At 50.4% G+C, this 62,126-nt stretch overlaps 6 protein-coding genes and 1 pseudogene across 6 annotated transcripts; all 7 read right to left on the bottom strand.

Annotated features, from left to right (window-relative positions):
• Nucleotides 1-2,408: 2,408 nt before the first annotated feature.
• On the bottom strand, nucleotides 2,409-4,866 carry LOC128897967 (protocadherin beta-15-like). The gene has a single exon (XM_054168645.1). The coding sequence runs from the start codon at nucleotides 4,827-4,829 to the stop codon at nucleotides 2,409-2,411; it is 2,421 nt and encodes an 806-aa protein (XP_054024620.1). The 5' UTR covers nucleotides 4,830-4,866.
• A 6,686-nt stretch (nucleotides 4,867-11,552) lies between these two features.
• On the bottom strand, nucleotides 11,553-14,022 carry LOC128897966 (protocadherin beta-15-like). Its single transcript, XM_054168643.1, has one exon. The coding sequence runs from the start codon at nucleotides 14,016-14,018 to the stop codon at nucleotides 11,553-11,555; it is 2,466 nt and encodes an 821-aa protein (XP_054024618.1). The 5' UTR covers nucleotides 14,019-14,022.
• Nucleotides 14,023-22,295: 8,273 nt separating this feature from the next.
• Nucleotides 22,296-24,728, bottom strand: LOC128897965 (protocadherin beta-15-like). The gene has a single exon (XM_054168642.1). The coding sequence runs from the start codon at nucleotides 24,720-24,722 to the stop codon at nucleotides 22,296-22,298; it is 2,427 nt and encodes an 808-aa protein (XP_054024617.1). The 5' UTR covers nucleotides 24,723-24,728.
• Nucleotides 24,729-28,380: 3,652 nt separating this feature from the next.
• Nucleotides 28,381-32,630, bottom strand: LOC128897939 (protocadherin beta-15-like). The gene is made up of 2 exons (XM_054168515.1): nucleotides 30,188-32,630; nucleotides 28,381-29,528 (listed from the first exon to the last, which is right to left on the bottom strand). The coding sequence occupies exons 1-2, from the start codon at nucleotides 32,624-32,626 to the stop codon at nucleotides 29,409-29,411; spliced, it is 2,559 nt and encodes an 852-aa protein (XP_054024490.1). The 5' UTR covers nucleotides 32,627-32,630; the 3' UTR covers nucleotides 28,381-29,408.
• On the bottom strand, nucleotides 29,417-58,244 carry LOC128897940 (protocadherin beta-15-like; annotated as a pseudogene).
• Nucleotides 39,152-41,572, bottom strand: LOC128897948 (protocadherin beta-15-like). The gene has a single exon (XM_054168598.1). The coding sequence runs from the start codon at nucleotides 41,570-41,572 to the stop codon at nucleotides 39,152-39,154; it is 2,421 nt and encodes an 806-aa protein (XP_054024573.1).
• On the bottom strand, nucleotides 41,667-48,668 carry LOC104306576 (protocadherin beta-15-like). The gene is made up of 2 exons (XM_054168597.1): nucleotides 46,278-48,668; nucleotides 41,667-41,822 (listed from the first exon to the last, which is right to left on the bottom strand). The coding sequence occupies exons 1-2, from the start codon at nucleotides 48,666-48,668 to the stop codon at nucleotides 41,667-41,669; spliced, it is 2,547 nt and encodes an 848-aa protein (XP_054024572.1).
• Nucleotides 58,245-62,126: the final 3,882 nt, after the last annotated feature.

The following is a 62,126-nucleotide window of genomic DNA, read 5'->3' as shown; positions in this document are numbered from 1 at the left end:
TTGGGTGTTGTTTTGTTGTTTGGTTGGTTTGGGGGTTTTTGTTTGGGGTTCTTTTAGGGTGTTTTTTGGAAGGCAAGACAACTTTCCCCTAACAGAATATGTGGGAAACTGCTGACAAGATTTGCAAATGCAGATTTGCTCTGGAAGAACAGTTGCCTCGTGATGTAGCCTGTCTTGTCATGGGACACAAAGCCTCTGGTTGTGCTGTCTTGTTACTAGTGAAAGGAAAGACTATTCAGCTGTTCCACAAAGAGTCCCAGGATTGTCTGGTGCCACATCTTCCATGGTAATGCAGCCACAGTGGAAATCTTGTTCATCATGGGTGCCCTCAACCATGGCACAGTGATGTGGTAGGAGGCTGGACAGATAGGCTTTGGGAACTTGAACTCACTGAAAATTAAACCCAATATGAAGCTGTTCGTGAGTAAGTGATAGGAGAGGAAAGCAGAGAGAAAGCACTGGCCTTGCAATTGCCATCTAGGGGCTGCAGACAGCATCCATCTGGGGATTCTCCATGGGAAGCAATCCTGGGTAGCAGCAAAGTGATCTCCTGCCACTGTGAGCTGGATGGAGCTGCTGGTCCAGGCTCAGACAGAAACACAGATCTCCTTGTACACATGAAGCTTTTGGGCTGTTTAGGTGAGCAAGCTGTGCATGGTGACAGGTGTCCAGAGTGATTTGGTACATGAAACACAGATTTGTTCCTGAAATCCTACTCTTGTGGAGGCAATTTTCTCTTCAATGACCATGATGCAAATGATCTCCCAGACAGCACACTCAGCCAAGGGAGGTCTAAGTAGGTTTATTTTATTTCCCACCCCCCATTATCAGGCATTTCACACTTACAAGGAAATATCACATCACTTTATAGACCATTACTGATTAATAAAAGGCAAACGGAAAGCTTCCTGATGCCCTGCAGTGCCTTAAGAACACTGTAAACGTTTTAGCTAATCATGCTGCTAGACTACAAGCTGTGCTTTAATTCTCTATGACATTATGCTAAAAATTTGAAATGTTCATTTCAGCTTCACGTTATGAAAAAAAATCCCACCACTGTATGTTGGTCAAAGCCCACTCTTTAGAGTCCAGAGAACCTGTAAACTCCTGCTCAGGCAGGAGAAGGGTGTCCATTTCATCTGTTTCTAATGTAATCAGCTTCTGCCTGTTATTAAGCAATTCCTTTGCAAGCCCCACTGAACTCTGCTGAGGATCTGTTTGTGTGGGATTGACCAGACTGCAGAAAACTAAGACATTGTAGCAGAGCCACACAAAACCCAAGCCACAACAGAGGGAATAGGATGTAGAAGAAAGTTACCTTAAAGATCTCTTCCAGTTTTCAAAATTTCCCTTAAGATTCAGATGCAGGAGCAGTCCCACAAACATCCTTCAAGTCTCAATGTAATCAGCATGCAACACAGTCCTCATCCTCTGTCCATGTCATGATAGTAAAATACTTACATGAATAAAGTACTACTCAAGAGGAGAGAGGTTTTGCTCTCTGGCAGAAGACTTTTACCTCTCCAGTGATTTTTTCAGTTGATGTTTGGTCTCTTTTTCCTCTTTTCCCTGTGAGGATGGTAACCACTGAGGACAGACAGAAAGACAATATGTCTTCTCAATTACTAATGAGTGAGCCAAGGGTTTTGATCAGAGGTGATATTTAGGTCTATCCCCCTGTTTGCAGGACCAGCTGCTTCAACAGGCATGGGACCTGTGTCTTCAGAGAGGGGAGCCTGCAAAGAACAGAAAGGAAAGGTTGGGATTTGGGTGCAAAAGGTTAGAAGGGATCAGCAAGAAGCTTAGAGAGCATTTCTGACAGCACTGCATGTGTGACACCACCCTTCTCTACCCAGAGCTACAGAGGACTTCAGACCACATACCAGGTCTCTTACCAAAATGGATGAAATTCTAAAGCCAGAAACCATCCTCCACCATGGACATCATAAAGACACTGCTGTGAATCCTTTTTGAGTCAGAGAGGGTAACTGAATACAGCTAGAGCCCCAAATGAAACCTCTTTCTGACAGTAAATGGTGTTTCACCACGGATCAAGATGGGTTGTGAAGTGTCAAATGGATCCCTGGACACTGCTAAAACCAAGAGAAGAGCAGGAGCTCTACTCAGTGCACAGATAAGATGCACTAACGTTGCTCACACAGCCAAACCCCTCATGTTTCAACTCACTCCTATTATGGTGAGACAAAAAATATCTCAGGACATGAAACAGGATGCAGAGGGGCAGAGAAGATGAGCTGAGCCCCACCCTCGAGGCGGGTGCCAGCCTGCTGCTATGAGACCCTCTCGATGCAACATTGGATCACTCTGCACCAATACTGCAGCACCGAGAGTCATAATGCCAGGGGGGAAACACAATACCGCGCGGCCCCCTCCCTGCTTCCCCCACATCACAGCCCGCTCCGGTCCCTCACCTGTGCAGCCGAGTTGCTTCCTTCGCCAAGGTTGGACGCCGCTTGCACACAAAGAGAACTCCGCTGAGGGGCTGCGCCGGAGGAAATCCCAGCGGGGAAGCAGGGCAAGAGTGGACCGAGGAAGTGAAAGTCGCTGCTCAGGGTGCCGGTGGCCAAGCACACGTCGTAGACAAGGCTGCGGGGAAGGGAGCCTGCGTCACTCTCGGCGACAGCCGTCGGGAAGGTGGGCAAGGGCTCGTCGTGCTTCCGCCTGTCCCGCCGCAGTTTCATGAGCAGGGCGGCCAGGCCGGTGGCCAGGCAGAGCGCGGAGACGCAGGCCAGGCAGGCGATGAGGTAGAGAGTGAGCGTGTCGTCGGGCTCGGCGGGCGGCGCGTCCTGGCTGAGGCGCACATGGGCGTCGGAGAAGTCGTGGAGCAGGGCGATGGCGAGGGTGGCGCTGGCCGAGCGCGGCGGCTGGCCGCGGTCTCGCACGAGCACGACGAGCCTGTGTCGGGGCGCGTCGCGCTCGGCCACGGCCCGCGCCGTGCGCAGCTCGCCGCTGTGCAGCCCGAGGCGGAAGAGCCCCGGCTCCGTGGCCTTGGCCAGCTCGTAGGACAGCCAGGCGTTCTGCCCCGCGTCCGCGTCCACCGCCACCACCTTGGCCACCAGGTAGCCTGCCGGCGCCCAGCGCGGCACCAGCTCGCCCGCGCCCGCGCCGCTCTCGGCACCAGGGTGCAGCACCACCGGCGCGTTGTCGTTCTCGTCGCGCACCAGCACGCGCAGCAGCGCCCGCGCGCTCAGCGCCGGCCAGCCGCCGTCGGCCGCGCTCACCCACACCTCCAAGGCGCGCACCCGCTCGTAGTCCAGCGAGCGCACCACGTACACGTCGCCGCTCTCCGAGCTCACCGACACCGCCGGCTGCTCCTCGCCCTCCTCACGCACCAGCGCGTACTGCACGCGCGCGTTGCTGCCCGCGTCCGCGTCGCTGGCCTGCACGCTGCCGATGCGCACCATGGGGCTGTTGTTCTCCGTCACCCACATGCTGTAGAGCTCCTGGCTGAAGGCGGGGGCGTTGTCGTTCACGTCCGACACCTGCACCCACAGGCTCTGCCGAGAGCTCAGGCGCCGCGGGCCCCAGTCCGTCGCTCGGATGCTGATGTTATACTCTGCCGTCGTCTCCCTGTCCAGCGCCGCGTTGGTTCTCAGCTCGTAGAAATTGCCGAAGGTGGGGGTGAGAGTGAAGGGCAAGTCCCCATCGATGGTGCACTCCGTCCTTCCGTTTTCTCCGGCGTCTTGGTCCCGCACGCTGAAAAGCGCTACCACGGTGCGTGGCGGCGCGTCCTCAGGAATGGAGGCGGTGTGTGAGGTCAGCTGTATCTCCGGGGCGTTGTCGTTCACGTCCACCACCTCCACCATGACTTTGCAACGTGCAAAGAGTCCTCCGCCGTCAGTGGCTTTCACCATCATCTCGTGTTTTTTCATTTCCTCAAAGTCCAGTTTTCCTGCCACTCGGATCTCCCCCGTGTCAGGGTTCAGATCGAAAATCTGTCGGGACCCCTTAGATATCTGGGTTAAGGTGTACTGCACTTTCCCATTAGACCCTTCGTCGGGATCCGTGGCCGCCACCCTGACTACCAGCTGCCCCGGGGGACTATTCTCGGCCAGGCGCACTTCATAGACTGCCTGAGTGAACACTGGGGTGTTGTCATTGGCATCCAGAATCACGATCCGGATCTGAGCCGTGCCCGATCTGCGAGGCGAACCTCCGTCAGTGGCGGTGAGGAGTAACTTCAACTCTGGTTGCTCTTCTCGGTCCAGCTGCCTCTCTAGGACGAGCTCAGCATTAACGGCTCCATCTTTCTCTGTATAAAGGGCGAGTGACAAATGCGAATTGGACGTGAGACTGTAGTTCTGCAAGCCGTTGCTACCCACATCGGCATCCTGGGCACTTTCCAGAGGAAAACGGAAACCTGGAGATGTCGTTTCAGGAATCTCAAAAACCATTTCCTTCTCCGGGAACACTGGGGAGTTATCGTTCACGTCAAGAACCTCCACCTCCCCTCCGATCAGCTGCAATGGATTGTCAAAAAAGAGTGTAAAGAAGAGCGTGCAGGTCTCGCTCTGAGGACAGATCTCCTCTCGGTCCAGAGATTCCTTGGCCATCAGCTCTCCGGTGCTCGGGTTGAGGCGGAAAAGCTGATGGTTCCCCTCCGACACAACGCGCGCCTTGCGAGCTGCCAGCTGGCTCGGGGTAAGCCCTAGGTCCTGGGCAATATTGCCCACAAAGGAGTCCCTCTCCATCTCCTCCGCCAGAGAATAGCGGAGGCTTTCGGCCCCGCTCTGCCACACGCAAACGCACAGAAGGAACAAGATCACTTGCCTGAGGCTGCCTCCGCTCCGTCTGCCGTTCCACGCCATTCCTCTCCACAAAAGCCAGACAGCGTCCTCCCGGATTCCCAGCATTTGGAATCAGCTTCCCAGGCGGAGCAGTGTTTGTCAGGAATGGAAGCGTAGGGCTCCTGCAAGCCCCCGAGCAGCCCGCCGTTCCCGAGCAGCTCTGTGGGCTGTTTTTGTGTGCCGGTGCTGCCGAGGCGGGGCGGGCAGAGGAAGCTGCCGGTCCGTGGTCAACACTGCCACCCAGCGTCGGCAGCGGGAATGGTTCCTCTGTTTCTGGTCGGCGCTGCTGCCGTGGGCTTTGTTGTTTCCAGGCGATCTCTCCTTGCCAAACGGAAACCAAAAGGCTGGTGCCCCGAAAAAGTACCCAGCGCAAAATGTTCACCATCATCCGCAGTCACCATCACAGAAGAATATCAATGGTGCTTCTGGGATACATCACCCTAATTCTGGTTTTAAACATTGCTGAAAAGAGGCCAAATGTAATCGTGTTTTATATTCTGAATTGGTAAGAGTGTCCGCTGCTCCTCAGATGTCAAACCTGAACTCCTGTACCTCTGTAGAGACACGATGCCAACTGCTATATCATACAAGAGGCAATTAGTGGAAGTTATAAATTTCAGACCAGATACTACAAAGCTAAAGTGTGCAATCTAATGTCAACAACAGCAAAGAGGAAAGATCTGACAACACCAATGTATGGGCCATTAAAGGAACTTTTGAAGTGTATAATCCCAGAGAGTGGAACAGAAACTTTGTAAATTATAAGAGTAAATTTAATCTTGGCTGATCAGAAATGGTCTCATTGGAAGGAGTAAAGTGATTATGAGATGTTTAACGAGGTTCTGGGAATGGTCAAAGCTTATTATGAAGTTTTTAGAGGCAAGATTAAAGTCAGTCAAGAGGAAAATCGTGGGGAAACTGGGGTGGCAGGAGAGAACGAACTGGAGAACCTGGTAGAACCAGGATCATGTAAATAGCGAGCAGAAGAAAACCCCAGGTCAGGCACTCATCACCGGTAATGGGAACCGATTTGGATTGCAACTGCTTCTGGCGAGCCAGTGTCAACCTCCGGGAAATGCACACGGAAGTGTTCAAAGCCAGTCCAACTCCTAGAAACCAAAAAGTGTAGGATACAATTCCACTTAAAATAGTATCAGGTCTGCTGGGTAGAGCAACGAGGGGATTGCTGGAAATAAAAAGGAACAATATTAGAATTAATTTTGTGATCCCTACAAATTAGATCAAATTGTTTTGTTTAACTCGGCATGAGTGACTGCTTAGCATGAGACTGGAGAGAGGAAGCTTCAATCCACAAACTGAAACCCAACTTCACTTGTACCTTTTTTTAGCCGAAATAGAGAAGGACTGGGGGTCTTGCACAAGACTACTATAAATTCGACTACACATCTCATTCAAGGGAAATACATAAAATGAAAGAGAGAAACCATTCCTTCTGAAGTCCTCTGAAGAGGGATGAGTCCCAGGTGCCTCCCAGATAGGGTGAAAGGATAAGGAAATAGATGAGTACATAAAACTCAAAAGATGTTTCTCCATTCATCCTAGATGAAGAATAGCTCCTTAAAAAGCTGATTGTACAAGCAGAACGTGCATGTTGCATGGACAGGCAGATGAACAGCTCCTGTGAGAGACTGTGAAGCCTTAAAGTCACAGGGAAATAAGTGAGAGGGATTTGTCAGCGGAGGGGTGAGCCCAGTTTAGGTTGCAATGAAACAATACTGTGGCATTGCCTGGGGTCTGAACTCTTCTTTACATTCAGGGGGTTAAGACTGTATCTAGTCACACCCAGTCTCTAAGCTGACAAGGAGTTTAGAAAGCGTGATGGTCCAGCCCGAACCTTGCAATTTATTGAGAGTGTTTTCTTGGACTCTCCCATAACAAACATGTTTACATTTGCCATCAACAGATGGAGCTGTCAGGAGACTTGCAAAGCTCTCTTGTCCCATCTCACTATTTTGCAGAGATCCTTGCACACTCAAGGCCCCTCTCAGTACTCAGAAGACTCACACAGGTGTGTCAGCAATTTCCAGCTCCCAATAATTGTCCCAAATACACTATAGGCCTCATCTTCAACATGGAGGAATGGACCTGCTCACCCTTACCTAGACCAATAGACAACAGGAGGATAAAACCCCCACCCTTTTCAGAATATTCACAGAGCTCTCCCAGAAATAACATCTCTACAAATACCACTGTCTCCACACAAGGCTTTCAGCTGTTCTCTTTATTTTGCTTTCACACACAAGGGGATACCAATTTCCAAGGTCACACCTTGGACCTGCAGAACACCACATTGTGAGGGTTTCCCAAGTTTCTGTGCCACATGCCTGCATTCAAGCAATCCATTATTACACATGGGACAACAGTCCATCTGAAGACAAACAGGTAAGACAAGGCTTGAACACAGTTCACAGCTCAGAAGGAAAAAGGAGGGAAAGGAGAATGCAAATGTTTTGACAGAAACCCAGCAAATCATATTGAGACAACTTTTCATAGCCGTCAAGAAGTATCTGAATTCAGGAACCACATACAGAACAAAATTAAATGCCCTTTCCCAAATTAATCTTGAATCTGTGACTTACAGATTTTCCTTGCAGTTCACCCAAAGGCAGTGATCATGTTCTCACAGCTCTGTACAGTTCCAGTCTATTCTGATCTTCAAGTGGATGGATTAGAAGCTCAGCTTGATGCACAGGGAACAACTCGATGCTTGACAGGAGAAGGAATTTTGTCATCTCTGGAGGCAAGGTCAAGCATTGCAGGAAGATGGAGATCTTAGGCTTTTTGAAGTCATTAGCAAGAGCAAGTCTGAACATGCATTAGAGCGGTACTTTTTGAAGATGGTCACTTCATTGACAGGGATGAAGAAGTGGTGGATGTGTTCAACCCTTTTGTTCTCCTCAGTCTTTCAATAATACTGATTGACCTTTGGCTGTCCACTGCACTGAATCAGAGCACCCTGAGTGTGGGAACAGTGACTTTCCATGTGTTGTACAGGATCAGCTGCATTGGCTGCATGTCCGCTATTCCATGGGGCCTGATGGGATTCATCCTAATGTATGGGATTCATCTCAGTGTATGGAAAGTGCCAGCAGATGTTACAGGAGGAGCCTCTCCATGATCTACCAGTCTGGAGATGTTCCTGCTGACTGGAAACTAGTCAATATTCTTCCAATTTACAGGAGGAGAAGACCCAGGAAATTACAGCCTGTTAGCCTCACCTCAGAGCCTGAAAATGTTATGGGAAAGATCATGCTGGGTACAACTGAAAGGCAAAGTCCTGTTTGATTAATTTGATATTATTCCTCACAGCATCCTTCTGGACATGATGTCCAGCTGTGAGATGAGGAGGTTCATGGTGTGCTTGATGAAGGACTGTGTGAAGTGCAAGTCTTAAAGTGTGGTAGTGAAAGGGGCTACATCTGGTTTGCAACTAGTGACTGTCAAGTGTTCTTCAGGGCTCTTTCTATGACCAGTTCCATTCCATACATATATCAATAATTTAGATGAAGCAGTTGAATGCACCATTATCAACTTTGCTGACGATACCAAAGTGGGAGGTGCTGTTGACTCCCTTAAAGGAAAAGTGGCCTTGCAAAGGGATCTCAGTAGCTCAGAGCACTGAAGAATCATCAATGACATGAAAAGTTACAAGTCCAAATGCCAGACCCTGCACCTGGGATGGAGTAACACTGGGCACAAGTCTCAGTGTGGAGAGGAGAGGCTGGAAAGAATCCCTGAAGAAATGAATCTGGAGGTGCTGATTGTGAGCAGCCCAAGACTCGTCCATGTCGAACCCTGGTTTCGAAGAGGGCAAATGACATCGTGGTGAACATCAAACACAACCTAACCACCTAGTCGATAGTGATGATTATCCTGCTGGATTTGACACTCTTGTGGCTTCACCTTGAGTACTGTGTGCAGTTCTGCAAACGACAATTTGAAAAGGATGTGAAGGTACTGGAATGCACCCAGAGGAGTGCAAACAAATCTGGTGAGAGGGCTGGAAGCAAGATCCCAGGAGAAGCAGCTAAGTTGACATTTGAGTTTGTCTGGTTTGGAGAAAAAGAGGCTGAGAGATGACCTCATTGCTCACTAACATCTTGATCTGTTTATGCATAAGAAGAAAATAGTTTTAATTTTGTTCAGCTAAACAAGCTTTGCATGGTTTCAGGTGTCCAGCATCCAGAGTGAGCTGGTGCAGGGACCACAGCCGTGGTTGTCATTTCTTGTAGGAATGGATGTAGTTCTTGTAAGAATTTTAAGGCAAGTTTATGGAATTAACTGAGATTCTTCCCCTGATTCACAACATCTCAGTCCTGGAGCCCTCATAAAGAGGCTGAGGGCAGCATCTCCCAGGATTCAGCTTGTCTAAGAAATGCTTATTCCATCTCATGCAGCCTTCTGAGAGTGGTCTACTTCCAGGTCACTCTCATTTTTCTTGCAAAAATCCACACAAAGGAATGGAATTGTTCCCAAAATCCTGCTCTCATGGTGGATATTTCCTCATCAGTTTCTTTGAGCAGTGATCTTCAAGACAGCACACACCCAAGGTAGATCCAAGTAGATTTATTGGTTTCTGTTATCAGGCATTTTGACTCTTACAGACATGTAAGCCACAACAAATATCACAGGATTTATAGATCATTTCTGGGTAATGAAAGGCAAAGAGAAAGCCTCTTGATGTCCTATACTCTACACTGCATTACATTGGGTGCAAACTTTTTAGTCTGTTTTAATGCAAAACCTCAAATGATACAGCAAGGTCTTATACAGAAAGATCTAGAAGTGTCCATTTCAACCTCACATTGCAAAACAAAAAAGCAACATTGCTCAAGGTCCATTCTTGCTCAAAGAGGCAAAATATGTCAGTGTCAGCTGTTTCTAATGTAATCAGCTTCTGCCTGTTATTAAGCAACACCTTTGCAAGCACCACTGAATTCTGCTGAAGATCTATTTGCATGGGATCAGCCAGACCTCAGAATATTAAGATACTGTTACAGAGCCATACAAAACCCAAAACAAAACACAGAAAATATGTTGTAGGAGAAAGTTACCTTAAAGACCTGCTTCCAGTTTTCAGTATTTCCCTTAAGATTCAGAAGGAAGACAAGTCTCATAAACATACATCATCTCGGTGTAATCAGCATGCAACACAGTCCTCATCCTCCATCGATGTCACAAGTACAAAATACATACATGAATAAAGCTCTGCTCAAGAGGAGAGAGGAATTGCTTTTGCACACAGGGCATTTGTACCTCCCTGGTACGTTTTGGTGGGTATTTCAACCCTTCATTCTCTTTTCCCTGTCAGGATGTTAACCAGTGAGGACAGACAAGCTGGTCTTTGGGTCTTTGTCCTCACTTACTGATGGGTGAGCCAAGGGGTTTGATCAGAACTGATATTTAATTCCATCCCACCATCTGCAGCACAAGCTGCTTCAGCAGATCTGGGTCCTGTGTCCTCAGGATGGGGAGCTCTGCCCTACAAAGGAGAGATAAGAGAGGCTGTCATTGGGTGTGGAAGCTAAATAGGCATCAGCAAGAAGCTTAGAGAGAATGCCTGACATTGCTGTGTGTTTGACACCAGTCTATTCTACCCAGGACCAAAGAGGAGGTTGGATCAGGTGCTGAGTTGCCCAGCCTGGATAGGGCAAAATCAAAAGCCAGAAGCCATCCTCCACTGTTGACATTGCAGAGACACTGCTGTGAGCCCTTTTGAAGTCAGAGGGTAATTTAATATAGTAATTTAATATAGTGAGGTGACTGTAAGATATTATTTGTGTGCCTTCACCCCCAAATACATTCATTGACTGGACCCATGCAAAGTGCCAAATGGATCCCTGGAAACTACAAACAAACAAACAAACAAACACAACCCACCAAAAACCCAAAATACAAAAGAGAGAGAGAGCAGGAGCTGATTCAATACCATCTCTTCTCTCATGAATTTTGTGGAGGCAGAGTATAATGAAGGTCTCAGATATGACTCCCTTTGAGATTCCAGAAGTACTGGAAAAAGGAGTGCTAGCACTGTCCAGGACCACCTGACTGGGGCAGGAAGGGACTAGGATGGTGCCAATATCACCAATACTGTTTCTAGAAGACACAGAATTCTACAGGAATTTAATGGGAGAGGAAGCCGCCTCTGTGGACTACAGCACTAAGTCAGCTCAGCACATGATGAGCTCAGCTCTGCCACCTTCCTCGTAGGATGAACGTTGGCAGGACCATGCTCAATCTGCTGTCACCAGCGCAGTCATTCAGTCAGCCACATGACATTGCTTTGCAACATGACAGCCCCGGTCCTGGATGACACGGGAGAGGATCAATACATTCCGGGCGCTGCTGCCTCTAGAAGTAATCCAGGGAGTGATGTCGTCCCTCCACTCTATCCCTGCGAGCTCTACTCAGTGCATGTACAGGAGTCAGAATTGTGGCTCAAACATCCACAAAACCACTTATCATCTCTTCAAATCACATCAGGTTCAGTTTGTAGCGAGAGCAAACAATCAATATCAGGTGCATACACAGGATATGGGGCTAGGAGCAGAGGGGCGGGTTAAAAAGCACTTGGAGAGCAACTGAGTAGTACTGGACCCTCCTGGCAGGATGCCTGGCAGCTGCTAAGAGACCCTCTGTACCCTCCCCACTTCGTGCCCAACTGGATCCCTCTGTCAGGGGAAAACACCAACCTCGCGTGAGCCCTTCACTGCTTCTCCCTCGCTACGACCCGCTCCGGTTCCTCACCTGAGTGGCACAGTCGACTCCTTCCGCGGGGCTGGACGCCCATTGAGAACACACCGAGCTCCGCTGTGGGGCAGCGCCGGGGGGAATCCCAGCGGGGAAGCAGGGCAAGAGCGGACCGAGGAAGTGAAAGTCACTGCTCAGGGTGCCGGTGGCCAAGCACACGTCGTAGACCAAGCTGCGGGGAAGGGAGCCTGCGTCACTCTCGGCGACAGCTGTCGGGAAGGTGGGCAAGGGCTCGTCGTGTTTGCGCCTGTCCCGCCGCAGCTTCATGAGCAGGGCAGCCAGGCCGGTGGCCAGGCAGAGCGCCGAGACGCAGGCCAGGCAGGCGATGAGGTAGAGAGTGAGCGTGTCGTCGGGCTCGGCGGGCGGCGCGTCCTGGCTGAGGCGCACATGGGCGTCGGAGAAGTCGTGGAGCAGGGCGATGGCGAGGGTGGCGCTGGCCGAGCGCGGCGGCTGGCCGCGGTCTCGCACGAGCACGACGAGCCTGTGTCGGGGCGCGTCGCGCTCGGCCACGGCCCGCGCCGTGCGCAGCTCGCCGCTGTGCAGCCCGAGGCGGAAGAGCCCCGGCTCCGTGGCCTTGGCCAGCTCGTAGGACAGCCAGGCGTTCTGCCCCGCGTCCGCGTCCACCGCCACCACCTTGGCCACCAGGTAGCCTGCCGGCGCCCAGCGCGGCACCAGCTCGCCCGCGCCCGCGCCGCTCTCGGCACCAGGGTGCAGCACCACCGGCGCGTTGTCGTTCTCGTCGCGCACCAGCACGCGCAGCAGCGCCCGCGCGCTCAGCGCCGGCCAGCCGCCGTCGGCCGCGCTCACCCACACCTCCAAGGCGCGCACCCGCTCGTAGTCCAGCGAGCGCACCACGTACACGTCGCCGCTCTCCGAGCTCACCGACACCGCCGGCTGCTCCTCGCCCTCCTCACGCACCAGCGCGTACTGCACGCGCGCGTTGCTGCCCGCGTCCGCGTCGCTGGCCTGCACGCTGCCGATGCGCACCATGGGGCTGTTGTTCTCCGTCACCCACATGCTGTAGAGCTCCTGGCTGAAGGCGGGGGCGTTGTCGTTCACGTCCGACACCTGCACCCACAAGGTCTCCCGAGAGCTCAGGCGCCGCGGGCCCCAGTCCGTCGCTCGGATGCTGATGTTGTACCCTGCCGTCGTCTCCCTGTCCAGCGCCGCGTTGGTTCTCAGCTCGTAGAAATTGCCGAAGGTGGGGGTGAGAGTGAAGGGCAAGTCCCCTTCGATGGTGCACTCTGTCCTGCCGTTGTCGCCGGAATCCCGGTCCCGCACGCTGAAGAGGGCCACCACGGTGCGTAGCGGAGCGTCTTCGGGAATGGAGGCACTGTGTGAGGTCAGCTGTATCTCCGGGGCATTGTCATTCACATCCATGACCTCCACCTGCACTTTGCAATGAGCAAATAGTCCTCCACCGTCAGTGGCTTTCACCATCATCTCGTGCTTTTTCATTTCCTCAAAGTCCAATTTTCCTGCTATCCGAATCTCCCCCGTCTCAGGGTTCAGATCGAAGAGCTGCTGAGACCCTTCTGATGTCTCGGTGAAGGCATAATGCACTTTCCCGTTGGACCCTTCATCGGGATCTGTGGCTGCGACTCTCTCCACCAGCTGCCCCGGGGGATTGTTCTCAGGTAGACGCACTTCATAGACTTCCCGAGTGAACACCGGGGTGTTGTCATTGGCATCCAGCACCACGATCCGGACATGAGCTGTGCCTGACCTCGGTGGCGAACCCCCATCGGTGGCGGTCAGAAGTACATTAATCTCTGTCTGGTCTTCTCGGTCCAGTTGCCGTTCCAGGACGAGCTCCGGGTATTTCGCTCCATCATCCCTTATTTTCACAAGAATGGAGAAATGTGAATTGGTATCGAGGCTGTAGTTCTGCAACCCATAGGTACCCATGTCCTTGTCACGGGCTCGTTTTAGAGGGAAACGCGTCCCAGGAGATGTTGTTTCTAGAATCTTTAAAACCATTTCCTTCTCCGGGAACACAGGGGAGTTGTCGTTCACGTCAAGAACCTCCACCTCCCCTCGGATCAGCTGCAATGGATTGTCAAAAAAGAGAGTGAAGAAGAGCGTGCAGGTCTCGCTCTGAGGACAGATGTCCTCTCGGTCTAGAGATTCCTTGGCCGTCAGCACTCCGGTGCTCGGGTTGAGGCGGAAAAGCTGCTGGTTCCCCTCCGACACAACGCGCGCCTTGCGAGCTGCCAGCTGGCTCGGGGTAAGCCCCAGGTCCTGGGCAATATTGCCCACAAAGGAGTCCCTCTCCATCTCCTCTGCCAGAGAATAGCGGAGGCTTTCGGCCCCGCTCTGCCACACGCAAACGCACAGAAGGAACAAGATCACTTGCCTGGGGCTGCCTCCGTTCCGTCTCCCGTTCCACGCCATTCCTCTCCCCAAAAGCCAGACAGTGTCCTCCCGGCTTCTCGGCATTTGGAATCAGCGTCCCAGGGAGAGCAGTGTTTGTCAGAAATGTAGGGCGAAGGGCTTCTGCAAGCCCCCGAGCAGACCCGCTGCGTTCTCCTCTTCCGTTCCCGAGCAGCTCTGTTGGCTGTTTTTGTGTGCCGGTGCTGCTGAGCCGGGGCGGGCAGAGGAAGCTGCCGGTTCATGGTCAACACCACCACCCAGCGTCGGCAGCGGGAATGGTTCCTCTGTTTCTGGTCGGCGCTGCTTTGCTTCTTCCAGCTACTCTCTTCGTCATAAAGAGGTGCCAAAAGGCCGATGCCAGAGTGAAATCCCAATAGCAAAGAGTTCACCATCACCAGAGCTCATCAGCACATACGAATGGCAGTGTTTTTTCTAGGAAAGCTCATCGCATTTTGCATGACACATCGCCCCCCAAATAGGGCAATGTGTTTTCAGTACTGAATTGAGAGCTGTGTCCTGCCCCGTTGTCTGCTGATCCTGGCCCCCAAGATCTCCTGTATCAGTGTGTAACACTTTCCTGAGACCTGTCCCCAGCCACACACATGCATCGGCACGCTGCAGCCCGTTTGCACATTCTGGAGGCACAGAGACATTTTCCCTCTGATGTTAGCATCCATACTTAGAAATTTCTTTGAAGGTCCCTGTACTCTGATGTCAAACTTGAACGCCTTTACCTGTGGAAAGATTCACGGCAGGTAGCAGTTTGTTACCAAAGGGAAGAAGAGCTCTTAAATTAATCACCCTGGTATGCAAACACTAACAAGCAGGAGTTAAGGTTTGCAATAGCAAAGAACGGGGATCTAACGGCTTCGATGGATGGGCCATAAAAGGAAACATTCAAATGTAAACTCCAAGATGTTAAACCACGGGAAAAAAGCTAATCTTGGATTATCAGAAAGCATCTGATTGGAAAGAGCAAAGTAATTACGAGATATTTAGCGAGGTTCTAGGAATCGGTAAAGCATATTATGAGGTTTTTAGCATCAAGATTAAAATCAGTCAAGAGTGGACCTAAAAGAAGCAACCACATATGAAAGGAGAGAGCTAAGGGTCCTAACCAGACCTTCCTAATTCAAGAGGTTGAATGAGAAACGTTCTTAAGGATAGGTGGAATCAAAGAAACTATCAAAACAAGTGATCAGAAAGTACCTGATAGGAAAGAGCAAAACGGTTTTGAGATGTTTGATGGAGTTCTGGTAATATGCAACACTTACGGTTGGATAATTAGAGAGAGGATAAAACTTGGTCTGCAGTGAACCTGAGAAAGAACAGTGGACAAATGGAGGTGGAAGGGGAGAGCGAGGGTCTGGGTACAGCCTGATACCCCCGCAGTCAGACACTGGCCCACTCTGAGGATTGACTGACACGCAACTCCTCCTGTGGAGCCAGATAATGCACATGCAATGCACTGGAGAGGCAAACACCTGCCTCCAAGACCAGTTTAACTCGTACAGAATGAAAAATCAGAGGAGATAGCTCTGTTTATTGTTTTACAAAGTATGTTGAGTAAAACAGTTGAATAAAAAAAATAGTTTAATTATTGAATGTTAGAATGCATTTTCTACTGCTTTAAATTAGGTTGAACTAAATTTTCTTCTGCTTAGCTCAGCAGGAGTGACTGTGCTTAGCAATAGAGACTGGAGAGATGAGTCCTCAGTCTACAAACTGTAACTGAACTTCACTTGAACTTTTGCTTATTTGAAATGGAGAAGTACTGGACCAAGACCCTTAAAGAGAGAGACAAACTGTTCCATCTGAAGTCAACAAAAGATAGAAGAGACCCAGCTAAGATGGGAGGATGATGATGCTACTCTGAGCATCTTAGACAAAGAACAACTACTAAACAAGCTGATTGTACATGTGGTCTGTGCAGGATGTATTCAAAAGGTTACACTTTGTATAATAGTTTGTGAAGCCTTAAAAGCACAGGGAAACAAGTGAGAGGGGTCCCCTGTGGGAGAGGCCCATCTCAAGCTGAAAGAGATTTGCTCTATGGCAGAATCTTGATTCTAAACTCTTCTTTACAGTCAGGGGTGAAGACTGGATCCAGTGACAACTGGATACCCTTTGCTAGACCAGGTTGCTCAAAGCCCTTTCCAACCTGGCCTTGAACACCTCCAGGGATGAGGCATCTACAGCCTCCTTGGGCAATCTGTTCCAGTGTCTCACCACTCTTATTGAAAAGAATTTCTTCCTAATCCACAGCCTAAATCTCCTCTATTCCAGCTCAAAGCCATTTCCCTTTGTCCTATCACTACAAGCCCTTGTCAAAAGTCCCCTCTCAGCTTTCTTGTAGTTCACTTCAGGTACTGGAAGGCTCTAAGGTCTCTCTGGTGCCTTCTCCCGGCTGAACAGCCCCAACTCTCTCAGCCTGTCCCCATAAAGAGGTTGCTCCAGCCCTCTGATCATCTTTGTGGCCCTCCTCTGGACCCACTCTAATAGTTTGATGTCCCTCTTGTATCGAGGTCCACAGAACTGGATGCAATACTCCAGGTGGGATGTCACAAAAGCAGAGTAGAGGGGGAGAATCCTCACCCTTGGGCAGCTGCTCACACTTCTTTTGATGCAGCCCAGGACATGGTTGCCTTCTGGCTATTGCATTTTGTACCAGCTGACACCCCCAAGTCTTTCTCTTCAAGACTGCTTTCAAGCCACTTCTTGCCCAACCTCTATTTGTGCTTGGGATTGTCCAGATCCAGGTACAGAAACTTGCACTTGGCTCTGTTGAACTTCATGAGTTTGGCATGGGCCCACCTCTTAAACCTGTCCAAGTCCCTCTGGACATCATCTGTTCCTTCCAGTGTGTCAGCAGGAAGACACAGCTTGGATCCACCCATGAGCTTGGTAAGGGTGCATTCAATTCCGTTGTCCACATTGCAGACAAAGATATTACACAACTCTGGTCCTAGTACTGAACCCTAGGGGTTGCCACTCATCACTGATCTCCATTTGGATATTGAGCTGTTGACCCTAACGCTAACAGCATCCATTCATCCAACTCCTTATCCACCAAGTAGTCCATCCCTGTAGTCCATGCTTTTCCAGTCTCGTGACCAGGATGTCATGTGGGACAGTGTCAAGCTGTCAGGAACTGGGAAAGGTCACCTCACTGCTTTGCAGAGAGGCCTTTGCACACCCAGGACGCTTCTTTGGGTAGAGGCCAGTTTCCTCTGATCTGATCAATTTGATCCTTCTTGCAGCCAGAAGACTCACAGTGGCCTCCCAGGAATTGCCCACTCCCCACAATTGTCCGCAGTGCACTATAGGCCTCATCTCCAACCTGAAGCAAGGGACCTGCTCACCCTTACCTCAGCCAAGGGAACAACAGGAGGAAAAAACTCTCACCCTTCTGACCATGTTCCCAGGGCTTTCCCAGAAACAACATCTCTACAAAGACCACTGTCTCCACACAAAGCCTTCAGATGTTCCTTTTATTTCACACACAAGGGGATCCTGGCTTCCAAGGTTACACTTTGGAACTGCAGCACAACACAGCATGAGGGTTTCCTACATGCTGGCATTCAAATAATCCATTATTACACATGGGGTAACAGTCCTCCTGAAGATGAACAGGTAAGACAAAGTTCAAACACAGCTGACAAGTCAGAAGGAGAAAGAGCAAAAAGGAGAATGCAAATGCTCCAACACAAACCCAGCAAATCATATTGAGACAACTTTTCACAGCCATCAAGAAGACTCTGAATTCAGGAACTACAAACAAACCAAAACCAAATGCCCTCTTCCAAATCAGTCTTTAATCTATCTTCAGAGAAAGTACTTTGATTTGTGGAGTTTCCATCTTATTCACCCAGAGACAATGACCATGTTTGTTTTCACAACCCTGAACAGTTCCAGTGTATCATTAGGCAATTTTACTGTTTCAAACAAACAGAGCAGAAGCTCGTCTTGATTGAACAGAGAACAACTCATGGAGCTCGAGGGGAAAAGAAATTGTATGATCTCTGGAAGCAAGGTCAGGCATTTCAGGAAGATGGCAGAGGTGCAGTTCAGTCGTTTTGAAGTCATTAGCAAGAGGAAGTGTGAAGATACATTAGACTGGTACTTTTTGAAGATGGTCACTTGACTGACAGGGATGAAGTGGAGGCATTCAATGATTTTTTTCCTCACTCTTTAAATAATACTGATCAGACTTGAGCGTTACACTTCACTGAGTCAGGGGACCATGAGTGTGGGAACAGTGGGTTCTGGTAGGATTCATCCCGGAGTACTGAAAGTGACAGTGGATGTCACAACAGGACCCCTCTCTATCGTCTAACAAAGGTCTTAGGAGTCTGGGAAGGTCTCTGCTGACTGGAAACTAATCAGTGTTCTTCCAGTTTACAAGAAGGCCATGAGGGATGACCCAGGGGACTACCATGCTGTTGATCTGACCTGGTATCCTGAAAACATTATGAAGATCATGGTGGCTACAACTAAATACCATGACATCATCAGGCACAGTCAACATCAGTTAAATGTGGGAAAGTCCTGTTGAACTGATTTGATTTCCTTCTATGATGAGGTCATCTGCCCAATGGATGATGGGAAAGTGGTTTATGTATTTCTTTCTGGGTTTTCATAAGGCTTTTGATATTGTTCCTCACAGCACCCTACTGTGAAATGAGCCGATTCGTGGTGAGCTAAGTGAAGGAATGGCTGAGGCACAGGACCGAAAGTATTGTAGAGAATGGTAGGATACATTTGGTTGTCAGTCAAGAATGATACTCCTCAAGGTTCAAATTATGGATCAGTTCTGCTCAGTATATATATCAGTGATCTGGGTGCAGGAGTGGAATACACCATTAACAGCTTTGCTGATATGAAACTAGGCAGTGCTGTTGACTGTCTTGAGGAATAAAAGGACAGGAGCTAGATTGGCACATTTGAGCAGTTATCAATGGCATGAAATCCAGGTGCTGAATTCTGCACCCACGAGGCAGTAATGATGGGCATAAGTCCAAATGTGGAGAGGAGTGGCTGGAAAGCAGTCCTGCAGAATGGGATCTGGGGGTGCTAGTTGACAACAGACCCAAGACATGTCAGCCATGAGCCCTGGCAGCCAAGAGGCCAAACAATAGGCAGGGGTGCATCAAACACAGCACCATCAGCCAGTCAAAAGAGATGATTATCCCTCTGTATTTATCATTGTTGCATCCTCAGCTTGAGTGCTGTGGACAGTTCTCAGCCCACATTCTAATTCTATTCTATTCTAATTCTATTCCATTCTAATTCTATTCTATTTCTATTCTATTCTATTCCACCCCATCCCATCCCGACTCATTTAGTGCTGCTGTATTTCTAAGGCATTCCCAAGCAGACAGCCCATCCAATCCCTGATTACAGCTCAGAAGAAGATCTAATGTGTTTTGCTGCTCTCCACACTAGAGCTGAGACTGCTGTGCTCAAAGGAGCAAAAATCCCTTTCTTGTCTGATGAACTGGAATTGCCAGCAACAGAATGGATAGATGCAAGCAGCTCTGAGCTCACTGGGAAGCTTTTGTACCATGCATGCAGACATGCAATGGCTGTAGGGACAGTGACCATAAGGCAAAAAACAGTCTACACTTCCCAGAGAGAGACATACAGAATCCAGAGGAGAAAGAGCCCCACACCTGAACTATATTGCAACACAGTACTCACAGCTTCCTTGCTTTCCTGACCAGAGATCAGGGCCATGCATAGGTTGCATCGCCGAGCATGTGATTTGTCTGCCTGACCTTGACATGGCATCACAGCATGGGATAAGAGGTCAATAGTCCTGCCTGGACAGCAAGTGACAGAAGAACTTATACAGGGCCTTGGATATAACTCCATTCTTGAAGCATTGCAGTAATGGCTGGAACAGGGCTGAAGTGTATTATTGCCTGAGGAAGGGAACTTTTAGATTTGTTTTGTATTGTTTGTTTTTTGGAAGGCAAGACAACTTTCTTCTCACAGAATATGTGAGCAAATGGTGACATGATTTGCAAATGCAAATTTACTCTGGAGGAACTATTGCCTCATGTTGTCACATGGATGTCTTTCTTGACATGAGGCACAAAACCTCTGCTTGTGCTGTCTCAATGCTAATGAAAGGCTATTGAATGGTTCCACAGAGAGAGGCCCTTAGTTGTCTGGTGCTGTGTCTTCCATGGTGATGGGGCCACCACCGTTGTTCATCATTGGTGCTCCCAACCATGGCACAGTGCTGTAGTGGCAACCTGGACCTCTGCCCATTGTGAGGCTGATCTTGAGTGAGTGACATGGAAAGGACAGCAGAGAGAGAAAGCACTGGCCTTGTGACTGCTATGCCATGGCAGCAGACAGCCTCTGTCTGGGGATCCTCTGTGACAAGCAGCTCTGGGCAGCAGTAAAGGCATCTCCTACTGCACTGAGTTGGATCAGGATGGTGGTCCAGTCTGAGACCAAAATACAGATCTCTTCATAAAGGTATCCAGCATCCAGAGTGAGTTGGTCCATGAACCACGACAGTGATCACAGGTTTCTGGAACAGACCAAGATTGTTGCCCTAATTCACAGTCTCTCAGGCTGGGAGCTCTCCACTTGGTTCCAGCCTATGTCCAGGTTGCTTTGGTTTCCCCTTAATAAAATCCACTCTGAAGGCTCAGGTTTCTTGCCAAAATCCTTCTCTTGCCAGGACAATTTAATTGGCAATGACTGTGCTCTCCCAGGCAGCACACTCAGACAAGGGACTTCTCAGTAGGTTTTATTGTGTGTAATGTTTTTCCCCTTTACATTATCAGATATTTGACACTTAAAAGGAAGTATCACATGACTTTATAGATCATCAACAAATGGAAGAAAAACAGAAAGCTTCCTGATGCCCTAAACTCTACAGAGCCTTAAGCTGACCGTGAATGTTTTAGTTAGTTTTGCTTCTAAACCACAAACAGTACTTTTACTTCTCTATAACATTATATTCAAAAGCCTGGAATATTCATTTCAGCTTCAGGTCACACACACACACAAAACCCCAACCCAACAAAACCCATGCATTGCTCAAAGCCCACTCTTCACAGTGAAGGGAGAATATAAAATGCTGTTCCAACAGAAGTGTGCCAGTGACAGCTGTTTCCAAGATCACCAGCTTCTGCCTGTTATTAAGCAACTCCTTTGCAAGCACCACTGAATTCTGCAGAGGATCTCTTTGTCTGGGATCGAATAGACCTCAGACAATTAGGAAATTGTTACAGATCCATACAAAAAGCAAAGCAAAACACACACAAAATAATACGATGTAGGAGAAAGTTACCTTGAAGTTCTGCTTCCAGTTTTCAGTACTTCCCTTAAGATTCAGAATCAGGAATGGTCTCATAAACATGCATCAAGTCTCCACACAGTCCTCAACATGCAACACAGTCCTCATTCTCCATCTGTGACACAATTACAAAATACCTACATGAATAAACCTCTGCACAACAGGAGCGTTTTGCTTGCTGGCAAAGAGGACTTGTACCTCTCTGGTACTTTGTGGGGGATGTTTTGGTCTCTTTGTTCTCTTTTCCATGTCAGGATGTTAGCCAGTGAGGATAGCCAAGCTTTTCTTTCTCCTTGGTTATTGATGGGTGAGCCAAGGGTTTTGATTGGAATTGACATTTAGTTCCACCCTCTTGTTTGCAGCACAAGCTTCCACTACAGGCGTGGGATCTGTGGCTTCAGAGAGGGGAGCTCTGCCCTGCAAAGGAGGGACAGGAGAAGCTGTCAATTGGTGTGGAAGGTAAGCTGGCATCAGGAAGTTTAGAGGACAGATCTGACACCACGGCATCTATGACATAATGCTTCTCTACTCAGAGCCCAAGAGGAGGTTGGAGAAGTTGGAGGAAGCTGAGTCTCTGACCTGAATGGGGAATATCTAAAGCCTGAAAATACTCTCTACTGCAGATATCAAAAAGGCACTGCTGCAAAAGTTTGTTGAGCCTGAGGGTGTAAGCTAAGTGGTAAGAGCCCAAAATAAACCCTCCTTCTCATAAACAGTACACACTCTACTCAGACCATGGATAAAATTCATTGTGGCTATGCAAACATCTATTCTTCTGCTTCACCACCACCTGCACATCATGTTGTGACACAAAAAACTTGATCATAGGCGAATAGTAATGGCACAGAGCTGGCTGCAGTGGTTAGCATTTATGAAAACATGACATAAGTCTGATTCTCCTGGGAATCTCCTCATCCCAGTGGCTCTTTACACACCAAAAGCGCATCACCAACAACCCTGATTCCCAGGCCTGAATCCCCACCCCATCTTGACCCTGCCCGACTTTGCCACCTCCCCATTCCCCTTTATGACTGCCAGCTCCGATAGCTCACCTGTGCAGCAGAGTTGCCTCCTTCTCCGAGATTGGACGCCTCTTGAGAGCACAACGAGCTCCGCTGTGGGGCACCGCCAGGGGGCATGCCGGCAGGGAAGCAGGGCAAGAGCGGACCGAGGAAGTGAAAGTCACTGCTCAGGGTGCCGGTGGCCAAGCACACGTCGTAGACCAAGCTGCGGGGCAGGGAGCCTGCGTCGCTCTCGGCGACAGCCGTCGGGAAGGTGGGCAAGGGCTCGTCGTGCTTCCGCCTGTCCCGCCGCAGCTTCAAGAGCAGGGCGGCCAGGCCGGTGGCCAGGCAGAGCGCGGAGACGCAGGCCAGGCAGGCGATGAGGTAGAGAGTGAGCGTGTCGTCGGGCTCGGCGGGCGGCGCGTCCTGGCTGAGGCGCACATGGGCGTCGGAGAAGTCGTGGAGCAGGGCGACGGCGAGGGTGGCGCTGGCCGAGCGCGGCGGCTGGCCGCGGTCTCGCACGAGCACGACGAGCCTGTGTCGGGGCGCGTCGCGCTCGGCCACGGCCCGCGCCGTGCGCAGCTCGCCGCTGTGCAGCCCGAGGCGGAAGAGCCCCGGCTCCGTGGCCTTGGCCAGCTCGTAGGACAGCCAGGCGTTCTGCCCCGCGTCCGCGTCCACCGCCACCACCTTGGCCACCAGGTAGCCTGCCGGCGCCCAGCGCGGCACCAGCTCGCCCGCGCCCGCGCCGCTCTCGGCACCAGGGTGCAGCACCACCGGCGCGTTGTCGTTCTCGTCGCGCACCAGCACGCGCAGCAGCGCCCGCGCGCTCAGCGCCGGCCAGCCGCCGTCGGCCGCGCTCACCCACACCTCCAAGGCGCGCACCCGCTCGTAGTCCAGCGAGCGCACCACGTACACGTCGCCGCTCTCCGAGCTCACCGACACCGCCGGCTGCTCCTCGCCCTCCTCACGCACCAGCGCGTACTGCACGCGCGCGTTGCTGCCCGCGTCCGCGTCGCTGGCCTGCACGCTGCCGATGCGCACCATGGGGCTGTTGTTCTCCGTCACCCACATGCTGTAGAGCTCCTGGCTGAAGGCGGGGGCGTTGTCGTTCACGTCCGACACCTGCACCCACAGGCTCTGCCGAGAGCTCAGGCGCCGCGGGCCCCAGTCCGTCGCTCGGATGCTGATGTTATACTCTGCCGTCGTCTCCCTGTCCAGCGCCGCGTTGGTTCTCAGCTCGTAGTAATTATCGAAGGTGGGGGTGAGAGTGAAGGGCAAGTCCCCATCGATGGTGCACTCTGTCCTGCCATTGTCTCCAGAGTCCTGGTCCCGCACGGTGAAGAGGGCCACCACGGTGCGTGGCGGAGCGTCTTCGGGAATGGAGGCAGTGTGTGAGGTCAGCTGTATCTCTGGGGCGTTGTCATTCACATCCACCACCTCCACCTGTACTTTGCAATGCGCAGACAGCCCCCCTCCATCGGTGGCTTCCACCATCATCTCATAGGATTGTGTTTCCTCAAAGTCCAGTTTTCCTGCTACCCGAATCTCCCCCGTGTCAGGGTTCAGACCGAAAAGCTGCTGGGACCCATCCAGTGTCTGGGTAAAAGCGTACTGTACTTTCCCGTTGGACCCTTCGTCGGGATCTGTGGCAGTGACTGTCACCACCAGTTGCCCCGGGGGGCTGTTCTCATCCAGTTGCACTTCATAGACCTCCCGAGAAAACGTTGGGGTGTTGTCATTGGCATCCAGCACCACGATCCGTATCTGAGCCGTGCCTGACCTGGGCGGCGAGCCTCCGTCGTTGGCGGTCAGGAGTAAACTAATCTCCGCCTCCTTTTCTCGGTCCAGCTGCTGCTCTAGGACGAGTTGTGGGTATTTTGCTCCACGTTTTGCTGATCCGAGAGCAAGGAAGAAATGCGAATTGGGTCCGAGGCTGTAGTTCTGCAAACCATTACTGCCTACATCAACGTCCTGAGCGCGGTCCAGAGGGAAACGGGACCCAGGTGATGTCGTTTCTAGAATCTTTAAAAACATCTCCTTCTTGGGGAACACGGGAGAGTTGTCGTTCACGTCAAGAACCTCCACCTCCCCTCGGATCAGCTGCAACGGGTTGTCAAAGAACACCTTAAAGAAGAGCGTGCAGGTCTCGCTCTGAGGACAGATCTCCTCTCGGTCCAGAGACTCCTTGGCCGTCAGCACTCCGGTGCTCGGGTTAAGGCGGAAAATCTGCTGGTTCCCCTCCGACACAACGCGCGCCTTGCGAGCTGCCAGCTGGCTCGGAGTAAGCCCCAGGTCCTGGGCAATATTGCCCACAAAGGCGTCCCTCTCCATCTCCTCCGCCAGAGAATAGCGAAGGCTTTCGGCCCCGCTCTGCCACACGCAAACGCACAGAAGGAAAAACAAGATCACTTGCCTGAGGCTTCCTCCGCTCCGTCTCCCGTTCCACGCCATTCCTCTCCACAAAAAACAGACAGCGTCCTCCCGGCTTGCCCGCATTTGCAAGCAGCGTCCCAGGCAGAGCAGTGTTTGTCAGGGACGGCGGAAAAGGTCTTCTGCAAGCCCCCGAGCAGTCCGGCTGCGTTCCCCTCTGCCGTTCCCGAGCAGCTCTGTCGGCTGGTTTTGTGCGCCGCTGCTGCCGAGGCGGGGCGGGCAGAGGAAGCTGCCGGTCCGTGGTCAACACCGCCACCCAGCGTCGGCAGCGGGAATGGTTCTTCTGCTTCTGGTCGGCGCTGGTGTCTTGGGCTTTCATGTTTCTATATGCTCTCTCCGATCCAAAGCAGAGCCAAAATCTAGTGTCAGGGAGAAATCCCCCAAAGAAAAGAGTTTCCCATCACCTGAGCTCACCACCACAGGAGAATGGCAATGCTGTTTCTGGTTTATTTTTTTCCTCAATCCATATCACAAATCTCCCAGAAAACGCCAAATTTACGTGCTTTTGTGTGCTGAATGGAGAGGAACCTGGTGCCTGCTGCCGCTGGTCTGCAGTATAAGCTCTGTCACTAACACATTCCTGAAACGTGTCCCCAGCTGCACACAGACATCAAAATGCTGCAACCACTTTTCATTTTCTGGAGGTACACAGACCTTTCTCTTCTGATGTTAACACTCAGGCTCAGAAACACTTCAAATCCCTGTTCTCACACGTAAAACCTCAGCTCTTGTACCTTTGTAAGTACACACAGCCAACTGCTATTTCATGCAAAATTAAAGCCTAAAACGGAAGAGGAGGCCCTAATGTAGACAAAGTGGGGAGCAGGGATCTAATGACACCGATGGATAGGCCATCAGGAACCACTCAAGAGGAGACTCCAAGAAGTTCAAACAGAAACTTTGTAAAGGATAAGAGCGGAACAAAGTTAATCTTGGATTGACAGAAAGGGTTTCATTAGAAATATCAAACTGATTATGAGATGTTCAGGTAGGTTCTAGGAATAGGTAAGGCTTATTATGTGGGTTTTAGAATAAAGTCAGTCAAGAGTGGACCTAAAAGAAAGAACAAGGGGGAAATGGAGAGTAAACCACTGAACCTCCTTGTGTGAACTGGTGCCTGTGAATGTGGAGCAGCTAAAAACCCCAGTGTCAGGCACTCTTCACTGGGGAAGCTTTCAAGATCAGTCTAACTCTTAGAAAACAAAAAGTTGAGGATACAAATTCATTTAAAATGTTATCAGGTCTCCCAAATAGAGCCAAGGGGGGACTGCTAGGAATAAATACATTGTACAATATTAGAATGAATTATGTGATCTCTTTGAATTAGGGTGGTTTGAACCTTCTTTTGCTTAATTTAGTGTGAATGACTGTGCATAACATGAGATGGTGAAAAGATGAGGCCTCAGACCCCAGTCTGTAACTGAATTTGACTTAAACCTTTTGTTAGATGTACTGGGCATCTTGCATGATGCTACTATAAACTGGACTAAACCTCTCATTCAAAGGAAAAAACAAAACTTCAAAGAGAGAGAGAGAAATAATCCTATTTGAAGCACTTGTGAGGCAGATGAGTCCCAGGTGCCTCCCAGATAAGGTGAGAGGATAAGGTGACTATGTGAGTAGATAAAACTTGAAGGAAGTTTCTCCAAGCATTGTAGATGAAGAGCAATTACTAAACAAGCTGATTGTACAAGAAGTCAGTGTGTGTTGCATAGATAGGCACATGAACACCTCCTCTAAGTGACTGTGGGGCCTTAGAGGCACAGGGAATCCAGTGAGGGGTTTTGTCATGGGAGGGGCAGGCTGAGTTTAGGTTGAAATAAACCAACTCTGTGGCATAATCTCAGGTCCTGAACTCTGAAGTCTGAGGCTAAGACTGGATCCAGTCACATCAGACTCCTCTCTAATGAGAATTTTGAAAAGCAATAGGGTCTAGTCTGAACCTTGAAATTTGTTGGGAGAGTCTTCTCGGACTCTCCCATAACATTTGCCACCTGCAGCTGGAGCTGTTGGGAGAGCTGCAAAGGTCTCCCATCACTTTGCAGAGATCTTTGTACATTTAAAGCCCCTCTTAGGAGGGCTGGAAGCCAGTGCTCAGAAGACTGAAAGGCCTGGCAGCAATTCCCTGCTAACAAAAACTGTCCTCAATGGTCTATCATCCATGTCTCCAACCTGAAGGAATGGATCTGCTCATCTTTTACCACAGCCAAGGGAAAACAGGAGAAAAAATATATTTCCCAGCCTTTTGAGAACATTCACAGAGCTTTCCCAGAAACAGTATCACTACAAAGACCACTGTCTCCACATAAGGCTTTCAGGTGTTCTCTTTAGTTCACTTTCACACAGAATGAGATCCTGGTTTCCAGTGTTACACTTTGGACCTGCAGCACAACACAGCATGAGGGTTTCCCAATATCCTGTGCTCACATGCTTGCATTCACACAGTCCTTTACTACACCTGGGGTGCCAGTCGTTCTGAAGAGGAGCAGGTAAGACAAGGCTTAGACACAGTTCACAGAGCAGAAGGAGAAAGAGCAAAAGGAGAGTGCAAATACTCTTAACATAAAACCAGAACCTGGGATCAAGACAACTTTCCACTGCCATCAAGAAGACTCTGAATTTGGGAACCACAAGGAAACAAAACCCAGTGGACCTGCTCAGAGTTTATCTTGATTACACCTTCAGTGAAAGTTTTTTGAAGCAATTTGTGGAATTTCTTTACAGTGCACCCGAAGATAAGGAACATGGTTTCACAACTCAGCACACAACCCTGTTGGTACTCCTGTGTATTCAGTGCAATTTGAAGGTAACAGCTTCAAATATCTGTACTTGGACCATCTGTCACCATACCAATGGGCTCGTGACAGATCCATAGACACAGCCCACCCAGCTGATCTGGATTTGGGAGTATTGCAACAGCTGGCTGTGAGCAACTCTCTGCTTTGCCTGTCAGCCTGTGTGCAGCACATACAGACACACAACTGGCTGTATGCACACATAGGGTGACCACAAGGCAAAACACACAGAGCCCACACATCACAGACGGAGATATCCAGAGAATAAAGAGCCATGTCCCTGCACCCCAGTGTAACAGAATACTCACAATTTTATAACAAGGACAATTAAAATTGGTAATAATTGAAGGAAAAGATGTCTATGGTCTTGCCTAAGAGCAAGTGAGTGAAAAACTTATCTGGGACCTCTGGAACTCGAGTCATTTTGGAAACAACAATAACAGGGAAGGAACATCCTACTGTATGAGGAGGGAGCCTTTAATTTGTTTTAATTGTTTGGTTTTTGAAAGGTGAGATAACTGTCTTCTGACAGAATTGGTGGGAAAGCAGTAACACGATTTGCAAATGCAGATTTATCTGGGGATCCTCTGTGGGAAGCAATGCCGGGGAGCAGCAAAGGGATCTCCTGCCACTGTGAGCTGAATGGAGCTGCCAGTCCAGCCTGAGACCATAACACGGATCTCTGTGCACATGAAGCTTTCAGGCTCTTTAGCTGAACAAGCTGTGCATGATTACAGGTGTCCAGCATCCAGAGTGAGATGGTCCATGAAGCACAGCAGTGATCACGGGTTTCTGGAACAGACCAAGATTGTTGCCCTAATTTACAATTGCTCAGGCTGGGAACCCTCCACTTTGCTCCAGCTTCTGAGGATGGCTTCTTTCCAGGTTGCTCTGTTTTTCCCTCCATAAAATCCACTCCAAAGGCTTGGATTTGTTCCCAAAATCCAGCTTTTGAGGAGGCAATTTTCTCAATCATGACTGGACAAGTGATATTCCAGACAGCACACCCAGCCAAGGGAGTTCCAAGTAGACTTTATTGATTTCTATTATCAGATATTTGACACTTAAAGGTGTGTGAGAGCCAGCAAATATCACAGGACTTTATAGATTATTACCAGTTAAAGAAAGGAAAGCAGAAAGCTTCTTGATGCCCTATAGTCTACAGTGCCTTAAGACCCCTGAAAACGTTTTAAACAAATGTACCTCAAAACCAAACCCAAAGCCTTTAATTCTCTGTGATCAAGCTACCAAAACAAATAGACAAACAAAAGCCCCCAAACACACAAAATCAACAACAAAATCCCAAAGAAATAAAACCCCCCAAACAAATCAAAACCCCAAAAAACCCTCTTGATGTTAATTTCAACTTCATTATATGACTAGAAGGACACATTGCTCAAAGCCCACTCTTTAGATTCTGGAGACCCTGTAAACTCCTGCTCAAACAGAAGTGTGCCAATGTCAGCCATTTCTGATGTAATCAGCTTCTGCCTGATGTTAAGAAATCCCTTTGCAATCATCACTGAATTCTGCTGAAGATCTGTTTGCCTGGTACTGCCCAGATTGCCGACAATTAAGAGATAGTTACAGAGCTGCCTCGTTAGGACAAAATACACACACACAAAAAAGGTGCTGTAGTGAAAACTTAGGTTCTGAAGCAGAAGCACACTCATAATCACACACAAAGTCTCAGTGTAAGCAGCATGCAACACAGTCCTCATCTACATCCGTGTCACTGTTTCAAAATATCTACATGAATAAAGTACTGCTCAAAAGGAGAGAGATTTTGCTGCCTCTCAAAGAAGATTTGTAACTTTCAGGTGCTTTTTTCGTAGATGTTTGGTCTCTTTGTTCTCTTTTCCGTGTAAGGACCTTAGCTGGTGAGGACAGACAAGCTTGTCTTTCTCCTCACTTACTGATGGGTGAGCCAAGGGTTTTGATCAGAACTGACATTTATCTCCATCCCCCTGTTTGCAGGACAAGCTTCTTCAACAGGTCTGGGACTCTTGTCTTCAGAGATAGGAGCTCTGCCCTATAAAGGAGAGAAGTTGTCATGTGGGTATAGAAGGTAAACTGGCATCATCAATAAGCTTAGAGTGCATGTCTGACACCACTGCATCTGTGACAGCACCCTCATCTACCCAATGGCAAAGATAACATTGGAGAACGTACTGGGTCTCTGACTTGAAAAGGGAATATCTACACCCAGAAAATACTACTGCAGATACCAGCAAGGCACTGCTGCAAACATTTATTGAGCTGGAACGTGTAAATTAAGATGCTAAGAGCACAAACACCCGCAGCCCCCATCTTTGTCATAAACATTACATCCTCTACTCAGTGCACAGATATGAGCCACCATGGTGACTCACGCATCCATAACTCCGCTTCAACACCATCTCATAGGTCAGATGACCCATTTCATGATGACAACCTGACGTTAGGCAAATAAACCACGGCAAAGAGCTGGTTGCAGAGACCTGCAATAGGTTAGCATTTGGCAAGATGATGACACCCCCCTAATTTTCCCAGGAAGCCCTGGCCAGTAGCTTTCTATAACCACCCCATGGCACAGTAGCTCTTTAAATACCACCTACACAAAATGGACACACCTGATCCCCAGGCCTTACTCCCCACCACGGGCTGCCCTCTCACGACTCCACATAACCTTGGCCTGCGGCGAACCCCCACCTGTGCAGCAGAGTGGCCTCCTTCTCCGAGGTTGGACGTCTCTTGAGAGCACACCGAGCTCCGCTGAGGGGCACCGCCGGGGGGCATCCCGGCAGGGAAACAGGGCAAGAGCGGACCGAGGAAATGAAAGTCGCTACTCAGGGTGCCAGTGGCCAAGCACACGTCGTACACAAGGCTGCGGGGAAGGGAGCCTGCGTCGCTCTCGGCGACAGCCGTCGGGAAGGTGGGCAAGGGCTCGGCGTGTCTCTGCCTGTCCCGCCGCAGCTTCATGAGCAGGGCGGCCAGGCCGGTGGCCAGGCAGAGCGCGGAGACGCAGGCCAGGCAGGCGATGAGGTAGAGAGTGAGCGTGTCGTCGGGCTCGGCGGGCGGCGCGTCCTGGCTGAGGCGCACATGGGCGTCGGAGAAGTCGTGGAGCAGGGCGATGGCGAGGGTGGCGCTGGCCGAGCGCGGCGGCTGGCCGCGGTCTCGCACGAGCACGACGAGCCTGTGTCGGGGCGCGTCGCGCTCGGCCACGGCCCGCGCCGTGCGCAGCTCGCCGCTGTGCAGCCCGAGGCGGAAGAGCCCCGGCTCCGTGGCCTTGGCCAGCTCGTAGGACAGCCAGGCGTTCTGCCCCGCGTCCGCGTCCACCGCCACCACCTTGGCCACCAGGTAGCCTGCCGGCGCCCAGCGCGGCACCAGCTCGCCCGCGCCCGCGCCGCTCTCGGCACCAGGGTGCAGCACCACCGGCGCGTTGTCGTTCTCGTCGCGCACCAGCACGCGCAGCAGCGCCCGCGCGCTCAGCGCCGGCCAGCCGCCGTCGGCCGCGCTCACCCACACCTCCAAGGCGCGCACCCGCTCGTAGTCCAGCGAGCGCACCACGTACACGTCGCCGCTCTCCGAGCTCACCGACACCGCCGGCTGCTCCTCGCCCTCCTCACGCACCAGCGCGTACTGCACGCGCGCGTTGCTGCCCGCGTCCGCGTCGCTGGCCTGCACGCTGCCGATGCGCACCATGGGGCTGTTGTTCTCCGTCACCCACATGCTGTAGAGCTCCTGGCTGAAGGCGGGGGCGTTGTCGTTCACGTCCGACACCTGCACCCACAGGCTCTGCCGAGAGCTCAGGCGCCGCGGGCCCCAGTCCGTCGCTCGGATGCTGATGTTGTACTCTGCCGTCGTCTCCCTGTCCAGCGCCGCGTTGGTTCTCAGCTCGTAGAAATTGCCGAAGGTGGGGGTGAGAGTGAAAGGCAAGTCCCCTTCGATGGTGCACTCCGTCCTTCCGTTTTCGCCGGCGTCCCGGTCCCGTACGCTGAAGAGGGCCACCAGTGTGCGTGGTGGTGCGTCCTCGGGAATGGATGCAGTGTGTGAGGTTAGCTGTATCTCCGGGGCATTATCGTTCACATCCACCACCTCCACGTGCACTTTGCAAGTAGTATACAGCCCTCCACCGTCGCTGGCTTTCACCACCATCTCGTGTTTTTTCGCATCCTCGAAGTCCAGTTTTCCCGTCACTCGAATCTCTCCCGTGTCAGGGTTTAGGTCAAAGAGCTGCTGAGACCCCTCCAATGTCTGTGTGAAGGCGTACTGCACTTCCCCGTAGGACCCTGCGTCAGGATCTCTTGCCTCTACTCTGGCCACCAGCTGCCCCGGGGGGCTGTTCTCTGCCACGCTCACTTCATAGACTTCCCGACTGAACATCGGGGTGTTGTCGTTGGCATCCAACACCACGATCCGGATCTGAGCCGTGCCTGACCTTGGAGGCAAACCCCCGTCCACTGCAATTAGGAGTAAATAAATTTCTCGCAGTTCTTCTCTGTCCAGCTGTCTCTCTAGAACGAGTTCTGGATATTTTCCTCCTTTCCCCCTTCCGAAAGCGAGGGAGAAATGCGAATTGGACTCGAGGCTGTAATTCTGCAACCCGTTGCTGCCCACGTCCTTGTCACGGGCAATTTGCAGTGGGAAATGGGACCCTGGAGATGTCATTTCGGAAATCTCTAAAACCATCTCCTTCTCTGGGAACACAGGGGAGTTGTCATTCACGTCAACAACCTCCACCTCCCCTCGGATCAGCTGCAATGGGTTATCAAGAAAGAGTGTAAAGAAGAGCGTACAGGTCTCGCTCTGAGGACAGATCTCCTCTCGGTCCAGAGATTCCTTGGCCGTCAGCACTCCGGTGCTCGGGTTGAGGCGGAAAAGCTGCTGGTTCCCCTCCGACACAACGCGCGCCTTGCGAGCTGCCAGCTGGCTCGGGGTAAGCCCCAGGTCCTGGGCAACATTGCCCACAAAGGAGTCCCTCTCCATCTCCTCTGCCAGAGAATAGCGGAGGCTTTCGGCCCCGCTCTGCCACACGCAAACGCACAGAAGGAACAAGATCACTTGCCTGAGGCTGCCTCCGCTCCGTCTCCCGTTCCACGCCATTCCTTTCCACAAAAGCCAGACAGCGTCCTCCCGGCTTCCCGGCATTTGTAAGCAGTGTCCAGGCGGAGCAGTGCTTATCAGAAATGGCTTCTGCAAGCCCCTGAGCAGTCCGGCTGCGTTCCCTTCTGCCGTTCCCGAGCAGCTCTCTCGGCTGTTTTTGTGTGCCGGTGCTGCCGAGGCGGGGCGGGCAGAGGAAGCTGTCTGTCCGTGGTCAACACCGCCACCCAGCGTCGGCAACGGGAATGGTTCCTCTGCTTCTGGCCGGTGTTGCTGTCTTAGACTTTGCTTTTTCCAGGTACTCTCTTCGTGCAAAAGTGGAGCGAAAAGAGTGCTGTTAGGGAAAAATCCCCAAAAGAAATTGTGTCACTTCACCCAAGCTCACCACCACAGGAGAATGGCAATGCTGATTCTACGACACATCACCCTAATTCTATTTTTTCACCCATTGTTACATACATCTCAATTAAAAAGCTTTTCTGTCCTGAGTGTCATCCCCTGCCGCCTGCTCACCCTGCCCTCAAGGATAAGCTGTGTCAGTATCTAACACATTCGTTTCACATGTCCCCTGATCCACAGAAATGTCGACACACTTCAGCTTGTTTGTATGTTCTGGACGTACCCAGACCTTTTTCCACTGATGTTACTACCCCGTCTTAGAAACACTCTGAAGGTACTCACTGGTCACACCCGAACTCCTGCATCTGTGTAGGGACATACGGTAAACCACTACAAAAGGCAAGTAGAGGAAGCGATTAATTCAAACCCCTGATATTGCAAACGCTAAAGAGGAGATAAGCTGAACAATAGCAAAGAGCAGGGATCTAAGAACACCGATGAAAGGGGCATTAAAGGAACCATTCAAGTGATAGCTTAAAAAGATTCAAACACAAACTTCGTAAAAAATAAAGCAAAAATAAGCTAATCTTGTCTTAACATAAAATGTGTGATTGGAAAGAGCAAAATGATTACTTGATGTTTAACGAGGTCCTGGAAATAGCTAAAAGGTCCTAACCAGACTGTCCTGCTGTGAACTGTAAATGATGACCAGACAAAGCCACCAGTATCCGGCACTCGACATTGGCAATGAGAATTGACTTAGATCGTGACTGCTTCTGCCGAGCCACTGTGGAGTTCCGGGAAATGAACATGCAATGTACTGGGGAAAAGTTCAAAACCAGTCTAACTCCTAGAAAACAAAAAGTGAAGGCTACAACTCCGCTTAATATCAGGTCTGCTGGGTAGAGCAAAAAGGGGACTGTTGTGAACAAAAATAAGGCATACAGTATTAGAATTAATTTTGTGATTGCTTTAAACTAGATTGAACTGAAAGTTGTTTTGCTATAACGCAGCTTGAGTGACTGCGCTTAGCATGAGAGACTGGAGAGAGGAGGCCTCAGGCCACAAACTGTAACTGATTTTCACTTAAACTTTTGCTTAGTTGAAATAGGGAAGCACTGGGAGTCTTGCACAACACTACTATAAACTGGACTGTGGCATAACCTGGGATCTGAAGTTCTCTTTATAATCAAGGGCTAAGAATGGATCCAGTCACACACAGACTTTAATCTGAGTAGCTTAGAAAGCACAAGGGTCTAGTCTGAACCTTGTAACTTGTCAGGAGTGTCTTCTTGGACTCTCCTATAACATCCTTACATTTGACATCTGCAGCTGGAGCTGTTGGGAGAGTTGCAAAGCTTACCTGTCCCTTCTTGCTGCTTTGCAGAGATCTTTGCACACTCACAACTGCTCTTAAGGGAGCCAGAAGCTCAGTGCTCAGAAAATGCAAAGAACCCTGTCAGCTATTCCCTGCTCCCCACAATTGTCCTGATTTTCCATTACAGGCCTCATCTCCAAATTAAAGGAACGTACCTGCTCACCCTTACCTCAAAGGACAACAGTAGGGAAAACTCCAACTTGCTTGAGGACATTCACAAAGCTTTCCCAGAAACAACATCTCTACACAGACCATTGTCTCCACACAAGGCCTTTGGCTGTTCTCTTTATTTCACAGACAAGGGGATCTTGGGTTGCAGTGTCACACTTTGGAACTGCAACACATCACAGTATGAGAGTTTCCCAATATTCCATGACACATGCCTGCATTCAAACAATATGTTGTTACACCTGGAGTGCCAGTCCTTCTGAAAAGGAACAGGTAAGACAAGGCTCAAGCACAGTTCACAGAGCAGAAGGAGAAAGGGCAAATGTTCTCCATCTTGGAAGACTGTACAGATCCCTGCTGCTGACTGGAAACTTGTCAGTGTTCTCCCAATTTACAAGAAGGTTAAAGGAAGAGCAGGGAACCCACACATCTTTTAGACTGAACTCAGTTGCTGGAGGAGATCATCATGGGTACTGTTGAAAATCATTTCAAGAGCAGTGCAGTCATTAGGTCCAATCAACATAGGTTCAGTCCTGTTTAACTAATTTTATATCCTTCTATGATAAGGTCAGCTGGCTACAGAATGAAAGCATGGTGGTGGATGTTGTTTTTCCAGATCTTCATAAAGCTTTTGCTGCTGTTCCTCACAGCATCCTCCTGGACACATCAAAGATTAAGGTGGGCAGTTTCATGGTGTGCTTGCTGAAGAACCAACTGGCTGAAAGTCAAGAATCAAAAGGTTGTAGTGATTGGGCAGCTACATATGATTGGCAACCAGTCATGAGTGCTGTCCTCAGAGTTTAGTTTCTGTTCAGAATATATATGGATGAGCTGGATGCAGGAGATGAATACACCATTCACACCTTTGTTGACAATACCATACTGGGGGCTGCTGTCAACTGTCTTAAGGAAAAAGAGGCCTTGCAGTGACCTCCCGATATACTGGAGTGCTGGGGAATCATCAGTGGCATGAAATGGAACAAGTCCAAATGCCAGATTCTGCACCTGGGATAGAGTAACACTGGGCACAAGTATAAGTGTGAAGAGGAGTGATTGGAGAGCAGCCCCACAGAAAGGGGTCTGGGGCTGTCAGTTGACAGTAAGCCAAAAACATGTCAGCAGTGAGCTCTGGCAGCCAAGAGGGAAAGCCACATCCTGTTTAAATGCATCAGAGTGTCCTGGGTTAACATAGCCCTCTCTCACAAGCCCAATTCCCCCCACATAGATGGGAGGGAAATTAACACACAAAAAAATCCTTGGGTTGAGATCAGGGATTTAATGAGATAATACATTGCACAATGGCCTTAGCCTGTTTGCAGAAATGCAGCAAAATGCAGAAGCAGCAGCAGAAACCAGTGACCCCCCCACCTTCCCAGCTGGCAGCCTGCCCAGTGAAAAGGGCCAACACCCCAAACCCAGAAACTGGAAGGATCAACCAGAACAAGAAGCCTCTCATATTACAACCTGAATTTCAAGCCCCATGATAGTTTGCTCCAGACAGCATTTCCATTTTGAAGCTGGCACGACGACAGCATGGTACTGAACACACAACAGCAGAGTCAGCTCAGACCCTGACACACAGCATGACCAGCCAGTTAGAAGGGAAGATTATCCTGCTGTGTTTATCATTGTTGTGACCTCACCTTGAGGACTGCGTGCAGTTCTGGGTCCCACACTTTAACAAGAATGTGAAGATACTGGAATGCATCCAGGAGAGGACAACAAATCTGGAGACAGGGAGGAAATGAACGGCCCCTGAGGAGTCACTAAGGATTTGGGGTTGTCTAGTTTGGAGAATAGGAGGCTGCAGGGTGACCTTATTGCTCTCTACAGCTTCTTGATGAAGGGAAGTGGAGGGCAAGGTGTTGATCTCTTATTCTTTCTTTTCTTTTCTAGTCTAGTCTATGCTTCTACTTCTATTTCTATTTCTACTTCCACTTCTGTTCTACAACATTCTATAACATTCTCTCCCAACACCATTCAAACCCAACTGCCATGTGCAGTCCACTAAGCAAGTGATTTGTCTGCCCGACCTTGTCATTGCATCTCAGCATGAAATAAGAGGTCAACAAGTGACTGGACAGCAAGTGACAGAAGAATTAAGCTGGGGCCTCAGATCTGACCTCATTCTTGAAGCACTGCAGAAATGGCTGTAGCAAAGCTGAAGCATAATATTGCTTGAGGAAGGGCGACATTGGTGCTTCCAACCATGGCACAGTGCTGTGTTGGCAGCCTGGCCAGATGGGCTTCAGGAAATTGAACTTGCTGCTACCTAAGTCTGTTCTGAAACTGATCTTGGGTAGGGGACACGGAGAGGAATGCAGAGAGCCAAAGCACTGGCCTTGCTATTGCCATGCCATGATGATAAACAGCATCCATCTGGGAATCCTCTGTGGGATGTATTCAAGAAAGCAGCAAAGCAACCTCTTCTGCTGGATCAAGCTGCTGGTCCAGGCTTGGACACAAAAACCAGATCTCTTTGTGCACATGGAGCTTTTATGCTGTGTAACATAACAAGATGCGCATGGTTGAAGGTGTCCATTATGCAGAGTGATCTGGGTCATGAACCACAGCAACGTTCATGTGTTTCTGGAACAGACCAAGATTGTTTCCCTAATTCACAATCTCGCAGGCTGGGAGCCCTCCACTTTGATCCAACACCTGAGAATGGACTATGTCCACGTTGCTCTGTTTTCCCCTCCATAACATCTGCTACAAAGGCTTGCATTTGTTCCTGAAATCCTGCTTTTGGGGATGCAATTTCCTTGGCAATGGCTGTGACAAGTGATCTCCCAGACAGCACACTCAGCCAAGGGAGGTCTAAGTAGTTTTTATTGTGTTGTGGTTTTTTTTTTTTTATTCTGCTGTCAGGCATTTCACACTTAAAAGGAAATATCACACAACTTTATAAATGAGTACCAGTTAAAGAAAGGAAAACAGAAAGCTGCTTGATGGCCTCTACAGTGTCTTAATCTCCCTGTAAGTGCCTTAGTCAATTTTACAGCAAATCCACAAAGAGTGCTATCAATTGTCTGTGACATTATATTCAAAACTCTGGAATACACATTTCAGCTTCATGCTAAAAAATCCCAACACAACAACAACAAAAACCAAAACACCAAACCCACACTTTGCTCAAATCTCACTCTTCAGAGCCAGGAATACCTGTAAACTCCTGCTTAAGCAGAAGTGGTGTGCCAATGTCAGCCATTTCTACTGTAACCAGCTTCTGCCTGTTATTAAGCAATTTCTTTGCAAGGACCACTGCATTCTGCTGCATATCTGTTTGCCTGGGATTGACCAGACTGCAGACAACTAAAACATTGTTACAGAGCCATACAAAAAACTAATCCACAACACAGAAAACAGGATGTAGGAGAAAGTTACCTTGAAGCTCTGCTTTCAGTTTGTAGTATTTCTCTTACAGTATTCCCCTCACAAACACGAACCAAGACTTGTTGTAATCAGCATGCAACACAGTCCTCCATCCATCCATGTAACAACTGCAAAATACCTACAGGAATAAAATACTGCTTGAGGGCAGAGGGGGTTTGCTCTCTCTCAGAGAAGACTTATACCTCCCTGATACATATTTAGTCTGTGTTTGGTCTCTTTTTCTTTCTTCCCAGTGAGGACATCAGCTGGTGAGGACAGACAAGCTTGTCTTTGTCTTCACTTACTGATGGGTGAGCCAAGGGTTTTGTTCAGAATTGACATTTAGCTCCATTTCATTGTTGGCAGCACAAGCTGCTTTGGCAAGTTTAGGATCCATACCTTGGGAGGCGGGAGCCTTCAAAGAAGAGAGATGTTGCAATTTGTGCATGGAAGGTTAACAAGACGCTTAGAAGTCATATCTGACACCACTGCCTTTGGCACCACCCTTCTCTACCTAGAGCCACAGAGCAGTGTGGATCAGGTGCTGGGTTTCTGACCTAAAATAGGGTACGACTAAGTTCACATCAGCTTTCTGAAGGGTGCTGATGCTGTCCAGAATCAACTGACTGTGCTAGAAAGGTAATGGCTGGTTGCTTCACAAATAGCTGGGAATTGTATCTTTGTGGCCTGTACTGTCCACTCATAGCAAATAGAAATGTAAGTCAAAATTTTAACCGAGACAAGATGCTTCATGGCCTCCAGCACCTTGTCTGGCCTCCAGCACCTTGTCACACAGACTGTATTCAGCACTGCACCAGCCTGGTGAGCAGCACTTCCTAGTGCCAAGCACAAGTTCCTAACTGGTGCCAAGCACCAGTTCCTAACAGCAGTTCAGGAGGGGGTATCAATGATGGCACATACCCTTACACCACTGTCTTTGTTAACGCTAGATCACTACATTCCAGGTTCTATCTGTTCTAGGATGACATGTCCCTAGGAGTGCTGTATTTCCAGTTCTGACTCCTAAAGAGCTGTAAACGCTACATGGAAAGCACCCACAATCTGCCAGAACCAATCATACCACCCCAGATTTGATCTCATGGCATAAACCGGGTTGCAGAGGGGTGAGGTCAGTCAGGAGGACAGAAGCATCTGAGACATCCACAATACATACAGAAGCACTCTCCAGGCACTCTGTATAACCTCCTCCCTTCCAGAAGTCCCATTAAAAAACAGATACCCACAAATCTGACACCCCTGACTCCCAGGGCTCAATCCCTAACCTCGCAATGACCCTGCCCTTCTCTGTCTCGCTACGGCCCGATTCTGTTCCTCACCTGTGTAGTACAGTCGCTCCCTTCCACGAGGCTGGACGCCTCTTGCGAGCACATGGAGCTCCGCTGTGGGGCCATAACGGGGGGCATCCCGGCAGGGAAGCAGGGCAAGAGCGGACCGAGGAAGTGAAAGTCGCTGCTCAGGGTGCCGGTGGCCAAGCACACGTCGTACACAAGGCTGCGGGGAAGGGAGCCTGCGTCGCTCTCGGCGACAGCCGTCGGGAAGGTGGGCAAGGGCTCGGCTTGTTTGCGCCTGTCCCGCCGCAGCTTCATGAGCAAGGCGGCCAGGCCGGTGGCCAGGCAGAGCGCGGAGACGCAGGCCAGGCAGGCGATGAGGTAGAGAGTGAGCGTGTCGTCGGGCTCGGCGGGCGGCGCGTCCTGGCTGAGGCGCACATGGGCGTCGGAGAAGTCGTGGAGCAGGGCGATGGCGAGGGTGGCGCTGGCCGAGCGCGGCGGCTGGCCGCGGTCTCGCACGAGCACGACGAGCCTGTGTCGGGGCGCGTCGCGCTCGGCCACGGCCCGCGCCGTGCGCAGCTCGCCGCTGTGCGGCCCGAGGCGGAAGAGCCCCGGCTCCGTGGCCTTGGCCAGCTCGTAGGACAGCCAGGCGTTCTGCCCCGCGTCCGCGTCCACCGCCACCACCTTGGCCACCAGGTAGCCTGCCGGCGCCCAGCGCGGCACCAGCTCGCCCGCGCCCGCGCCGCTCTCGGCACCAGGGTGCAGCACCACCGGCGCGTTGTCGTTCTCGTCGCGCACCAGCACGCGCAGCAGCGCCCGCGCGCTCAGCGCCGGCCAGCCGCCGTCGGCCGCGCTCACCCACACCTCCAAGGCGCGCACCCGCTCGTAGTCCAGCGAGCGCACCACGTACACGTCGCCGCTCTCCGAGCTCACCGACACCGCCGGCTGCTCCTCGCCCTCCTCACGCACCAGCGCGTACTGCACGCGCGCGTTGCTGCCCGCGTCCGCGTCGCTGGCCTGCACGCTGCCGATGCGCACCATGGGGCTGTTGTTCTCCGTCACCCACATGCTGTAGAGCTCCTGGCTGAAGGCGGGGGCGTTGTCGTTCACGTCCGACACCTGCACCCACAGGCTCTGCCGAGAGCTCAGGCGCTGCGGGCCCCAGTCCGTCGCTCGGATGCTGATGTTATACTCTGCCGTCGTCTCCCTGTCCAGCGCCGCGTTGGTTCTCAGCTCGTAGTAATTATCGAAAGTGGGGGTGAGAGTGAAGGGCACGTCCCCTTCGATGGTACACTCTGTCCTGCCGTTGTCACCGGCGTCTCTGTCCCGCACGCTGAAGAGTGCCACCAGTGTGCGTAGCGGAGCGTCCTCGGGAATGGAGGCAGTGTGTGAGGTCAGCTGTATCTCCGGGGTGTTGTCGTTCATGTCCACGATCTCCACCAGCACTTTGGAATGCGCAGAGAGACCCCCACCATCGGCTGCCCTCACCATCATCTCGTGCTTTTTCATTTCTTCAAAGTCCAGGTTTCCTGCCACCCGGATTTCTCCCGTGTCAGCGTTCAGTATGAAGAGCTGCCGAGATCCTTTTGATATCTGTGTGAAGGTGTACTGCACTTTCCCATTGGACCCTTCGTCGGGATCCGTGGCCGTGACTCTCATCACCAGCTGCCCTGTGGGGCTGTTCTCAGCCACACGCACCTCGTAGACCTCCTGACTGAACATCGGGGTGTTGTCATTGGCATCAAGCACCACGATCCGAATCTGAGCCGTGCCTGACCTGGGTGGAGAGCCTCCGTCGGTGGCTGTCAGCAGTAAATTCAGGACCGGTTGCTCTTCTCGGTCCAGCTGCCGATCCAGTACGAGCTCGGCATATTTTTCTCCATCATTCCTTGTTTTGATAGCAAGGGAGAAATGCGAATTAGACCCGAGGCTGTAGTTCTGCAAACTGTTGCTGCCCATATCAGTATCCTGTGCTCTTTCCAGAGGAAAACGGAAACCCGGAGATGTGGTTTCAAGAATTTCTAAAACCATCTCCTTCTCTGGGAACGTGGGGGAATTATCATTCACATCAAGAACCACCACGTCCCCTCGGATCAGTTCTAAAGGATTGTCCAAGAAGACCGTAAAAAAGAGGGTACAGGTCTCGCTCTGAGGACAGATCTCCTCTCGGTCCAGAGATTCCTTGGCCGTCAGCACTCCGGTGCTCGGGTTGAGGCGGAAAAGCTGCTGGTTCCCCTCCGACACAACGCGCGCCTTGCGAGCTGCCAGCTGGCTCGGAGTAAGCCCCAGGTCCTGGGCAATATTGCCCACAAAGGAGTCCCTCTCCATCTCCTCCGCCAGAGAATAGCGGAGGCTTTCGGCCCCGCTCTGCCACACGCAAACGCACAGAAGGAACAAGATCACTTGCCTGGGGCTGCCTCTGCTCCGTCTGCTGTTCCACTCCATTCCTCTCCATAAAAGCCAGGCAGCGTCCTCCCGGCTTCCCGGCATTTGGAAGCAGCGTCCCAGTGTTTGTCAGGGACTACGGAGAAGGTCTTCTTCAATCCCCCGAGCAGTCCGCCTGCGTTCCCGAGCAGCTATGTCGGCTGTTTTTGTGTGCCAATGCTGCAAAGCCTGGGCGGGCCGAGGAAGCTGCCGGTCCGTGGTCAACACCGCCACCCAGCGTCGGCAGCGGGAATGGTTCCTCTGCTTCTGGCTGGCAGTAATGCCTCGGGTTTAGCTGCTGGCAACTGCTCTCTCGGTACCAAACGGAGCCAAAAGACTGGTGTCATGGAAAAAGCCCTGCCCTTCTCTGCACAATTGTCCTGACACTATAAGAATCATAGAATCATGGAACTGTTAGGGTTGGAAGGGACCTCAAGGATCATCCAGTTCCAACCCCCCTGCCATGGGCTGGGACACCTCACACTACATGAGGTTGTTCAGAGCCACATCCAGCCTGGCCTTAAAAACCTCCAGGGATGAGGCTTTTACCACTCTCTGGGTAACCTCTTCCAATGTCTCACCATGCTCACGGGGAAGAACTTCTTCCTAATGTCCAATCTCAATCTACCCACTTCTAGTTTTGCTCCCCTCTCCCCCTCACCCCCCCCCCCCCCCCCCCCCCCCCCCCCCCCCTGCCCCAGTCCTATCACTACCTGGCACCCTAAGAAGTCTCTCACCAGCTTGCTTGTAGGCTCCCTTAAGATACTGGAAGGCCACAATAAGGTCTCCTCAGAGCCTTATCTTCTGAAGATTGAACAGCCTCAATTCCAACCTGATAAACCTCATCTCCAACCTGAAGGAATGGTCCTTGTCACCCTTACCTCAGCCAAGGCACAAAAGCAGAAAAAAAATATCCCACCCTGTTGAGAATGTTCACACCTTTCTCAGAAACAACATCCCTACAAAGACCGCTGTCTCCACACAAGGCCTGCAGGTGTTCTCTTTATTTCACTTCCACACACAAGGGGATCCTGGTTTCCAAAATTACACTTTGGAACTGCAGCACAACATAGTGTGAGGGGTTCCCAATATTCCGTGCTACACATTCAAACAATCCGTTATTAGAAACGGGGTGACAGTTCTTCTGAGGAGGGACAGGCAAGACAAGGCTTAAGCACAGTTCACAGAGCAGAAGAAGGGGCAAAAATGCCTGGTGAGGCTGCATCTGGAATATTGTGTCCAGTTCTGTGTCACTCAGTTCAAGAAGGACAGGGAAGAGTGGCTTGGAAGAGTCCAGCGTAAAGTCACAAAGATGCTTAAGGGACTGGAACATTTTCTTTGTGAGGAAAGGCTGAGGGAGCTGGGGCTCTCTAGCTTGCATGAGACTGAGGGCTGATCTCTTTAATGTCTAAAGAGGTGAAGAGTGTCAGGAGGATGGAGCTAGCCTATTCTCAGTCATGTCCAATGATAGGACAAGCAGCAAGAGTGCAAGCTGGAGCATAGGAGATTATATATAAATGTAAGAAAAGAAATGTTTCCCACAATGACCACATCCTCACAACTCTGTACAGTTCCAGCCTGTGATCAGGCACTTGGGCTGCCCACTGCACTGAGTCACAGGACCATGAGTGTGGGAACAGTGAATTTCCTTTTGTGAACACCAAAATTGTACAGGACCAGCCACTCTGCTGAATATTCACAAGTCCATGGGGTGTTTAGGAGGGGGTGATAGGATTCTCCCCAGAGTACTGAAAGTGCTAGAGGATGTTATGATGGGACACTCTCCCTCTTGTACCAAAGACATTGACATTCTGGGAAGGTCCTTGTTGACTGGAAACCAGACAATGTTCTTCCATTTTGCAAGAAGTACATGAGAAAAGACCCAGGAACTAATGATCCTTTTTGTCTGACCTGGAATCATTATGGAAAAGATCACCCTGGGAACTACTGAGAGGGAAACTCCTGTGCAAGTGATTTGATAGCCACCCTCCCACTGCATGAAGAGGAGGTGGTGAATATTGCTGTCCTGGATTTTCATAAGGCTTTTAATAGTGTCCCTCACATCATCTTTCTGGACATGATGTCCAGCTGGCAGAGGAGCAGGTTAAGGGAGTGCTTAATGATGTATTTTCTGAAGCAGAGGTCTTCAGGGGTTGTAGCAAATGCAGCTACATCTGCTTGCCTAGCAGTCACTGGTGGTGTTCCTCAGGGCTCTTTCTATGTCCACTTCCATGAATATATAAATAAACTGCATGCAGCAGTTGAATGCACCTTTATAAACTTTACTGATGATATCAAAGTGCGAGGTGCTTTTGACTCCCCTAAAAGAAAAGAGGCCTTGCAACGGGATCTTGATAGTTGGGAGCATTGAAGAATCATCAGTGGCATAAAATGGGGAGAGGAGTAGCTGGAGAGCAGCCCTGCAGAAAGGGATCTGGGGATGCTGGTTGACAGAAGACCCAAGACATATCATCAGCCTGCCCTGGCAGCCAAGAGGGCAAATCACATCCTAGGGTGCATCAAACACAGTGTGAGCAGGCAGTCTAAAGAGATGATTATCCTACTGTGTTCCTATTGATGCAGCCTGACCTTGACTACTGGGTGTGATTCCAGACCTCACAATTTAAGAAGGATGTATCCAGAGAAGGCCTCTTCTTCCTCATCTCCAGCAAAGGGATGTAAGGGAAGGGCTCAAAGCTGCATCAGAGGAGGTTCAGCCTGGAAATTAGGAAGCATTTGCATATCTTTAGAGAGAAGTTGGCTAAACACTGGAACAAGCTCCCTAGAGAGGTGTTCAGTGCCCCAAGCTGGCCAGTGTTTAGGAGACATTCGGGCAATGCCTTTAAAACTATGCTTTAACTTATGGTCAGACCTGAAGTGGGCCTGAACACACATTCCTCTGAGAAAGACATATTTTCAGGTCATTCTGATTTCCCCTCCATAAAATCCATTCCAAAGGCAAGGACTTCTTCCTGAAATCCTGCTCTTGGGGCGGTGATTTCCTCACCAATGACTATGAAAAGTGATCTTCCACACAGCACACTCAGCTGAGGGAGTTCCACGTAGGTTTTACTGTTTTGTATCATTAGGTATTTGACTTTTAGAAGGTGTGAGAGGCAGCAAATATCACAGAACTTTAGAGATCATGACCGGTGCAAAGATGAAAGGAAAACAGAAAGCTTCTTGATGTCCTGTACTCTACAGCACCCTAAATACTTGTAAAAGCCTAGTAAATGAGAAACAACAGTTAAATTGCCTATAACAATAGAAAAAAACAAGTCTTGAATGTTCATTTCAGCTTTACAATATGCAAGAAGCACACATTGCTCAAAGTCCACTCTTCAGAGTCAGGAGAACCTGTAAACTCCTCTTCAAGCAGAAGAGTGCCAATGTCAGCTGTTTCTAATGTAATCAGCTTCTGCCTGTTATTAAACAATTCCTTTGCAAGCACCTCTGAATTCTGCTGAAGATCTGTTTGCCTGATCTTGACCAGGCTGAAGAAAGCTAAATACACTTTGACTATTTCACTATTAAACTCTTCTTAAGACAAAATACACAGACAAGGTGATGCAGGGGAGATTTAGGTTAGGAAGCAGTAGTACTCTTACAATCATGCATCAAGTCTCAGTGTAATCAGCATGCAAAAAAACTCCTCCTCCATCCATGTCACAACTGCAAAATATCTACAGGAGTACAGTAATGATCAAGAGGACGAGGAGGTTTTGCTCTCTCACAGAGAAGATTTATAGCTCTCTGCTGCTTTACTTTTGGAGGGTGTTTGGTCTCTGTTTTCTTTCCCTGTGAGGACGATAGCTGGTGAAGAGAGACTCATTTTCTCCTCGCTTACTGATGTGTGAGCCAAGGGCTTTGATCAGAACAGGCATTTAGCTCCACGCCCCTATTTGCAGCACAAGCTGCTTCAGGTGGTCTGGAACTCGTGTCTTCAGAGAGGGAAGCCTGCAAATAACACAGAGGTGAGGCTGTGATTTGACTGTGGAAGGAAAGCAGTCATCTGCAGGAAGCATAGATGGCAAGTCTGCCACCACTGCATGTGTGACACCACTCTTCTCTACCCAGAGCCAAAGACTGGTTTGGAGCAGGTGCTGGGGCTCTGACATGAACAGGGAAAATTTAAATCCAGAAAACATCCTCTGTTGTGGACATCACAAGGATGCTGGTATAAAACTTTTATGATTCTGAGGAAGTAATTTGAGATGATAAGAGCCCCAAAATAGAAATTTCAGGTAGTTAGTAAAATGCTGCTTAATGTTGAAATACAAGGATAGTTTGTGGGGTGGCACTAAAACGGTGTTTCTGGGCCTTCGCATATGTTCACCTTCTGGAGTCTTGTGAAGTGCTGCACAGATGCCTGGAAAACTAAAAGCCATGAAGCCTGCTCTGAATCCAGAGAGCTCTGCAGGCTGTGTCTAAACAACTCGCTAACAGGATCACACAATGATAATACCACATCAGACTTGATCTCAGGCCACATATAATGATGCAGAGGACATCTAAGAGATGGCAACAGAGATGTCCCCGATACTAGGGACATCTGCTGGGAAATCATCTGCAGCGACTGTCTCCAACCTCTCCTCGTCAGAGTGGCTCATAAACATCAGGTTAAAAAAAAAAAAAAATCTTCACCCCGGACTCCCAGGTCTCAACGCCCCCTCCCGCCGCTGCCCACTCCCACTGCCCCTTGTCTTGGCGGGCACCACACCCTCACCTGTGTAATACCTTCGTCCCCGGGGTTGGATGCCGCTTGTACACACACGGAACTCCTCTGTGGGGCACCGCCGGGAGGCATCCCGGCAGAGAAGCAGGGCAAGAGCGGACCGAGGAAGTGAAAGTCGCTGCTCAGGGTGCCGGTGGCCAAACACACGTCGTACACAAGACTGCGGGGAAGGGAGCCTGCGTCGCTCTCGGCGACAGCCGTCGGGAAGGTGGGCAAGGGCTCGTCGTGTTTGCGCCTGTCCCGCCGCAACTTCATGAGCAGGGCGGCCAGGCCGGTGGCCAGGCAGAGCGCGGAGACGCAGGCCAGGCAGGCGATGAGGTAGAGAGTGAGCGTGTCGTCGGGCTCGGCGGGCGGCGCGTCCTGGCTGAGGCGCACATGGGCGTCGGAGAAGTCGTGGAGCAGGGCGATGGCGAGGGTGGCGCTGGCCGAGCGCGGCGGCTGGCCGCGGTCTCGCACGAGCACGACGAGCCTGTGTCGGGGCGCGTCGCGCTCGGCCACGGCCCGCGCCGTGCGCAGCTCGCCGCTGTGCAGCCCGAGGCGGAAGAGCCCCGGCTCCGTGGCCTTGGCCAGCTCGTAGGACAGCCAGGCGTTCTGCCCCGCGTCCGCGTCCACCGCCACCACCTTGGCCACCAGGTAGCCTGCCGGCGCCCAGCGCGGCACCAGCTCGCCCGCGCCCGCGCCGCTCTCGGCACCAGGGTGCAGCACCACCGGCGCGTTGTCGTTCTCGTCGCGCACCAGCACGCGCAGCAGCGCCCGCGCGCTCAGCGCCGGCCAGCCGCCGTCGGCCGCGCTCACCCACACCTCCAAGGCGCGCACCCGCTCGTAGTCCAGCGAGCGCACCACGTACACGTCGCCGCTCTCCGAGCTCACCGACACCGCCGGCTGCTCCTCGCCCTCCTCACGCACCAGCGCGTACTGCACGCGCGCGTTGCTGCCCGCGTCCGCGTCGCTGGCCTGCACGCTGCCGATGCGCACCATGGGGCTGTTGTTCTCCGTCACCCACATGCTGTAGAGCTCCTGGCTGAAGGCGGGGGCGTTGTCGTTCACGTCCGACACCTGCACCCACAGGCTCTGCCGAGAGCTCAGGCGCCGCGGTCCCCAGTCCGTCGCTCGGATGCTGATGTTATACTCTGCCGTCGTCTCCCTGTCCAGCGCCGCGTTGGTTCTCAGCTCGTAGTAATTATCGAAGGTGGGGGTGAGAGTGAATGGCAAGTCCCCTTCAATGGTGCACTCTGTCCTGCCGTTGTCACCGGCGTCTCTGTCCCGCACGCTGAAGAGGGCCACCACGGTGCGTGGCGGAGCGTCCTCGGGAATGGAGGCAGTGTGAGAGGTCAGCTGTATCTCCGGGGCGTTGTCGTTCACGTCCACAACCTCCAGTTGCACTTTGCAATGACTGTACAGACCCCCGCCGTCAGTGGCTCTCACCATCAGTTCATGGAATTTTGTTTCCTCGAAGTCCAGGTTGCCTGCCACGAGAATCTCTCCCGTGTCAGCGTTGAGATCAAAGAGTTCCCTAGACCCCACTGGTATTTCGGTGAAGTCGTACTGCAATTTACTGTATAAGTTTTCGTCGGCGTCTGTGGCCATGACTCTCACCACTAGCTGCCCCGGGGGGCTATTCTCGAGTAGCCGCACTTCATAAACCTCCGTATCAAAGACCGGAATGTTGTCATTGATATCCAGAACCACGATCTGGACCTGAGCCGTGCCTGACCTGGGCGGCGAGCCTCCGTCCGTGGCCGTCAGGAGTAAATGAATCTCTCGTTGTTCTTCGCGGTCGAGCTGACGCTCTAGGACGAGCTCTGGGTACTTTGTTCCACCTTTCCTTCCTCTTACAACAAGGGAAAAATGCGAATTTGACTCGAGGCTGTAGTTCTGCAAACCGTTACTGCCCACGTCCTTGTCACGGGCACTTTCCAGAGGGAAACGAGACCCAGGTGGTGCCGTTTCAAGAATCTCTAAAGCTATTTCTTTCTTTGGGAACACTGGAGAGTTGTCGTTCACGTCAAGAATCTCTACCTCCCCTCGGATCAGCTGCAATGGGTTGTCAAAGAACACCTTAAAGAAGAGCGTGCAGGTCTCGCTCTGAGGACAGATCTCCTCTCGGTCCAGAGACTCCCTGGCCATCAGCACTCCGGTGCTCGGGTTGAGGCGGAAAAGCTGCTGGTTCCCCTCCGACACAACGCGCGCCTTGCGAGCTGCCAGCTGGCTCGGAGCAAGCCCCAGGTCCTGGGCAATATTGCCCACAAAGGAGTCCCTCTCCATCTCCTCTGCCAGAGAATAGCGGAGGCTTTCGGCCCCGCTCTGCCACACGCAAAAGCACAGAAGGAACAAGATCACTTGCCTGAGGCTGCCTCCGCTCCTTATGCCGTTCCACGCCATTCCTCTCCATAAAAGCCAGACAGTATCCTCACGGCTTGCCGGCATTTGCAGCGTTTCAGGCGTAGCCCTGTTTGCCAGGGATGGCAGAGAAGGGCTTCTGCGAGACCCTGAGCAGCCCGGCTGCGTTCCCCTCCGCCCTTTCCGGGTAGCTCTGTCGGCTGTTTTTGTGTGCCGGGGCGGCAGAGCTGGAGCGGGTAGAGGAAGCCGTGGTCAACACCGCCACCCAGTGTCGGCAGCGGGAATGGTTCCTCTGCTTCTGGTCGGAGCTCCTACCTTGGGCTTTGCTACTTCCGGCTGCTCTCTCCATGCCAAAGCGGACCCAAAAGACTGGTGCCAAGGAAAAATCCCCTTGGTAAAGCAAAATCTTCTCCATCACCACCACGCAGAGTGATTCTGCTGTCTTTCTGAGATGCATCACTCTAATTATGGTTTGGTTTTTTTTTTTTTCCACTTTTTGTATCGCACGTCACCCAATTTAAGCCCTTTTCTATCTTGATTTGAGAAAAGTGTCTTCCCCTGCCACCTGCTTTCCCCTGGCACCTACGTTAGGCTTTGTCACTGTCACGTTGTCACTTTTGTGAAACCTGTTCCCAGCTGTAACCTATGTGCATCTTCTGGAGGCATACAGACCTTTCTCTTCTGATGTTGCCACCTGCAATTAGAAACATTTTGAAGGTCCCTGAACTCAGAGGTCAAACCGGAACTCCTGAACCTGTGTAAAGGAGTGATGGCCTAGAATATTTCCTGCAAAAGGGAAGAAACAACCAGGAGTGTTCAGAAGTTATACTCCCAGATACACAAACCTTAAAGAGCAGCAATGAACAATAGCATGAAGTGTGGATCTATTGACACAGAATCATGGGCCATTAAAGGAACTATTCAAATGTAAACGCATACAATTTCAGCCCGAGGCTTTGTAAACTATAAGGGGAAAAGAGAAAAAATTAAAACCTGTTAATTACTGCAAAGATATGATAAGGACATTGTTGAAGAGGGTTCTAGGAATGTGTAAAGCTTGAGATGGGATGATCAGAGGCAGAATCAACCTAGGCTAACAATGGACCTGAAAGGAACAACCGTGAGGAAATGGAGGTAGGAGAGGAGAGTGATTCTCAGTACAGTCTGGCAGCATGAGTCAGGATCCATGCCTGAGAGCATCTAAACCCCCCAGAAACTCATCACTGACCCTGCTGAAGCAGCACCTGTGGACCCAGCAACAAGGTGGGTGACATGTACACAATGTCTTGGAGAGGAAAGCTGCTGCCTCCACTGAAGTCAGTCTAACTTACATAACAAAAACCAAACAACAGCAGTGAAACCCAGGCAAGCAAACCAAAAAGATCAGTGTTTATACCATTAGTGGCTTTGCTTAACAAGAGCAAGAGGGAAGTGTTGGGGATGCGACAAGTTTATTCATAGAATATTTGATGTAATTGTGCAATTGCTTAAAATGAGGTTGAATTGAATCTGGTTTGTGCTGAGCACAAGAAACTGGAGAGAGGAGGCCTCAGGCTGAAAACTGTAACCAAACTTCATTTGAAATTTTGCTTAGTGAAAATGAAGAAGTACTGGGCGCCTTGTACAGTGAGATCCCAGATGCCTCCCAGAGAATCATAGAATATTAGGTTTTGGAAGGGACCTCCTGAGATCACTGGGGCCAATTCTGCTGCCAAAGCAAGATCAGCTAGGGCAGGTCACACAGGAACACACCCAGGTTGGCTTTGAAAGTCTCCAGCAAAGGAGACTCCACAGACTCTCTGGGCATCCTGTTCCAGCTCTGTCACTCTCTGTCACTCTGTCCACTCTGTCACTTTCACAGGAAAGAAATTTCTCCTCATGTTGAGGTGAAACTTCCTGTGTTCTATCTTACATCCCAAAGACAGGAGGATGATGAAACTACATGAGCAGGCAAAATTTGAAAGATGTTATTCCAGTCACCATAGAGGCTGCTAAACATGGCAATTAGACAAAAAGTCTGGACATGTTCACGTTTTTCCACAAGCTGAAATAAACCCAAATGTGGGGCAGAATCTGAATTCTAAATTCTTTATTGTCAGGAGCTAAAACTGGATGACTCCTCTCTAAGGAGTTTAGAAGGCAAGTTTGTCCAGTCTGAACCTTCCAACTTGGTGGGAGAGTCTTCCCAGACTCATCTACAACAGTGATAACAGTGTTAATGTTGTCATCTGCATCAGGATTTGTCAGCAAAGTAGGAAATGTCACTCTTCCCACCTCACTGCTTTGCACAGGCTTTTGCACACCCAAGATGCCTTCAGGGTAGGGCCCAGGTTCCTATGAATTGGATCAAACTGGGCCTGGTCACAGCCAGAAGTTCAGTATTCAGAAGACCTGCAGAGGCCTGGCTGCTATTCCCCGCTCTCTGCAATTGTCCTTGATGCACCATAGGCTTCATCTCCAAACTGAAGGAATGGACCTGCTCACCTTTACCTCACCCAAGGCACAAAAAGAGAAAAAACTCCCAGCTTTCTGAGAACACTCACAGAGCTTTCCCAGAAACAACATCTCTACACAGACCGCTGTCTTCACACAAGGCCTTCAGGGATCCTGGTTTCCAATATTACTTTGGAACTGCAGCACAATACAGCCTGAGGGTTTCCCACAGTCACCAATAAACTGAATCTGGGAAGAGTGTAGGTGAGTCCAAACTAAATGGACCTTTTCCAAATTCATCTCCATTCTATGTTCAGACAAAGTCCTTTAAACTGACTTGCAGATTTTCCCTTCAAACCACCCAAAGACAGTGAACTATACAATTCCAGTCTATTATCAGGCAGTTCCACTGTGTCAAGCAAATGGGGCAGAAGCCCAGTTTGGCTGAGCAGGGAACAACTCATGGAGCTCAAGAAAAACAAGGAATACTGTGGTCTCTAGAAGCAAGGTCAGGCTTTGCAGGTAGATGACTGATCTGATGTTCATATATGCAGGGAGAAGATGTGAAAAGAAAAAACTTACACTTAAATGAAGTTGGTGCTGCGTTAGGCAAAAGAAAAGTTTATCTGAAGTTCGCTAACAGCAAGAAGATATCTTTGTATTTGAGGAAGATGGCCACCTGGCTAACATGGATGAAAAAGATGTGGAGGCATTCAATGCTTTTTTGCCTCCCTGTTTAATAATACTGATAGACCTTGGGCTGCCCACTCTGCTGAGTCGGAGAGAGGACCACGAGTTTAAAAACAGTGACTCGCCATTTGTGGACACTGAAATTGTACAAGACCAGTTGCACCAGGTGAATTTTCACAAATCCATGGGACCTGATAGAATTAATTTCAGTGAACTGAAAGTGCTAGTAGGTGTTACAGCAAGATGCTTCTCAATCTGCTGACACTCTTGGGACTCTGCAGAGATCCCTGGTGCATGGAATCTAGCCGGTGTTCTTCCAATTTGCCAAAAGGTTGTGAGGGAAGACCCAGGAACCTACAGATCTGTTAGACTGGCCTTGGTTTGTGGAAACATTGTAGAGAAGGTCATCCTGGGTACTACTGAAAGGCATTTCAGGAGCATTGCAGTTATTCAATCTGGTCAACATGGATTCATCCAGGGAAAGGTCTGGTTACCTAACTTTATATCCTTCTATGATAAGGTTTCCTGCCTAATGAATGAAGGGAAGGTGATAGGTGTTGTTTTTCTGGATATTCATAAGGCTTTTGCTACTGTCCCCCACAGCATCCTTCTGAGCACATTCAAGATTAAGGTGGGCAGGTTCACAGTGTGCCTGTTGACAAACTGGCTGAAGGTCAGGACTCAAAGGGTTGTAGTGAATGGGGGGCAGCTGTATCTGGTTGGCAACCAGTCATGACTGATGTTCTGCAGGGTTTCCGTGTCAGGAATGATCTAGATGCAAGAGCTGAATGCACCATTAGCATGTTTGCTGATGATACCAAACTGCAAGGTGCTCTTTATGCACTTGTGGGACTAGAGGCCTTGCAGAGCATTCTGGATAGACTGGAGCATCAGAGAACCATCAGTGCCATGGAATGTAACAAGTTCCAGTGCCAGATTCTGAACATGGGATGGAGTAATGCTGAGCACAAGTCTAAATGTGGAAAAGAAGGACTGGAGAGCAGCCCTGCAGAAAGGGATCTGGGGCTGCTGGTTGGCAGCATGCCCAAGGCTTGTCAGCCATGTGCCCTGGCAGCAAAGAGGGTAAACTACATTCTAGGGTTCATCAAACACACCATAACCACCCAGTCTAAAGAGATAATTGACCTGCCCTATTTAGAGTTGTGGGCCTCACCATTTAAGAAGGATGTGAAAGCACTGACTGGAATGCAACCAGAACAGGTGCTATCTTCTCTTCCTCATCTCTATTGATAGGATACAATGGTTCAATGCTGCACCAGTAGAGGTTTAGAAGAGCCTTGATGCAGAATATGCAGAAACAGAATAGCTGCATGGACAGAGAGAGTGAGCAAAAGGCAAAACACACAGAACCCACACATCTCAGAGATATCTAGAACTCAGAGAAGATGCCACACACTTGCATCCCATTGTTGCACAGTACTCGCAACACCCTTACTTTCCCAAGCCACAGCAAGGGCTGCATGCAGTTCAGTGATTCTGTGATTTGCCTCTCAGAACTTGTTATTGCATCACAGCACAAGATAAGAGGTGCAGGGTCTTGTCTGAGAGCAAATAAGACAAGAAATGAGCTGGAGTCCCCAGAACCAACTCCATTCTTGAGGCATTTCAGAAATGACTGAACTAGAGCTGATACATACTATTGTCTTAGGCAGTGAGCTTTCAGTTTCATTTGTTTGGGGTTTTGTTTGTTTGTTTTTATTTGTTTGTTTGGGGGTTTTGTTTCATTTTGGTTTGGTTTAATGGAGAAAACATTTCTTCTGACTTAAAATTTGACTGTAACCAGTGATATAATTTCCAAATACAAATTTCTTCTGGAGGAACCAATGCCAAGTATTGCAGCCTGGAAGCCTTCCTCTCCTAAGGCTCTGACTGTGCTGATTCTATGCTAGTGAGAGTAAAAGGCTCTCTTCCAGAGAGAGTGTCCAGAGTGAGCTGGTCCATCAGCTGTGGTAGTGACTGCCATGTAGTTGACCACAGGAAATCTCAGGTGGTTTCACCCAATTCATGAACTCTCAGGCTGGGAGCTGTCGTAAAGGGGTTGGCGACAGCATCTCTAGGACCCCAGCTTGGCTTTGAGAAGCTCCAAGTGCAATCCCCTGAGAAAGGCATATTTTCAGGTTGCTCTGATTTCCCCTTCATAAAATCCACTCCAAAGGCTTGGGCTTCTTCCTGAAATCCTGCTGCTGGGGTGGTGACTTCCTCAGCAATAATTGTGACAAGAGACCTTCCACACAGCACACTCAGCCAAGGGACCTCCAAGTAGGTTTTATTGGTTTATATCATTAGGTATTTGACTTTTAGAAGATGTGAGCCACAGCAAATATCACAGGACTTTATAGATTGTTACTGGTTAGTGAAAGGAAAACAGAAAGCTTCTTGATGCTCTACTGTGCCCAGAAAATAATTGTAAAAGCCTATTGTGCTACAGAACAGCAGCAATACTTTTAAATCCCTATCATCTTAGAACAAGAACCAACAATGAAAAATTGAAATGTACATTTCAACTTTACACATGTAAAACATACATTGCTCAGAGCTCACAAACATGCATCAAGTCTCAGTGTAATCAGCATGCAGCACAGTCTTTGTCCTCGATACATGACATAATTACTAAGCAATTATATTAATAAAGTACTGCTCAAGAAGAGAGAGGGTTTCACTCTCTCTCAGAGATGATTTGTGCCTCTCTGCTGCTTTTTTGGTGGTTGGTTGGTTTCTTTGTTCTCTTTTCTCTGTGAGCACATTAGGTAGTGTGGATGGATAAGTTTGGCTTTCTCCTCAGTTACTGATGGGTGACCCAAGGGTTTTGATCAGAATTGACATTTAGCTCCACACCCCTGTTTGCGGCACAAGCTGCTTCTGCAGGTCTGGGACTTGTGTCTTTTGGGAGGGGAGCCTGCAAAGGAGAGAGAGGAGAGGTGATCAACAATGTAAGGTAAGCAGGCATCAACAAGAGGCTTAGAAGCTGTGTGTGACACCACTGTATGACACCAGCCTTATTCACATGGAGCTAAAGAGCAGGTTGGACCTGGGACTGTGTCTCTGACCTGAACAGGGAAAAGTTAAAGCCAGAAAACACCTTTCACTGCTGCAAGGTTTTCACAAGTCTGAGGGAGTAATTTACAAAGGTAAGCACACAAAAATCTGTTTCTGACAAATAGTTAAAGCTATTTAAGGCTGATATATCAAAATGGGTTGTGGGGTGACTAGAAAACAGTGTTTATGCACCTACATGTATATACAGATTCTGGAGTCTTGTGAAGTGCCAAATTAATCCCTGGAACCTACTAAACCCTTGAGGAGAAGCTCTTTAAACGATCACTTTCTGTCTCTCTTGTGCTCTCTCAACAGCGTATTTCTCAGATACGACTCACTTAAAGCTCACATTAGCATTGAGAAGAGAGGTTCATCCATCTGGGTCAGGAACTGATTTGGGGAGGGTGCTTTGTAAATCCCCGAGAACCACATTTATTTTGGCCTGTAATGTCTGACCACCTCCATCTCCTCCAGCAGCTTGTCAGAGACATGGAGTTCAGTACTGCTGGCGCCCAGGAGAGAAACACATAGTATGCACCAGCTCCTATCAGCAGTGCAGGGCGTGTCATCAGTGTGTAACATCCCTTTACAGCACAGAGCTGAATAAGGCTGAAAAGCACCACTTGTTGCTGGGGCTGCCTGTTCAAGGCGGAACTGTGTCTACGACCGCTGTCATTCCTGTTCTGGGTCCGTATATATACAGACACCATGTAGAAAGGACCCCACAGATGGCACACAGGAAACCCCGAGGAAGAGGGGTGAAGTCATTCAACATTTTGGCAGCTGCTGCTAAGAAGTCCCCACCTCTCCAGTGGCTTTCGTTAACCTACTCTGGTACCGGTGACTCTTTCAAACATCAGCTCCAAAACACTGAAACGCCTAACTCCCACGCCTGAATCCCCTACCCAGGGGTGCCTCCTGCTGTCTCCCCTGCTGCTCAGTCGCCTTCAGGTTCTCACCTGTGCAGCCCAGTCGCCTTCTTCCCCGGGGTTGGACGCCGCTTGTGAGCACACGGAGCTCCGCTGTGGGGCCACACCGGGCGGCATCCCGGCAGGGAAGCAGGGCAAGAGCGGACCGAGGAAGTGAAAGTCGCTGCTCAGGGTGCCGGTGGCCAAGCACACGTCGTACACAAGACTGCGGGGAAGGGAGCCTGCATCGCTCTCGGCGACAGCCGTCGGGAAGGTGGGCAAGGGCTCGTCGTGTTTGCGCCTGTCCCGCCGCAGCTTCAAAAGCAGGGCGGCCAGGCCGGTGGCCAGGCAGAGCGCGGAGACGCAGGCCAGGCAGGCGATGAGGTAGAGAGTGAGCGTGTCGTCGGGCTCGGCGGGCGGCGCGTCCTGGCTGAGGCGCACATGGGCGTCGGAGAAGTCGTGGAGCAGGGCGACGGCGAGGGTGGCGCTGGCCGAGCGCGGCGGCTGGCCGCGGTCTCGCACGAGCACGACGAGCCTGTGTCGGGGCGCGTCGCGCTCGGCCACGGCCCGCGCCGTGCGCAGCTCGCCGCTGTGCAGCCCGAGGCGGAAGAGCCCCGGCTCCGTGGCCTTGGCCAGCTCGTAGGACAGCCAGGCGTTCTGCCCCGCGTCCGCGTCCACCGCCACCACCTTGGCCACCAGGTAGCCTGCCGGCGCCCAGCGCGGCACCAGCTCGCCCGCGCCCGCGCCGCTCTCGGCACCAGGGTGCAGCACCACCGGCGCGTTGTCGTTCTCGTCGCGCACCAGCACGCGCAGCAGCGCCCGCGCGCTCAGCGCCGGCCAGCCGCCGTCGGCCGCGCTCACCCACACCTCCAAGGCGCGCACCCGCTCGTAGTCCAGCGAGCGCACCACGTACACGTCGCCGCTCTCCGAGCTCACCGACACCGCCGGCTGCTCCTCGCCCTCCTCACGCACCAGCGCGTACTGCACGCGCGCGTTGCTGCCCGCGTCCGCGTCGCTGGCCTGCACGCTGCCGATGCGCACCATGGGGCTGTTGTTCTCCGTCACCCACATGCTGTAGAGCTCCTGGCTGAAGGCGGGGGCGTTGTCGTTCACGTCCGACACCTGCACCCACAGGCTCTGCCGAGAGCTCAGGCGCCGCGGGCCCCAGTCCGTCGCTCGGATGCTGATGTTATACTCTGCCGTCGTCTCCCTGTCCAGCGCCGCGTTGGTTCTCAGCTCGTAGTAATTGTCGAAAGTTGGGATGAGAGTGAAGGGCAAATCCCCATCGATGGTGCACTCTGTCCTGCCGTTGTCGCCGGCGTCTTGGTCCCGCACGCTGAAGAGTGCCACCACAGTGCGTGGCGGTGCGTCCTCAGGAATGGAAGTGGTGTGTGAGGTCAGCTGTATCTCCGGGGCGTTGTCGTTCACGTCCATAACGTCCACATGCACTTTGCAATGAGTATAAAGTCCTCCTCCGTCAGTGGCTCTCACCATCACCTCGTGGATTTTAGTTTCCTCGAAGTCCAGTTTTCCTGCCACTCGGATCTCCCCCGTGTCAGGATTCAGAACGAAGATCTGCCGGGACCCTTCAGATGACTTAGTGAAGGTGTATTGCACTTTACCATTTGACCCCTCGTCGGGATCTGTGGCTGCAACTCTGACTACCAGCTGCCCCGCGGGGCTGTTCTCGGCCAGGTGCACCTCGTAGATCTCCCGACTGAACGTTGGGGTGTTGTCATTGGCATCCAGCACCACGATCCGGATCTGAGCCGTGCCTGACCTGGCTGGTGATCCTCCGTCGGTGGCAGTGAGGAGTAATTTGATCTGTCGCTGTTCTTCTCGGTCCAGCTGCCGTTCTAAGACGAGTTCGGCATATTTTGCTCCATCTTTCTGCATTCCCTGAGCAAGCGAGAAATGCGAATTCGATCCCAGAGTGTAGTTCTGCAAGCCGTTGCTGCCCACGTCCTTGTCACGGGCGCTTTCTAGAGGGAAACGGGACCCTGGAGACGCCGTTTCAAGAATCTCTAAAACCGTCTCTTTCTCCGGGAATACTGGGGAGTTATCATTCACGTCAAGAATCTCCACCTCCCCTCGGATCAGCTGCAACGGGTTGTCAAAGAACACCTTAAAGAAGAGTGTGCAGGTCTCGCTCTGAGGACAGATCTCCTCTCGGTCCAGAGATTCCTTGGCCGTCAGCACTCCGGTGCTCGGGTTGAGGTGGAAAAGCTGCTGGTTCCCCTCGGACACAACGCGCGCCTTGCGAGCTGCCAGCTGGCTCGGAGTAAGCCCCAGGTCCTGGGCAATATTGCCCACAAAGGAGTCCCTCTCCATCTCCTCCGCCAGAGAATAGCGGAGGCTTTCGGCCCCGCTCTGCCACACGCAAACGCATAGTAGGAACAAGATCACTTGCCTGAGGCTGCCTCCGTTCCGTCTGCCGTTCCACTCCATTCCTCTCCACAAAAGCCAGACAGCGTCCTCCCGGCTTGCCGGCATTTGCAAGCAGCGTCCCAGGGAGAGCAGTGTTTGTCAGGAATGGAGGAGAAGGGCTTTTTGCAAGCCCCCGAGCAGTCCGGCTGCGTTCCCGTCTGCGGTTCCCGAGCAGCTCTGTCGGCTGTTTTTGTGTGCCGGTGCTGCCGGGGGGGGCGGGCAGAGGAAGCTGCCGGTTCGTGGTCAACACCGCCACCCAGCGTCGGCAGCGGGAATGGTTCCTCCTTTTCTGGCCGGCTCTGCTGCTTTGAGTTTTGTTTCTTCAGGTGCTTTCTCCTTGCCAAAGAGGAGGCAAAAATCTGGTGCCAGGGAAAAATCCCAATAGCAAAGTCTTCCCCATGACCCGAGTTCGCCACCACACGAGAATGGCCATGCTGTTTCTATCATACATCTCCCTATTTTTTTTTTTCACATATTGTTTTTCATGTCACACAAAAGACCATGCAGGATTTAATTCCTGTGGAACAAACCAGTGGAAAGATGTCTTCACATCTGATAGGAACAGCACAGAGAACACCAAGGCAGGTCCTGAAAGGGCCGAGAGCAAGAAACCAAAAGGGTCGAGAGTCAAGCACATTCCCAAGATTTTCTACTGAAATCCTTTATCTCAAGCCCTAGGAAATGTGATGTCCAGCTAAGCAAATGTTCTCTCTTTTCCCACCAGTGACACAGTCCATGCTCTACATGGCATCTCTGTTTCCACAGGGAAAACCCCAGAGTCAACCTCTCCCCATGACAAACGTGCCAAGACTTAATTTTGTGCCACTCAGATCATTGCTATGCAGTACCTAACCTTGATGTCTCCTGGCACAACCTGAGGCCATTCCTCTTGTCCTATCAGTTGCTACTTCAAAAAAATGAGACTGACTCCCATCTTGCTCCAACCTCCTTTCAGCTAGCTGTAGAGAGCAAGAAGGCATACCCTCAGCCTGCTTTCCTCCAAGGCAAACAACCCCAGTTCCCTCAGCTACTCCTCACCACACTCGTGCTCCAGACCATTCAGCAGTTTCATTGTCCTTCTCTGGATGTGCTCCACCAGCTCATTTACCAGGGCCCCAAAACTGAACCCAGTTTGTGAGGGGCAACCTCACCAGTGCCATTTACAGGGAGAGAATTACTGCCTTGGTTCTGCAGGGCACACTATTGCTGGTTCAAGACAGGATCAGGTGATCTCCCTGTCCACCTGGCCACACATTAGAATAGAATAGAGTAGAATAGAATAAACTAGGTTGAAAGAGACCTTCAAAATCATCACATCCAACCCATCAACCAATCCAACCCACCTAAACAACTAAGCCATTGTCTTATCTTCAGTTCGTTGTCAATCAACACCCCAGGCAGGTGATCAAAACAGATCAAAACCAAGCAATTAAAGGTGTGTGTGGCAGTTACCTTCAAATGCAATAGCACCAGAGATAACAATCAGGCATGAGGATGCATAAAATATCTGGAAGACCAGAGAGGATCCTGGGCCAGTAGCACTGTGCATGGGGACACTTCTCAAGATTTTCTTCTGGCATCTTCTATGACATAGAAACTGGATTTTCAAAGCTAGGCAGATATTGTCCATTTCCTCCCTAATGACACACATTGTGTTCTGCCCAGCATCTCTATTTCCTCAGGCAACACTCTTCCCCAGTCAGGCTTTCAGTCCTAGGGGTGCATGCCAAGGTCCTACTCCATGCCACAGTACCCAGACAATGCCCCACCACCACCACAACATACCCCAGCTCTAAACCTCACACTAAACACGACTCAGGTTTTTGCACATCTTCATTTCCCCTCATAATTGTCGCAAACATCCTATGAGGTGCTGCAAAGGCAGTGCAAGGCCCTTCCCAGCTGCCTGGATGCTTTGTGTCTTTGCAGTGATTTCAAATACAATCAGTTCTTGAACTTTCTCTGATGACAGCTGTGACAGCTCTGATCCCAGCCCAAGGGATTTTATTTTTCAGGAGAGCTACACCAAATGCTGAAGCACAAACACATTCAAGGCATCAGCTGGGGGAGACAATCTGTTCCACAGGAAAACAGGAAAACATGCTGTTTCTATCATACATCACCCTAGTGGGTTTTTTTTTCCACATATTGTTTTACATGTCATGCAAAAGACCATGCAAGATTTAATTCCTGTGGAACAAGCCAGTGGAAAGAAAAACCACAATGTTTTGACTAAAATTACTGCTGTGCAACAGTAGACTTTAGATGTTATGAGAAGTTTCCCAGAGTCACGACTAAGAGAGTGGTTACCAACGTACCCTGTAAAATTGTGATGTGAGTGACAACTGTATTGTCAACCACACCAGGAATGACAACTGTCTCTCCAACTACTATGATATGAGCTGCAGCTCCCTTGAAAATAGAGAAGCTAACCCCACAAATATCAGAATCTGGACTGTATGCTATTAAAAATATGATTCATCAACAAGTGTTGTTTAAATGGTCTTTAAAGTGAGCAAGTTGTTCATGCAGGTACATGTTGCCTTCATGAAGCCAACCTGTCCCCCATTCACAGGTATGCCTCCCACAAGGTGGCCACATGGGAAACCTCTGAGCGTGGTCAAACAAGTGAAATGTGGTATTCTCTCAGGGTTAGGAACAGGACTTGGAATACTTAACAGTGTAAATGCTGTGAAAGAAGAAACTGAACCAGATCGATGAAATGAAACAACATTGAAGATCCTCTCAATTAAATTTAGGGGCTAATGAGTGTCTCATAGTGGATGTGATGGCTCAGATGTGGAGAATTAACCAGCTGATTATAGATGCACTTGGAATAGTGCAAAACAAGATTACATTAACTCATAGCTGTAGGCAGTTGTACTTCTGGATGCAGTTTACAGAGGCAGTAATAACAACAGAAGTAGAGGAAGACCTTTTCCCCACCACAATCTGAAAAGTAATTCAGGATAATGTAACTAAAATCAAAAGGGGTTTGCAACTGTGGTGGTATTTAGTTCATTTTACTCACAATCCCTTCAATTAAAGGGCTGTGACTTTTGTATTAGCAACATCCAAAGCATCTGTACTTCTACTATAGATCTCATCATGACATTCAACTTCAATCATGGGAAAACTGCACTGTATCTGACAGAACACAGAGTGTAAGCCCATTGAGAAGAAGATAAATGGTAAACAATTGACATAGATGATTGAATTCTGAAGCATGATTGGTACATGGATCTGCTGGAGAGGGTCCAATGGAGAGCTACAAGGATGATTAAGGGGCTGGAGCATGTTCCCTATGAGGAGAGGCTGAGAGCCCTGGAGCTTTTTAGTCTGGAGAAGAGAAGACTGAGAGGGGATTTAATAAATGTTTATAAATATCTGAGGGCTGGGTGCCAAGAGGGAGGGGACAGGCTCTTCTCAGTTGCACCCTGTGACAGGATGAGGGGAAATGGATATAAACTACAGCACAGAAGGTTCCACCTCAACATGAGGAAGAACATGAGGAAGAAAGTGAGGGTCCCAGACCACTGGAGCAGGCTGCCCAGAGAGTTTGTGGAGTTGTCTCCTCTGAAGACTTTCAAGACTCATCTGAATGTGTTCCTATACAATCTGTTCTGGACTCTATGGTCCTGCTCTGGCAGGGGGGTTGGACTTGATCATCTTTGAAGGACTGTTCCTACCCCTAACATCCTATGATTGGAGCCCAGAACATTTGTCTTGACACTGAAGGAATATTTGTTATTTCCATGCCAGTGAAGTCCCTGAAACAGTACTGTTACATCAGTGTTTTAAATTATCAAGCTCCTGCTACTTTCTACCAGTCCCAGTGTTCCATTTGTGTCCTGGTGAAGGATTCATTGCCTACCTCCATTGAAATGAATCTGTAAGAAAGCTGCTACAAGATAGTGACCTGCATCAACTACAAAAGCATATATGTGAAATTGTGGACAAAGTCCCCTGAACACCATAAAATATA

Source organism: Dryobates pubescens, chromosome 16, assembly GCF_014839835.1.
Source record: "Dryobates pubescens isolate bDryPub1 chromosome 16, bDryPub1.pri, whole genome shotgun sequence".
Lineage (NCBI taxonomy): Eukaryota > Metazoa > Chordata > Aves > Piciformes > Picidae > Dryobates > Dryobates pubescens.
The sequence above is the reverse complement of the archived record's forward strand: the minus strand, read 5'-3'. Positions and strand labels throughout refer to the sequence as shown.

Excerpts from the sequence above, each read along its gene's own strand:
- LOC128897967 (XM_054168645.1), bottom strand. The coding sequence starts at position 4,829 with ATGGCGTGGAACGGCAGACGGAGCGGAGGCAGCCTCAGGCAAGTGATC.
- LOC128897966 (XM_054168643.1), bottom strand. The coding sequence starts at position 14,018 with ATGCCGAGAAGCCGGGAGGACACTGTCTGGCTTTTGGGGAGAGGAATG.
- LOC128897965 (XM_054168642.1), bottom strand. The coding sequence starts at position 24,722 with ATGGCGTGGAACGGGAGACGGAGCGGAGGAAGCCTCAGGCAAGTGATC.
- LOC128897939 (XM_054168515.1), bottom strand. The coding sequence starts at position 32,626 with ATGCCGGGAAGCCGGGAGGACGCTGTCTGGCTTTTGTGGAAAGGAATG. Across the intron at positions 29,529-30,187 it reads GAGGCCACTCTGCTGCACAG|GGCAGAGCTCCTATCTCTGA; the intron begins GTGGGGGTTCGC and ends TCTCCTTTATAG.
- LOC128897948 (XM_054168598.1), bottom strand. The coding sequence starts at position 41,572 with ATGGAGTGGAACAGCAGACGGAGCAGAGGCAGCCCCAGGCAAGTGATC.
- LOC104306576 (XM_054168597.1), bottom strand. The coding sequence starts at position 48,668 with ATGGCGTGGAACGGCATAAGGAGCGGAGGCAGCCTCAGGCAAGTGATC. Across the intron at positions 41,823-46,277 it reads GGGACGAAGGTATTACACAG|CCAGAAGCAGAGGAACCATT; the intron begins GTGAGGGTGTGG and ends CATTACTGCCAG.